The 71,575-nt window shown below is 45.6% G+C and overlaps 1 protein-coding gene across 4 annotated transcripts; it reads left to right on the top strand.

Annotated features, from left to right (window-relative positions):
* The first annotated feature begins 19,955 nt into the window (after positions 1 to 19,955).
* VEGFA (vascular endothelial growth factor A) lies at positions 19,956 to 55,916 on the top strand. 4 transcript variants are annotated; one of them, XM_063124223.1, is made up of 9 exons: positions 19,956 to 20,473; positions 20,856 to 21,023; positions 28,293 to 28,344; positions 34,893 to 35,089; positions 37,757 to 37,833; positions 38,438 to 38,470; positions 47,635 to 47,688; positions 48,856 to 48,987; positions 51,505 to 55,916. In XM_063124223.1, the coding sequence occupies exons 2-9, from the start codon at positions 20,958 to 20,960 to the stop codon at positions 51,524 to 51,526; spliced, it is 633 nt and encodes a 210-aa protein (XP_062980293.1). In that variant the 5' UTR covers positions 19,956 to 20,473; positions 20,856 to 20,957; the 3' UTR covers positions 51,527 to 55,916. The 4 variants fall into 4 exon arrangements, with proteins under 4 accessions (XP_062980293.1, XP_062980292.1, XP_062980294.1 ...); XM_063124222.1 differs by having other exon boundaries at positions 47,635 to 47,706; XM_063124224.1 differs by lacking the exon at positions 47,635 to 47,688.
* Positions 55,917 to 71,575: the final 15,659 nt, after the last annotated feature.

The following is a 71,575-nucleotide window of genomic DNA, read 5'->3' as shown; positions in this document are numbered from 1 at the left end:
AGTATTTTCTCTCTCTCTCTTACACCCCCACACATGGAATTGTCCCTAACCACAACCAATAAGTAAAAAAAAAGTCAGAAAGGGTAAAAACCTTCAGACAATTCCAGTCCTAAATAAATACAAATGATTTATTACATTTGAAATGATGGAAAATATAACTCAGATAAATGCACCCATTTAATGCATCAGATGTGAGTTCTTGCTTATAGTGGTGCTTCAAGCATTGCAGGTTGAATCACATATCATGCAAGTGGATATCTGCTTGTGCAGTGGTATTTTCTCCTCCACTACAGCCCCCTGAGTTCCCCCAAGAGCTGGTCCACAGGGTCCCCCAATTCTCAGCACATTTCATTAGGGTGTGCATGCAGGGAATCTGATTGACTGATGAACATTTATTGAATATTCAATAATAAAGGACATTATTTTCATTCATTTACTTATTAAACATTGTAGACACTGATGCCCTACTCTGACTGTGAGGGCGGGGCATTGCAGGTGAGGGGGGAAATGAGGAGACACTCCTCAAGCCGTAGCATTGGTGGGTCTTTGTGGTGACACTGGCCAGAGGAGGGGCTTGTGAGGCGATATTAGCCTTTGCGGACTTCCTCTTTGAAGTGCAGCTCCCAGCAGAGTGACTCCTTTTCAATCCTCCTGCTGGGAGGAATGGTGCTCTCTTGGAGACAGCTGTTCTTCAACCCAGCAACGGAACAGTCGGAGGGCAGCCAGAGGACCATTCCCGATGTGTCTGGATCCCTACTCAATGGCCTCCTCAATTTGGTGCTTATTGCTTGAAACATTAGGGTGTGCCTGGGCACACTCAGCACACCCCTTGAGCACACCTATTATCTGGAGTACATTTTGAGGGTGTGTGAGGGGCTTCCGGGGGAGAGGGAATTGTAGTGTTCCCCATTCCACTGACAGAAGCAGTTCCATCAGTGGAAGGCCTTAATTGGATTCTACCCTATGAATTTGCCCCATGGAGAGCACTGCCATATATGAAAGAGCATGGAAATTCATAATCGCACCTGCATCAATTCCATTGTGTGCCAGCCTTGACTGATTCCAGTTACAAAGGCTGTTTCTGGTACTCAAGGTACCAAGAAACCATCTCGTATCTATAGTCTATTCTTCGTAATACTGAAGCTTGTGAGTGAGCCTGTCCACTTTTCCCAAGAGGGAAGAGGAGCAGAGGGGCCCAAAGAAAGATCTCTGCTGCTGTTGCTATTGTTTTTATAAATGTTATTATATCTATTAAGAGATTGTATGGATGCAGCATAGTATCATTATTTTCTGTGGTGGTGGTTATGATAGGGCATGAGAGTTGTGTGTACTTAGTTATAAAAATTAAAAAGTTAATTTATAAGGAAGAAACAAGGGTTAATAATATTTTAGCTTATGGGGGAATGGCTTATACAAAGTAGTTTGGACATATATAGAGAGATCCCTTTCAATTTTAATATAATACCCTATTTCTTCGATTCTAAGACACACTTCCCCCCCATATAAACATCTCTAAAAATGGGGTGCGTCTTAGAATCGCGGGTGCATCTTAGGTTTTTTTTCCCTGTTGGTAGTACGTCTTACAATCGAAGAAATATAGTAGTAATAATAATAATATAATTTAGAGAAGGAAGAAGAGGTCCAAACTTTTATACTAGTAGAAAAGGTAAAGAATGTATTTATAATGGAATTTCAGCTATTGGAAGATAGAATTGAACAAAAAATGAGGGATAGAGATAGGAAAGTAGAAGATAAAATGTAGGCACATGGAGCCCTTTCATCTCACTCAGCTTTGGAGAGCTGGCCAAGCCCAGAAGCCAGTTGTGAAACCACATGTGTCTTGATGCAACAGGTAAAGCCAAGGAGTACCTGAGAGGTGGGGGAATTAGATTATAAAGAAAGCTCATAGCTGACTGTATATTTCTCAACCACTGGTGTAATATTTTTTTATATTTAAAGTGACTGAACGTATAAACAACAACAAAAAAGGGCTATTATTAGCACTTTCAGCTGGACTGACAAGGTGTATGCAGCCTTTTTTTCTTAATGTAGTTGCTAAATCCTTGGGACTCTAGGCACTGGATGCTGAAGTTTAGGAGCGGAGGAAGAATTGGTGGGAAGGGGGTGCTTAAAGCTTTTCCAGCCATTGCTGCTCTTATTCCCCCATTGCCTCCTAACCCTGCTTTTTGTCCCCCACTAGGGAAATTACACAGTGGGCCAGTTTCTCTCTTGCCCTCCTGTGTATTTGATGGGTGGGTTGGTTGGGGGCAGCCGCTCGGAGAAAAACTTTAAAAGCAACCTTGCCCAACCTGCCAATGTCTGGATGGTTTGGACCACAACTCCCAGCATTCCTGACTATTGGCCATGATGGCTGGGTCTGATGGGAGTTTATGTTCAAACATCTGGAGGAGAAGGCTGGTTTAGAGGAACAATGGATGGCAATGGTAGGGTTAAACACCCCTTACCAAGATTCCTTCCTTGCTTCCTAATTGACCTTTTACATTTTTTTATAATGCAGTTTGTGGTTTTAATTGTGAACCACCCAGAGAGCTTTGTTGTAAGAGTTGGTCTGTGTCATTGTTTAGGATTTATCGCACAATCCTATGTGTGTTTACTCAGAAGTAAGTCTCAATATGTTCAATTGATAACTAGGAGGGCACCAAATCGGAGAAGGCTGGTTTAGAGAAAGAATGGCTGGCAGTGATAGGGTAAACACCCCTTACTAAGATTCCTTCCTCTCTTCCTAATTGCTGCCTTCTGCTTGTTTTTATTAAAATGTACCTGCCCGGACCCTAAGGTCATCCTCAGGGGTCCTTCTCCGTGAGCCCCTACCAAAGGAAGTGAGGCAGGTGGCTACCAGGAGGAGGGCCTTCTCTGCTGTGGCACCCCGGCTGTGGAATGAGCTCCCTAAGGAGGTTCGCTTGGCACCAACATTATATGCTTTTAGATGCCAGGTGAAGATCTTTTTATTCTCCCAGCATTTTAACAATCTATAAATACATTTTAACTTGGTGTTTTAAATTTATAATTTTGCATTGCTGCTGTTTTTATCTGGTTGAGCTTTTATATTGTATTTTATATTACGGTTTTACACTGTTGTTTTATACTTTGAATGGTTTTAATTTTTGTGAACCGCCCAGAGAGCTCCGGCTATTGGGCGGTATAGAAATGTAACAAATAAATAAAATAAAATAAATAAATAAATCTTTTTAAAAAGACAGAACTTTTTTTGGGTTTTTTTTTTACACTTTTACATTTTGTAGTTTTAATTGTTGTGAACCGCCCAGAAAGTTAGTTTGTAAGAGTTGATTTGTGCCAGTGTTTAAGACTTATCACACAATCCTATGCATGTTTACTTGGAAGTAAGTCCCAATATGATCAATTGCCAATTGGGCTTTCTTCCAGGTAAGTGTGTATAGGATTGCAACCTTAGCTGCCTTCCTAAAGCCTCTGTAAATTTAATCTCAAATCCAGGCATTTTAATTAAACAATTAATTACTCAGAGGTACACACCATCCAACTAACGAATGTCATAAGGGCCACTAGCATTAGATGGAAAACTTTGAGGACCAGGCCCGCTCCCATCACTTCTCACATGGTAAGTGTATAATTCGTAGATGTGTGAGAGCAGCATAATAAAAACTCATCTTAGTCCTATGTTAAGGTGAACATCTGAAAAAGAGGGCTTCCTTAGAAAAGGGAATTTCAGCAGATGTTATTTGTATGCATGCAGCAGCTGGTTAAATTCCCTCTTCATCACAACAGTTAAAGCTGCAGGAGCCCTGCCTAGCGTGTCCAGATACAAAAGAGGGCAGAGCTGGGAAGGCCTTGTTGTCAGAGCCTGAGAAGGCCATGTCTCTTGTAGTCAGTCACCCACTTAACTAAGCATTGAGTCCAACATTTCTGCAGGTGGTGGAGATTAATTTATTTGTTACCTTTCTATACTGCCCAACAGCTGAAGCTCTACCAACGTCATAGGTGATAAAGCAGGGTAACAGTGGCAGAGAGGGGTCTTTCAAAATACCGGCTAATTAGTTGGATCAAAGCCAGCCAGAGGTCTCTCCATCCATGGGAAAGCAAGACCTTATGGTGGGGGAGGAGTTGGGAGTGACGGAACCAAGAAACAGATGTCGGGTGAGAAGGGAGGAGCAACTTCAGGACATGATGTCTTCTCAGAGGTTGGTTGCTCAAAAGAGGTCCTGTTGGGAAGATCCTCCCTGAGGGTGGGACTAGAAAAACTACTCAGGTTTCATATTGTCAGCTGGCACCAGTTTCATTGTAATTTCCTATCATAGTGTATTCATCAGAGGTAGCTTCTTGTAGTCTAATTAGTAGCATAATTGCATAATTAGTATTATACAAAGCTGACTAGAGAACTTAGCTTTGTTTTGCTGTATGAGGATTACATGTGCAACCTGAAGTGCAGCTGATCTGACTCTGGCTTGCATAATAAAAGCTATTGACTAACAGATCATCTCCATTGTGTGACTACAAAGATGACTAGAGGCTTGGCACTCAACACTAACTCTGTTTGGCTGGAGCAACTGGAGGAGGGCCTCCACAAATGACCTAAGTGTTTAGGAAAGTATATATGGGAGATGTTTCTTTAGAACAGGGGTGGGGAACTTCTGAAGGGGTCCGGAAGCCAGTGCAGCTGACAAAGCACTTGCGTGCGTCACATGATCATAATGTCCGATCCCGGTTGGTCCCAGCTTCTGATCAGCACATAAACTAGATGGAGGAAGCCAGTAATAGATGTAGCAAACTTTGTTTCATTTGCACTCTACCAAATAATGTATATGCTGAGTATCTCATTGTGTGCCAATCTCTAGACACCAAGGCAGGATCTACACTGCTACTTTAAAACTGTTTATAACAGTAGTGACAACTGTTGGGGCCCAGGACACATTGAATGTACACTTTTCAAAACGTTTTCAAAGTGTCCTATCTTGCTTGGTGTAGATCTGTTCCAACTGTAACTGACAAAACCCAGACTAGCTGATAAAGTGCCCAGCTGGAGTTGGTAAGAGGGGCTGGAGAGAAGGGTGTGTCTGATTGACCTGAAGATATGTTTTAGTTACTAGCGAGAAACCAGAAGTATGTAGTGGTTAGCCTGGACTTTGCCAGTATGTAATGAGCATAAAACATCACCACGGGAAGACCTTATGGTAGCTGAAAGCTGTTTTCTGCAGCACTGTAGTGGTATTGTTTAGTAGTTTGAGTGGTGCTTTGAAGCTTTATTTGGCCTTTTGGATGATAATGATGAACCCTTGGGAGACCACTGGCATGCAGTGCTAAGGATTTTGTGACTTGTATACTCTGCCATAGATGTTACTTTAGATGCAGTACACTTACTGGATTGTACCAGAGACCTCTTGTCTCCTTTACTTGGATGAATTTGAGTTTGTTGCAACCTGAAGATTAGGGATGCATGAGAAATTTATTTCCCCACCAGGCATGCCTGTGATGGTGGTGAGACTGAGAGAAGGGCTTCCCTTGAAGATCATAAAGCATGTGTAGGCTTGTAAGGGAGAATACAATCTTTCAGATAACCTGGACCCGAGCCGCTTCATAACCAGCACTTTGACTTGTGCCTGGAGACAAACTGGAAGCCAGTGGAACTGTTTTAACAGGGGAGTTGTGTTCTCCCTGTAACTAGCCCCGGTAATGAGCTGGATAAGGCTAATAAACTGAAGTTTAATCCAGCCAAGATGGAGATGCTGTTGGTGGTGCCCAAGGAAGAGTGTCAACCTGTTTTGGGTGGGGACACACATCTTGCGGATCAGGTTCACAATTTAGGAGGCACTATAGGATCCATTCTTAGCATTATCACCTAGCCTAATCATTAGTATCAACATCAAGGCCTCACACCGAGGCCATAGCTAGACCTAAGGTTTATCCCTGGATCGTCCAGGAGTCAAACCTGTTCATCTAGGTGACACACAGGGGATCCAGTGTTCAGGCAGGGGCGAACCCTGGATGATCCCAGGATAAACCTTAGGTCTAGCTGTGGCCTGACTCTCTCTCTTTCAGTGAAATTTCACTCTGTGGTTTTATTAAGTGAAACGAAACCATCTCATTTTAACAGAGCCGCAAGTGTGTGACCAAAATGAGGAAATTAAAACAACTGACTTTTAAGTTTGCCTTAGGCATTCTTATTACAGAATTATCTCAGAATTTGCTTGCCCACCCCTCCTCTACCCAGGGCACAGAATTTGGAAAGTTATAGCGCAATGTCTCAGACTAATTGATTCAAGCAGCAGGCGCTTTACAATGCCCTGTGATGTTGCTAGATCATTAGCAGGATACGGCAGGGATGAATAGCTAAATAGTTTGGCCAAGTGGTTGCAGGCAACAATGCAATCACAGACTTTGACGGATGCGTATTTTCTGACAGGCAGCACAAGTTTCAACCCAGAAGGGGTTATTAGAGAGAATGGCCTGGTGGTGTGCTAATTAATAAATGAACTGCGGAAGTGCAAAATAAACCTGTCAGCTGCTGCAGGATGTTAGATGTCAACCCCACAAAAGACAGACTGACCTGAAACCTGCTTTTAAACAAACAGTGGAACAAACAGGAATTTCACCCAAGAGAGGTGCTTAATCAACAAAGCCCTCTTTTAAAAGTGGTGAACATATAACAGCCCTCCCTCAAAAGCCAGCCCCAAACCATACGGCTGCATGCGCCCAAGTCTAGAAAAAAAGCCACCCTAAGAGCGGCGTGTACATATGTTAGCAGTACCCAAGGGAAAGTGCAGGTGGTAATACACAATAATTAGGATTTAGAAACTACCTCAAGAGGCAAATCAAATGAATTTGTGAGTATAAAGAATGATGAGGCTGTTCGTTAAAATGCTTCATGTTTATTAGAACCACACAACGAAGTTCTTTTAAAAAGAACAGAAACCTCTGTGTGTCTTAGCCGTTATTACTTCAGGTGGCTTTTCTCCTGGCTTGTTGGGGAAAAGCCTGTTTGTTCATCTTTTTTAAAAATAATAATCTTGGAGATACTAGCTGTTGTGCTGAGAACACAGGCACCTGCTTTAGGGGGAAAACGTGTTTTTTTTAAAAGATAAGGAACTGATTTTGAAATGGGGCTAGCTTTGCGTAATTTATTTCCTTTTGATAGAGCTTCATATGCATTTACACACATTCATTTTTTACCTTATTATAAAAAAAATGTATGAAAATACATTTTGAAATCTGTTTTTGAATATACTTTCTTACAAAATATGGATTTCTAAATGTATTTTCTTTCAAAATGTGCATTTCTAAATTTTGGCACCCCTCACCATCATCTTGCTGTGGGAGTGCTTGGACTAGGGGTGTGCTCCGCTCTGTTTTGGATCCCCAAATCCGAGGTGGAGTGGGCTGATCCGGACCTCCTAAACCCAGTTCCGGACTGGGTCGGGGGAGGTCCGGATTGACCCGAAGAGGTTCGGAACGATCCGAATCGATTCGGACAATTCCGAAGCTTCAGAGGCAGGTAAGTGGGGAAAGGGGAGAGGGGGGCTTACCTGTGTCCGCCGTTGCCATTGCCGCCGTGCTTGTGTCTGGCGGCTTCGACTGCTGCTGGATGTATAAGCCTGGAAGTAGGCCGCGGCCTACTTCCGGCCTTAGGCATCAGCGTCAGTCAAAGCTGCCGCACAGATCGCGGCAGCGATGGAGCCAGGTAAGTGGGGAAGGGGCTTACCTGGCTCTGCCGCCCACCACCGCCGCTGGCTAGCATGGGGCACACTGGGAGTTGTAGGGCTTTTTTCTGTCTAAACTAGTGTGTTCATATGAAAAGGAGGACAGGGCTCCTGTATCTTTAACAGCGGCATAGAAAAGGGAATTTCAGCAGGTGTCATTTGTATGCATGCAGCATCTGGTGAAATTCCCTCTTCATCGCAACAGTTAAACCTGCAGGGGCCCTGCCCTCTTTTGTATCTGGTCACTCTAGCTATACTAGAGCTATACTAGCCTGACCAGATATAAAAGGGGGCAGGGTGAATGGATGGGAAAAGAAGAGCCCTGGTAAAGCTATGCCCTGGTTTGAAACTAGAGCTGTCAGTTACATCCCCTCTTGCCCCATGAGCACTTTTTTACACACAGAGCTTTGTGGAAATGACTATTTGTTTTGGCCAAATCGCTCACAACACTTTGGAAGGACCCAGTTTAATGTCAGAGTGATTACGGGTCCCAAATCTGTCCTGCTCAGATTGGGATTAGGGGTTCCAGTCCAATGCATACCGCCAGTAAAGGTGGCTCTTAACCATTGCCCTACCAGCCTGATATGCTGGAGCTACACTTGAGCATCAACTGCCTCTGTCCTGTCCTAAGCAATCAGTTCCAGAAAGGAACCTTCACTGCTGAATCTTTGTTTTCATTCCTGTAGGACTTTTTTCTGTCTGAACATGCATACGATTGTGCCCTAAGGCTACAAATTAGCAATATCCTGTATTTGCATAGGTGAAGATAAAAAGCTTCATAGAGAAATAAGTTAAAGTTTAGGAAGAAGTAGTGAAAAACAAGGAGGACCAACGGTCCAGCTCCTCAGTTCATAACTCATGGGTGGAGTGAGCAAAGTCTATTTCCACAAATGCAATGAGCTTTATGTGGGGCTGCTCTAAAGGCTGCTCCAGAAGTTGGAACTAGTGCAGAATGCAGAAGCTTGGCTGTTGTCGGGAGCTGCTCCTTTTCAGCATGCAACTCCTTTGCTGAGCAAACTGCACTGGCTATTCACTGCCAGGCCAGGTTGAAGATTCTGGTACTAGTGTACAAACTCTTAAACAACTTGGGGCCAGGATACCTGAGAGAGCGTCTCCTCCCCTACCAACCTGTCCAATCATTGAGGTCACCAGAGGGCATGCTCTTGGTGGTTCCACATGGACCTTATGGTCTGACTGAAGTCCACCTGAAGAGCCTTCAATGTGGTGGCCCCCTTTCTTTGGAACTCCCTGCCCCTGGAGGTCAGGCAGGTGCCAACAGCATGTTGCTTCTGGCACCTCCTGAAAACAGCTCTATTCCAGGAAACATTCCTTAACTAACAATCACAGTTTTAATTGGCATTCTGTTTTTAAAAAGTATAATTTTAATATGGTGTTTTAATCTTTTTTTTTAAAAAAAACAACCTTTTTTTTAATGTTCACTGCTCCAGAATCTTTTTTAAACATGGAACGGTATATACATTGTGTTAAATAAATAAAATAAGCAATACTTAAACCACTTTTTAAACAGTTTTCATACCTGTTAACTGAATGATAAATCTACAAATGTAAATATGATTGAAAAGTGAAGCTGTCTGATTTTTTTTTAATAATGCACGAACAGCATAGTCACAGAACACATGTTAGACTAAAGGGCGATCTTAACGTTATCCAAAGGTCAATGTTAAGTGCAAAGAGAGACCACTGGCCAGCATAATATACATTCCAGCCTGCCTTTTGGCACTGTGCAATCTGATCTTACACGTTTCCTCCAAAGTAATGATACATAGCAAATGCAGGAATTGCTTGGTGTATTTCTACTTCTGTCACACCAGAGGGAGTGTTGGCAAAGCAGTTGAAAAAATCCATCTGCTGTAGCTAAAACCACTTGTGGAAGTTCAGCTGAAAAGATATCAGGTGAATATTTCCTTCTGCCGTGGTCCTAATACTACTAAATATATCTTTTTGTATTGCCTAATAAAGCATCTGCTCTTCTTCTTCTTCTTCTTCTTCTTCTTCTTCTTCTTCTTCTTCTTCTTCTTCTTCTTCTTCTTGACTTTTTTTTCTGAGTATGTTGGGAATCCTAATGAATCCAGTGCTTTTTCGGCTTAGGGTTTCATATGTAATCAGAGACTGATTTGTGAGTTATGAAACCACACTACCACTAAAAGGCTTAAAGTTACTCTTCTCTTTCCCTGACATCTATTCCCCAGATTAGAATATCCAAATCCAGATATACTTACATGAGATGAAATTCGAAGAAAATACAGTGTTTGTTTAATTCTCTAAAGCCTGTCATTTCTCAAATAACATTTCACCTTTGAACATTTGGTTAAGACGTCCATGAAAATGTTCCGGTTGTTCTTTGGAGCTCACTGATCAAACTGCCTTAAAATAAAACAATGCAAATGTAGCCCTTAGGATGAGTTACTAGTCCTGTATAATGTTTCAGGCTCTCCAGTGTACAAGACAGAATTATTCATATAGCTCGGAATGGTATATGTTCCTTTTGGACCTTCTCTGAGTAAGTAGTATTCTTGTAGAAAGAAACGCCTATATCTTCAATAGATGGGGCATATCATTGGACTTTAAAGGTCAAATTATACCACTTAATTTGTGTGCTAAAACTCTGATAAAAGAGTAATAAAAGCTGAAATCCTGGACACAGTTATGCTGTCCAAGTTGAACTCGTATTCACACTTGCTTTGGCATAAGCTGCACAGAACATAGTGGGGCTTATTTCCAAGGAAACATACATTGGATTGGGTTGCACATCCCATTTAACTTAATGGATCCATCCAATGTCACACAGATGGACCTCTGCTCATGCAGCAGGCCTTCCTCTCCTTCTCCTCCTTTCAGCAGAGTTGAATCCATTCCACCAGTGCTGTCCATTTCCTTGGCAGGCGGATACCATTGGATACAACCTAAAGGGAGGAAAGCACTCTATGTGCAGGATTGTAGCCTCATTCAGGACAGAGCAATGTAGGAACCTGCTTCACATCTGGTCAAACAACTGGTCCACCTAGCCCAATGTTTTCTACTGTGACTGGCAATGGTATTCTAGGGTCTTAGACAGAAAGTGGACGTCCACAGCATTTACTATCTGGTTCTTTTAACTGGAGATGCTGCAGATTAAACCAGGGGACTTCTGCGTGCAAAGTATCATTTATTTCATTTCATTTCTATGCTGGCTAATAGATGAAGCTCTCTGGGCGGTTCTTAAGAATTAAAACTATAAAATGCAGTATAAGATACATTATTTAAAAATGTAATGTATAAAACTGCTTCATAAAATAGAAGTAAAAACCAGAATAAAACCTTCCAGTGATGCAGAGATTTAAAATACAATTACAGATTTAAAATAACAGAACTAAAATACTAAAATGTCTTGGAAAATAAAAAGTTCTTCACCTGGCCCTGGAAAAAGCACAACATTGGCACCAGGTGAGCATTTTTGGAAAACTCATTCCATAACTGGGGTGCCACAGCAGAAAAAAACCTCTTCTTGGTAGCCACCCACCTTTGGTGGGGGCTTATGGAGGACCACTGAAGCTGATCTCAGGATCTGGGCAAGTACAAATGGAGGAGGTGATCTTTCAGGTAACCTGGCCCCAAGCCATTTAGGGCTTCGAATGATAATACTAGCACTTTGAATCAAGCCTGGACATGGTCTGGCAGCTAGTGCAGATGGAAAAATACTGGCATAATATGATCATGTTGGCCAGTCCCTGTTAAGATTCTCACTGCCCTATTTTGGGTCTCCTCTACGTGACCGATTTATTGCATGCTCATGACTGGCCACTCACAGAAATTTTCAGGTTCGTTACATGATGTCTACAGTGACCAGGATGTCTCCTGCGGTATTCCATGGAAATCCCGGTATGAAAAGAATCACTTTAAATGTGGTAATAACCTGGGAAAATGAGATTTTTGCCACTAGATGGAGCTGTCTCTTTAGAAGGGAAGGGAGGGAAGTATTCAATTTAAAGCACTTGGTCTACCCTCTCCTCCCATGTAATGCAGCACATAACAATCACGTCAAAGAACTAGGAGCACAAAGCCTTGGGTAAACAACACATTTTCCACTTAATGTAGAGGCACTCTTGTACAAGCTGAAGTTCCTGGACCATCTTTGAAGGCAGCTCCACATATAATGCATTGCAGTAATCCAGATGAGAGGTTATCAGTAGCTGGACTATCTCTGTCCAGATAAAGACATAGTTGTTGGTATATCAGCCTAGCTGATAAAAGATGCTCTGTGACACCGAGTTACGAACTCTGCCACAGAGCTACAGTCCTTCTTCTCAGAACTGAAATGACTAGATTGGGTTATTTTGTGGTAAGACAGTTATGCTATATCATTTTTCCTGTGTCAAACCTCTCTTCTTCTATGATGATGATTCCTAACATTTATTTAACCCTTTAATGTTTTTAGAATGCTTCCCATACATCCCCTCAGTAACCTTTACAGCAGCCTGGTGAGACAGACCAATATTATTCATTCATTGGAGTTCAGGGGGGAAGGGGGAAACTGTGAAGCAGTGACTTGTGCATGGACACCTTAGTAAATTCATGGCTAAGGTAAAATTTGAACTGGGGATTCCCTAGCCTTGTGTCTCCCACTCTGCATTTTAGTTAGATGGGTGATTTTGCCTGTCTAGCCGTGGCTTTGGTTAGGGGGAGGGAAGGAGGTTGGGGGTGGCTGGGGATACCTCATAGTCCTACATTCCCAGACGCCTCCCCTCCCTGCCCCCAGGAATGCCCCTTTCAACTCCTACAAGCTCACATTTGTGAGTGCATAACAACAGCCAGCAGGTTCTCTCTGTGCTGGCTGTGAGGGTTTGTGGGAGGGGAGTGTGGTTTCCTTGCTCCGAGCTTGGATCTCTGTCTGAGTTCAGATCCAGGAAACCAAAATATTCTATGTACCCCCAGACGCTGTCTAGGGGACTTAGAATCACTCCCTAAACTGAGAAACAATGGTGAGAGAGGGTAGAAATAATACATGCTGTACAAAAGATGGCATTATTTAATTGTTTCCTGATGCACATTGCCAACAGTAAGTTCCCTGGAAAAGCTTATAGCTGTCTCAAACATCAGAGTTTTCGTTGGAATTGGGACTAAATGAAAGAATTGGCCTTTTCATTGCTTTTGTCTGAATTCATGCAAATGCACGAACTAATTTAACTTTGACTGCTTTTCTGAGTACAGGATGTTGTGGCAAGTGTCAAAACCACCAGATCCAGATGAAATATAAAACCAGCCAAGCAAAGCCATATGGGTAATTTTAGAAGAGAAGTGGTTGTTGACTACATTGAAGCTTTACAGAGACATCACCTCTTGGTGGACAGAATACTATTTGGATAGATTATTTTCACTTTAAATTTCCCATCCGTCATCTGCAGGTCCGAACAAGGGACTATGGTGAGTTCTGTCCTCATCTGAATCCGCCTTCATGGACAATTTCATATAAGGAATTTATCTGAAAAATCTCATCCACTATTCAGCTCTTAATTTCCTCATAGACAATTTGTGGTTTAGCGAGAATTTGTTCAGTAACCTCTAGATCTAATTCTTGGCTTGTTGCATTTTGCTAATTGTGATCAGCTGCGCCCCTTCCTAGAGTTGGAAGACTTAAAGATGGTAGTGCACGCACTGGTAACTTCGAGGCTTGACTTCTGCAATAGGGCTAATGTTGTGCCTAGTCCAGAAACTTCAGCTAGTTCAAAATATGTCAGCCATGTTGGTCACTGGAGAGGTGGGTAAGAAATATATTATTATTATTATTATTATTATTATTATTATTATTATTAATAATAATAATCTCTTCTATTTTTATTCTGAGTCTCATAACAAGGGACTAGATTTTGTTTCAGTTTTATAAAAAACTGAATGCCAAGAGCCAAGTTGACCGATTTTTGAGACCCCTAGCCTTAGTCCTAGAAAATAAGTTTTGTAGCTCTAAAGAAGACATTGAAATCCTATGCATATCAACTTAGAAGTAAACCTCATTGAGTTAAATGGGGTTTACTCATTAGAACTTGTGTCAGTGTTCCTTCCATTTCCTGGATTCCCTGAACAACTCCTTAAGGATTTGCATCCTTAAGAGTTCCACCTGCCTTCTTTTTCGCTTTCCCTTTCCCTCCCTAGTAATGTGGGGGCTTAGGCTGTAGATGTGGGGTGAGTGACACTCCAGACACTTGTGGCTTTACACAACTGTTTACTAGTAAATTACTAGTAAACACAAACACAGCTAAGTTCTCACCTATCTCTATTATAAGATACAGAGATAATTTGATCACGTTTAAAAGATTGCTGTTATGACTCAAGCATCATAAGTTGCTCCAAAAATCATCAAGCCTGGTTATATCAGGCAGCACATCCATAAGCTATCAAAACAAATGCTGTATTTATTGAAAGCTAAAATTAATCCCCCCCCATCTTGAGTAATTCTAAGTGCATTTTGACAGTGACTGTTCCCCAGATGGAAGGATATTTGACAAATATTCGATATCGCCATTTGACATCCATTACTATTTGGAGTAGTGCTCAGACTTTGCATGGGACCTGACAATTAACTTTTGCCAGTATTTGTCAGCTGGCGTGCAGTGGCAGTCAATATTAGCTAGTATCTTATGTAAAAGGGTCAACATTTGACCCCGCCGCATGGCAAGCCGGAAGTGCTCAGCACCACCTTGGTGTGCATGCTTATGTGCCCATTAACAACAGAGAGCAAAGATGGTGGTGATGATGGCAGGGGCAAGGGTATTTTCGGAAGGAAAAATAAAAGTTGAGGAGGAAGGAGCATTGCCAGGAGGTAAATTGATAGGAGGGAGTTGGATGGTAGTGGCAATGGTTTGTAAGGCAGGGGTGGGTTAGGGTGACCATATGGAAAGGAGGACAGGGCTTCTGTATCTTTGACAGTTGCATAGAAAAGGGAATTTCAGCAGGTGTCATTTGTATGCATGCAGCACCTGGAGAAATTCCCTCTTCATCACAACAGTTAAAGCTGCAGGAGCCCTGCCCTCTTGAAAAGATACAAAAGAGGGCAGGGTTCCTGCAGCTTTAACTGTTGCGATGAAGAGGGAATTTCGCGAGGTGCTGCATCCATACAAATGACACCTACTGAAATACTTTTTTCTACGCAACTCTTAAAGATACAGGAGCCCTGTCCTCCTTTTCTTATGGTCACCCTACTACAGAGGCAAGGTAATAGGGTCAGACTTATGGGTCTGGGGGTTTTCTGTTGGGAGGGGGTATCCCTGAGAGGAGTAGCTTCATTTCTCTGGTTAAGACTAATTTCTCCAGTTGTTTCATTTCTTCAAGATTGAAACAGCACTTTCTGTTTTGGAGGAAGAGGGTATAACAGAGTGTGAGAGCCAGCCTGTCAAGAAAAGACTAGAGCAGAAAGAAGCAGCTTGAAGAAATCTAGGTGTGACATAGGGTAAAAGAACATGTGTTTTTGAAAATTTTCTTTTCTTTTAATGCCTTTTGTATCACTCAGCTCTATTGACTAAATACCTTTTATTGTAATTTGCTTGTTTTAATTCACTAGTAAACAGCTGTGTTAAGCCACAAGTGTCTAAAGTGCCACTCACCCTGCATCTACAGCCTAAACCCCACATTACCGGGAAGGGAAAGGTAAAAAGAAGGAAGGTGGGACTCTTAAGGATGCAGAGATGCTTAACGGTCCAGGACATGGAAGGCATCCTGACACTTCACTTGGAGGGACCCTTCTCAGTCATTGAGTGAGACAGTCAAGTGATGCAGCAGCCAGGGATCATGGGGACAGTAGAAGAAGAGGAGGCCATGGGGAATTCATGACAAAAGGAAAGAGAAGTGGACGTGAGAAGGACATGGTGAGGGCCAGGGTACATAAGGAAGGAAAAAGAGAAAAGGAGGAGGAGGCAGCATTGACAGGAGATAGGAGAGGGTGGATGATGGTTTTGGAATAACTTTCTCCAAAATCATCATGCCTGGTTATATCAGGCAGCATATCCATAAGCCATCAAAATAAAGGTTGTATTTATTGAAAGCTAAAATTATTTCTTCTTCCTCGAGTAATTCTAAGTGCATTGGATGGAAGAATATATGGCAAATATTTGACATCATCATTTGACATCCAATACTTTTTGGAGTGGTGCTCAAACTTTGCACGAGACTTATATGTGGCAATTGCCAATTGACAGTATTTGTCAGTGGCAGTAAATATTAGCTAGTATCTTATGTAAATGGGACAAAATTTGACCATGGAGCATGGGGTTTTTTGCGTGGGGGTGGGGTGGGGTGACCAGGGCAACTGCCTTGAGCAACAAATTCTAAATGCAGAAAATTATCCCCTAAAGGTGCTGCTGCTGACTGAGGCCATGTGGTGGTGATGGTGGCAACTGCATTCTGGGTCCCACTAGCCAGCAGCAGGAGCTATAGCCCCACACCCCTGTGCTGCCAGGAGAACCACGCCTAAAGTGATAGGCCTGGCCCCAGATCTGAAGGGGTTTCCGAATAAGGCATTCACCTGCCCAGTGCTCCAGAGAGCCACACAATGGGTTCTCCGGCTAAAGAGTGTCCAGAGTGCCACGCACCTGATAGCTAACTCAGAAAACTCTTTAGAGCTAGTCGTGGGGTGAGGTAGGCTCTCTGAGAAGCCCTGCCAGCTGCTTTCCTGTATCAGCAAATCGTAGTAGAAATAATTGCTCTTATAACTCAAGTATTACAAGTTGTTCCAAAATCATTGTGCCTGACAATATCAGGCAGCATATCAATAAGCCATCAAAATAAATGGCATATTTATTGAGAGCTAAAATTAATCTTCCCTTTTCCAGTTCTCCTGAGTGGTTTTCTTTCTATCTATCTTTTTTGACAGCGACTGTTCCCTGGACGGAAGAATATTTGGCAAATATTTGACATCCAGTACTTTTTGGAGTAGTGCTCAAACTTTGCATGGGACCTTGAATTAACATTTGACAGTATTTGTCAGCTGGTGTGCAGTGGCACTCAATATTAGCTAGTATCTTATGTAAAAGGGTCAACACTTGACCCCGCAGCATGGGGAGGAAGTAGTTACTGACCAGGGCCTTGGGGGGCAAATTTTGGTCACAGCAAATGATCCCTAAAGGTGGAGGTGTTGACTGAGCCCCTGTAGTGATGGTGGTGGCAGTGGCACCCTGATTCCTCCTAACCAGTAGCAGGAGCATCATCTGCACACCTCTCTGGTGCTGACAGGGCCGGGCCTGAAGCAGCTGGCCAATGCCTAGCTCTAAGCTTTCTTGGAAGCCCTACTGGCTTCTCCCATGCTATAGCAAATTTGGCAGCAGAAAAGTGGCTGACGAGGCTCTCCAGAGAACCCACTTGGCCACAGCCCAAATGCCTCAATTTGAGAGGTCTTTCATAGTGAGGCATTCTGAGTGATTGGTGCAGCACGGGCAATCTTCAAGGCCACTTCACCTGGAATGCCTCGCTAGGAAAGACTCTTCATTGTTGGTGAGTGAGGTAGTTAGCATGGTGGCCAGGGAGTGAAGAGGAGGAGGAGGAGGAGGCGGCGGAGGAGGCCAGGGGGATTTATGGGGAAGGGAAAGAGAAGTGAGGAAGAAGTGGAGATGGTGGCTGCAGCCAAGGAAGAAGACAAGAGGAGGAGGCGGCAGTATTGCTAGATGGTAGGCTGTTAGGAGGGATGTGGATGGTGATGATAGCAGCTAGGGCTGGAGAGAAGTTGAGGAGGAAGAGGAGAAGGGGCGGAGGTGGGTGGTGGCAGCTGCCAGTGAAATGGGGAAGAGAGGAAAGAAGGCAGTAAGCATGTCTGCCTGAGAGGCACCAGAAAGACTTTGAGATGGTCGTGGCCTGACCAGAGGTGCTTGCCCCACCATTGCTCTCAAGGCCAAGGAAAACATCTAAGAAAAAGTAGAAGACCCATAGGTACATGGTCATATATGATGCACTGTTATCTCTAATGGATAATGTAAGAGGCAATTTGCCACACTGTGAAGTAATCCTGTTTTTGTTGCTAGCAGCGCGCCTAGAAATAGCACAACACTGGAAAACAGGTGCTGGTTCTCGATGCAGGGGTGGTTTACCAATATCTGGAAAATTGCACTTTCAGAGAGACTAACCCACCATAGCAGAGTTCTGAGAGGGATGGCCAAACATAACCACTTCATGGAAATCTGGTTTCCCTTCCTTGCATTTATCAACAAAGGGATGGTGGCCTATAAGCCTCCAACCTCCCAAACTTCATTCTGGAGGGATCTAATTAAATGAGCGGTCCTGTAAGAACATTCTAATGTTTATAAATTTAAAATTAGAATGGGAACAGTTTCTTTTTATAATTTTATTTGGACAGTTGACTGTTATTGTATTTGCTGACTATAAGGTTGTTGTACAATAATTAAATAAAATAAAGTTTAAAAAACATATGATGGCCCTGATGTATTTAATTTGCCCTGCGTGCTTCTCAGTATACGTGCAAGCTGCTTGAAATTTCCAAGCCAGTATGTATATACATGCAGTAAAAGATATACATGTGGTGTGCATACATCTCATATGATCACAAACTTCATGCCCATACAATTCCTTTTCCTACATGCCAGTGTTTTTCTTGTAGGAATGGTGGAACTTTTAATGTGGTCAGTGAAAAGAAATCTCTAAGGGCACAATCCTATGTATATTTAGACAGAGAAAAGCCCCACAACTCCCAAAATTCCCCAACCAAACGTATTGGTAGGAGAATTGTAGGGGTTGTAGGACTCCCCCGCCCCTGCCTAAACATGCATAGGATTGCACCCGAAAATTATAAAAGGTTTGAGTAATTCCCTTCCCCACTCTCTTTTTAATGTGTTGAGAAAGGAGTTAAGTTTCCATTTCCTCAAACATCTGCACATTTCTACCACCAGGTAGTGCTATATTCACAGCTCTGCCTCTTTCATTCAATGTTCATAGCCCTAGTAGCCCTAGACTGCTTTCTAATTATATCTTCCCTAAACTCCAACAAATTGATTTTTTCTTCCAGTGGTAGCATGGACAGCAGTTTTCCCCAGGCTGAAGGTGTGAAAGGTGGAATTTAACTGTTGTGGTGGGGCGGGGCGAGGAAGATTTTGCTTCAAAAAATTGACGGAAAGAGAAAACTTCCCCAAGAAAGGCTTTGCGTTCTAAGTGGTCTTGAGGAAGCTGGAAGGGGAATCATGTGTGGGTGCGATTGGATGGGTAACAGTTGACTTATACTTACATATGTACATAGATAAATATATTTTCAGTCTGCTTTTCCTGGAAAGTAGGATGAAAGTTTTATTTTTCTATGTTCTATTCAGAATAAGGCACTCTTGGGAAGACTCACAATATTTGCATATGTGAACTCAGGGTCCTAGCAGCAGGTGGGAGGGGGGTTAGAAACACTGCCTAAATTAAGTTAAGCAAGCTAGGGTTACAGCCAGTGTTAGTCCCAGTTAGAGTAAACCCATTATAATGAACAAGACTATGTTAGAGTAACATTGGATTACAACCCCAGGTACCCTCCAAACTCACACAATCCCAGCCCATTGGTGGATAAAAATAGTAGCCTAAAACATCAGCCAACGGGCAGAGCCTACATCTATGCCTGGCCTAAATCTTTTGCAAACTTGTCTAACTTAGATCTGGAAAATGCCTGAGGCCCATAAGAAGCTGCCTCCTTAGTTCATCTTTCTCAGTACTGTCCACGAGAAAACTCTCCAGGGTTTCAGACCAGAAATCTTTCCGATCCCTGCCTGGAGTTGTCAGAAATTGAACCCGGGACCTTTGCCAAGCCGAATATGTACAGCAACTCTTTCGCAGGTAAAGAACTCAACCTCCAACCTTTCTTCCCCACACCCTTCTGCCTGTAACGACGCGAGTTTGGTAGTGTGTGTATTCAACGGCCTGGGTGATCTTAAGCATGTCGAGAACGGCAAGACCAGGTACAGCTCTGGGGGAGAATCTCCTGCGCACGCCCACGGCCGTGTATCAACATTGAGGCTTGCGTTGCATGGAACTTTCTGCCGGCTTGTGTCTTTAAGGAGAGGAAGGAAGGGAAATAAAAGACGTTTTCCTTAATTTGCTCCTGGTTTGGTTTCACTTCAGCTGAAGATTCTTTTTCTTCTTCATTAGTATTATTGTTATTATTAGAATTATCAGTGCGTGTGTGAGGAGTGGGGGGGTGCTTTCGTTTGAGGTGGCGCGTGAGGGAGGAGCTGGAAAGGGGGGGGAGCGAAGCGATTATAGGGTAGGGGGCGGGGCTAAAGCCGAGCCGGAAAAGCGTCTCTTTTTTAGCGGAGCTGGGAGAGCCATAGCTTAGAGAGCAAGCGAGCCAGCCGGAGCTTCGGACGGTGTTGCTCCTACTGCCGCCTGACATTCACCCGAGAGCCAGACGGAGACAGACAGCAGCCTCTCTCTTTCGGAAGGCAAGACAGACAACTGAAACAGGAGATCGGCACAGGGGAAAAGAAGAAGTCAGACTTCCTTTCCCCTCTCCTAGAAGATCTGCTATTCATTCTCCACTTCGCCCATTAATTAATTTATTTCTCCGCCAGCACTCATCAGCTGAGTGGTTTCCTCGCTAAGCCGTTTGGATTTTTATTTCACTTTTATTTCTGTTTATTTTAAAGGGGGAAGAACCCCCTTCCCCCCCTCTTCTTCACTCTCGAAACCATCCCGGCTGTGCGATTCAAAACCCCTCATAATCTCCTGACGGTTTAAAAATTAAAAAACGAACAAAACCAACTCTCCGACTTCAGCTTGAAAGGAGCGACTTCCAGCAGCGTCAGGATCCGGCCCTCGGGGTGAGAGAAAAGACACTGAAACTTCGGGCAAACTTTTTTCGCTTCTCTCCCCCCCCCCTTTCAGTTTTCTTTTTTTCCTCCCCCCTTCTCTTTTGGTGTGTCGGTGTGGTGCGCGCGCTCTCGCGTGTGGTGCCCTTGCCACACCGAAGGGGGGGAAAGGGAGAGCGAAATCTGTTACAATTCGGAGCCGTCTGGTGCGTCGCTGGGATTGTTCCAGAGGGGCGTCGGATCGGAACTGTGGACGCCCCCGTTGCTCTACAAGTAGAGGAGAGGAGTGTGGAGGGGGAAAGCCGCGTCTTTGGCGCCTAGGGAAGCCGGGCTTATGGACGGGTGAAACCAGAGTCTAAATTCTCCCCCCCCCTCTCTCCCCCATCAACCCCAGAGCTTTCCTTGATCGGAGCGGCCCCGGGGAGAAGGCAGAAGAAGAGGAGCAGAGAAACCGAGCGAATCCCGAGGAGCTCACTCCGACTTCGCTCCAGTAATCATGAACTTTCTCCTCACTTGTATCCATTGGGGGTTGGCGGCGCTGCTCTATCTCCACAACGCCAAGGTAAAAAGAAACAGGAAAAAAGGCCGGGGGCAGGCGGATTTGGGGCGGCGGGGAAACCTTGCCCCCGCATGGCCTGTTCCCTGCATGCTACCTTTGCATGTGCGTCGTGGGGGCGAGGTGAGCGGCGGGCCAAAATGAAGCCCACACGCGTCGGGAGCTGCTCTCCGGCGTGAGCGGAGGGACCCGCGGTGGGTGGGTGGGGTAGGCTGAGCCGCGTGGGGTTGGCTGCCCTTGGGAGGAGGGCGCGCTGCTGCCGGCATGCGGTGTCGTATGGGGCTTGCTGTGCCAACAAAAGGCGCTCTCTCGCAACGCTTCACGCCTCGACAGCGGCGCGGGCATGTCGCTTGTGCTGGCGTTCGCACCCCGCAGTCCGCGTGGGGCCTGTGACAAGGGAGGCGGAGGCGAGGAGACCCCCCTCCCCCCCGCAGCCAGCCGCGCCGAGCCCGGCCCGGCTCCTTCCTCGCACGTCCCTGGGGCCCTTCGTGGCGCGTGCTCCCCCCACCCCCTTTCTGTCTGAGGAGTTGCGAACAGGAGTTGGGACGCGGGGTTTGGAAGGGCGCCGCGCGAAGACACCGTCTCTGCGTCGTCATCGATCCCCACAGCATGTAGGCAGCTCGCTGACTTCTTGCATCAGCAGCGGCGGCGGCGGCAGCACCGCACACACGCTTCTCTCTCGCTCCCTGCCTCCTTCTCTCTCTCTCTCTCCCTCCCTCCTCCTTCGCCTGACATTGCAAAAGGGGGTGTTTTGGCCTGTTTGCTTTAGTTCTGAGGCAGGTTTACTGACCGGAGTTCAAAATTCCGGGCTTGCAAAAGCAAATAAGAGATCAAAGACCACAAAATGGATTCTGGATTTCTTCTAGCTTGATTTTGAAAAGAAATGATCCTACCGAGTTCCCATAAATACCAGGTGTTCCCTTCCCCCCTCCCCTAGCTACTCAACTCCGCCTGCCCTAGCTCTTTACTACTAACGCTTGTGTAGGTATAGTTTATTCTGGAAGTCCGGTCTAAGCCCCACAGTTCTGCCCCATACTCTTCTTCTTTTTTTTTTTAAAGGTTCAGACAAATGAGGAGCCTAGAGTTGGGTCTAAGAGTTTGGACTAAGTTGACAGTTGAGGTGGTTTGTGTTTACTGCTAGGGAACAGGTTAGTTTTCTCCTGCCCTTTGAGGAATTTTGGGGAGCTCCGGGTAGGCTTAGAATACCTCTGCAACAAGTATGAGAATTGATGCCTTATGCTAGCTTTCCCTACCCTAGTGTCCTCCAGATGTGTTGGATTACAAGTCCCCTCCCCAGCTGGCGAGGCCACATCTGGAGGGGGACCCAGGTTGGCGAAGGCTGCCCTGTGGAAACAAACCTGCTGCCTATGTTGTTTCCTTAAGCACCAAAGGAAAGGCCACATTCAGGAGCCATTTCAGATGGAGTCATGAGTCGCATGCTTTGTCACTTATCTGTTCGGCTGCTGCTATTCCTCCACTGACAGCAGCACATTGGGCTGTGCGTGATGGGAAGTGTGGCTCCTTTGGGGACGGTAGCTAGGTCAGTGCTATATCACAGTTATGCTCTTCAGTGCTGTATAGTTTAAATATTAGGTACTGCAGGCAGGGTGAAATGGGGGGTGGAAAAGCTAAATGAAGCTTGGAAGTAAATGGTTGGAGACAATTGGAGGTGAACCAGAGAGGCAGGGAAAAAGCATTTTCTTCCAAGGAGATGGTGATGGGATGCTCAGACATTAGGTCTGCATAGTCCCTTAGATAGATTGCATGGGACTTTAACAACGAGAGCATTAGGACTGCTAGCCAAAGCTTGTGCACTGGTGCTGGCTGTGGAAAACATGGTACAGAGTTGCTTCTCTGGGGGAGTGGATGTGAATGAATTCGTATTTATCGTCCCTCAGTGGTTTTGAATAAATGCACCTTCCTGTCGCTGGAGATGGGAGTTAAATCAAGGAATTGTGTACAGGTAATGCACTGTGGTGCTTTAAGTGGACCTAGAGGGGTGGTAGGCTCCTTGGGTGAAGGCAAAGATGTGATTACTAATCATGGAGGCTGTTAGCGTTCTGAAGTGAGGCTGGGACAGTGAGGAATCACGAGCTGATGACCTGGCAGGGGAAATGCATGTGTCGGTGGTTTCCTCTCGCAGGTCATACAGCCGGCTGTACCTATCTCCACTGATTAGCCACTTCTGAAAGTGCTATCCTTGAGAGTTGAACAAGTCAGGTTATGGTGGGGTTAGCTGCTTGCAACCAAACTCGTCAAGTTACAACTTTGGGCTCTTCTAAATTCCTGCTGTTCTTCCTGCCCTGTCCCAAAGACTGTTAGGTGGGGTTTTGGAGTTAGAGTGAAAGACCTTGGACAAGTCTGCCCTTCGTTTTACTCAACAGGCAGCCTACCGTTTCCTTCCCTTCCTTCCAGTATTAACGTACTGAAGAGGTTTCATGTTAAGTTAGCATTGTCCCCGGGGCTCCCTCCTGAGTATTTCCAGTGGGATCAGGCAAAGATCAAACACGGAGGGAGGAAGGGAGGGAACAAGAGCGTGTGACTAGACTGCTAATGATCTCACAGCCACTAGCCTCTTGCTTTCTATCAGGCCACACTGTGGGGACAGTGCTTACCTCCCAACTCCTTATGCTAAGTTGAGAAAACATAGTGGATCACCTTCCACCAGAGCTTTCTCAGTTGTAACTCTTGGGCTTTGGGCATGAAAACACACAGAGACACCCCTGATCCTAGCAGAAGGGTAGAGTTTGTTGTGTTTCCCAAATACATCCTTATCACTTTCTGCAAAAAAATTAGGAGTCTCTTTCTTCTCTTTCGTGCCATGTCAGAGATCCCTCTGGTTACTTGCTGGATTACTGATCTCTCTCCTTTGAATGCACAATGGGAAAATATTGGAGCAGAGCTCATTTCTGAAGCAGAAACCTCTGAGAAGACTTTTTTTTAGTGCCTGAGATGGAAGAGGGTTTTAACTCTTGTCTCGGGGGCCCTCCCAAAGTGGCTGGATTGTTTGTGCCAGTCCTAAACAGTTACAAAGCTCTTTTAATGAGGCTGCAGAGATTAGGGGGAGGGGAGAGAGAGAGAGAGAGAAAGGGTGGTTGTGAAGGAGTAGGGAGTGTGTGGAAATTATTGGATTAACCTTTTCTATTCCTTGCTTCAAACGAACTGAGCACCGTGTAGTAAAACAGGAGGTACAGTTTAATATAATTAAAGAATACATTCTCTCTCCCTCTCAGCTGCAACCTGCAGCTAAGTCAGGACCCAAAGGAAGCATTTCCCCCTACTATCCAGGTTTATTCTGTTTTTGCCTCGAGGCAGAATTTATGTCATAGGAAAACATGAAATGAGATGGAAAGATACCATACTCTAGAACCAATGAGTAAATCCCAAGCCAGCAAAGGAGATGAATTAGAAGCACTGTGACCTTCAGAAGGGCACTGGGCCTTTTTGTCCTTTGGAAAGATTGTTCTGTTGTTGTTGCTTTGTTCATCCTATGATGGAGAAAAGTCCTATGAAAAGGGGGGGAAGCATTGCTGCATTGGTTAGCTGAGGACTGTCGATAGAGCATAATTCTGCAGTGTAGGCAAGAGAGGTACCTTCATATTTCTCGTATGGACTCAAGGTGACACTGCTGTATAAATAGCTCCCACTTCCAAAGGCAAATGGCATGAGCAATACCATGAAAATACTGTACACAATGGCTAATGGAAGTATATTATTTTATGAGAAAATTGCACAGCAATCCTTTTGTTAGGAGAATACCTGGCTATAATACCTCTAATCAGCAGTTTTCAGTCTTAACGCATACTTCACACACACAAATCCCTATTTATCACCTGGAAGACTTTCTAGTAAATTTTCAGAGGGTTTTGACACTAGAGGTTTTAACAGAGCAAAATGTTATAGAACTGTAGTGTAGTTTTCTTTTGTTTTGAATATCTGAGAAAGCAATTTCAGAGGAGATTAGTAGGACTTAAAAACCTGCAAAAGTACCCGCTTGGAGGGGCATGGGGAGGGGGAAAAACTTCAGCTCAAAAGAAAAAAGCAGTTGATAGCTGAATCAAAATGACCTGAAGAGGGCTTTGGAGTATTAAAGGAGATCCAAGATTTTGCTCTTTTGCTGGGTTACCTTGTGAGCTGTTCATGTGGGACAGCTGCTTGTGATCATGTTCGCTACAGGTGTGGCATTCATTCATCATCCTTAAAGTCCCCGGACAACCTGCCACCAGATGCTTGCTCATAAAAGTCTACGTGCACTACGCGATGCTGGGGAGGTGGGTGGACACCTGCCTGACAGGGAGCTGTGGCATCTTGCCACCTTGATCGGGTGCTGCGTGTCTGAGGCTTCAGGCACAACAGCGGCTTTTTTCTCCGCATGTCTTTCGGTTGCCTTCTGGCTCTTGGCCTCGGTGGTTTTCAGAGGTCAGGTGTGGCTTCTCTGACTCCCCCGTCTTGTTTGTGTGTTGCCGTGGCCTTCATGCTAAGACAGGAAAGCTGTTCTTGGCTTTAAAAAGTAACATTGCTGCTCGTTGGCTGCCAAACCCTCTCTTCTTGTGAAGAGAGCCGGCCAGTGTGAATTTTCTCCCTGTTCAGGGCCAGGTGTCTGCTTGGTCAGACACGTGCAATCCTGCATGCGTTTAGAGCTGTGCAGATTCAGCCAATGCCAGGGGTGCTGAGCAGCCCAACAGTGCAGAATTGCAGCCCTTGCCCTCCCTTCAGCTGACCGGCTGGCTGGCTACCTGCAAAAGCTTTTGTACTCCACAGGTGGGTTCTGACGCATCACTTACAAATCAGGATAGTTGACACTTCACAGAATGGCCTGGTGGTCTTTTCTGTCCTCTCCTGCTGAAACTGGATTACTGACTTCATTCATATTCCTTGAAGATAGGAATTTGGGGTGGAAGGCGCTTGTCGGTAGCAGCATATTAGAAGTTTTTTTTTGGTGTGTTTTTGGGAAATGCAGGCCAAAGGAGAGAATAGGTGAGGCCCCAATTTTGGGCAGACCCAATTTTGCATGTGAGTTATTCTCTTCTCTTCAAGGTGAAGTTGCTAACTGCTTGCAAGGCAGTGCCCTGTTATCAGTGTTGGGGAGTGGCTGGTATGTGTTGAAAGGAGAGAAGTGGTTACCCTTGCTGTTTTGGCTAAACTCCCATTTGTACAGTTACAGAAATGAGCTAAAATTGCAACCTGCAAATTCTGTGTTGCTTTCATTTTAGGGGTAAGCAAACTAGTGTTCCCCAGGTGTTTAGGAGTACAACTCACACAATCCCTCACCATTGGTCATGCTGGCTGGGACTGATGGGAATTGTAGTCTGAAATAATTTGCCTGCCCCTAATGTAGCACTTAGACATTGTCACTGAGAAAGCTCTAGCTGGGAAACCAGAACTGTTAAAGGGGTTTAAGTATTCAAGCACTTTAGAAAGGAGTTACTTAGGAAGAATGTCATCTAAGCAGTTCCCTGATAACACGAGATATAGAACAGTTCTCGGGCAGATAAGATGTGGCAGGGGCAATCCAAGTGCTGGAGAGTTTTATTTGTGAAGGAGCGGTGGTTGAGGAAGATGACGGGAAGTGTTTGCAGTGAATTTGAGGAGGAAACCCCCTACCATTTAATGGGGAAGTGTTTGCAGTGAATTTGAGGAGATAACCCCCTACCATGTAATGGCATGTCTAATTTCAGACACACGGAGAGGAACAAAGTGAAGTTCTGTGATGATGTCAAAAGAAGAGAAGTCACACAACTTTTAAGAATAGCTAGGGATAGACACTGTATAAGGGGCTTAAAGCTCATGAAGGATAAAGTTAACAGTGGCTACTGTTCACGATAATTATATGGTACCTCCAGTATTGGATGCAGTGAGCCTGTGTACACCAGTTGGTGGGGACTCAAGTGGGAGGGTGTTGGGTCGATGCACTCATGTCCTGCTTGTGGGCTTCCCATGGGCATCTGGTTGGCCACTGTGGGAACAGAATGCTGGACTAGTGAAGCCTTGGGTCTGCTCTCGTGGTGGTGCTTATGTTCTTAAGGCTAGGGCAATTGGGGGATGTTTCTGCTTCTCATTTACCCCATTTCATGCTCTGCCCACCTGGATTTGCTTCTGTGTCACCTTCTGAAAATAGTGGGAGAAATTGGATTGCGATCCCTTTAATTGCTCACTGGCTGCCTTTGCACTCTGCTGGAGTGCTTTGGAGCAGGCATGCCCCTTTTCGAAATACCTTCTACTAACTTGCCTTGGAACAGAGACGTGTACAAATCCCGTGGCATATTTGTCATGTCAGAGCTAGAAGGTCACCAATGTTGTTTTCTCCTCTGTCACCCCCCTCCCCAGTTCACTTTGCTCTCTGTGTTTTGACCTTAATAATCTAAAATGCCTTTGAGCCGCTAGTTTCAACTCTGTTGACTATTAAAGTGACAGTGCTAATAGCTTTCTGGGAACGTCCTGAGCTCCCCCTTTCTTGCACATGTGTGCAGAGCAGACATGTGGCTGAGCTGCCTTTGCCACCTGTGAGAACATGCTCTCTTGCGTCTTCACCCCTGCACATTTCTTGCCCAGACGATGGTAGTTTTTTGAGTCCACTTTTCTTATGTGCTGAAGAGGAAAGAAGAGCTCTCTCTCTATGCCTGTTTCACTGTAGAAATCAGAGGAAGGCACTTCACAAATGCAAATACGTACATACATGGCTCTCCCACTACTGTGAGGCTGGGGAACCTCTCAACCTGCAGGCTGGATTCTGTTTCAGGGAAGCTCTCCGGGGTGGGGGGATTCCAATGGTGGGTGGGGCCAAAATCAAAGGGGGCGAGGCCATCACACCCCCCCCCCCCCACAAAACCCAGCACATTGTAGAGGAAAGCTCTTACTGTGAGTAACCGAAGGCTTAGGATATGCTATTTTCCCTTTTAAAATGTGGGGGGAGAAATGCACAAAAGCTGGAAAATCACCAAATGACTGGCGGTCGGGAGAATGTAGGTGGGGCCAGGGAAAGGGGCATGAACACATGGGCAACCCTGGAGGGCTGGATTTGCCCCCTCCCCGGCCTGAAATTCTCCATCCCACCCTACTGTTTCAATTTGGAATTTGGATATGTTACTTTATGGGCATTTTATTGACCAACGAAACAGCATATTTTTCAATCATAATGCTCCAAATGATGACACTGCCTGACTTTTTCCTCACTGTAGACTCCTGGGAAGCCACTCGGACCTCTGACTAACAGTGCTGCTTCTGGGGAAGGGGTACTGATGTTGTGCTTTGACCTGTTTTCTGTTGTCTTTGCAGTTATTGCTAGCGGCACCCTCCCCAGGGGACATGGAGCAGAGGTCGAATTATGGTAAGCTACTGGCCTTCCTTCTGTTCTCTCTATAGGTTATGGTGTGGATCCCTTGGAGGAGGTGGAAAGGTGGGTGGTGAGGTTTGGGGTGTGGATCCATTAGCTGGGGTGCTGGGGAGGACCCTCATTAATACCACCACCTTCTGGGAAGCAGATATAAGCTGTGGGGGATTTGTGGCCAATCCAGATGCTGGATTCCCAATTCCCATCAGGCCCAGACAGCATGACCAGTGGTCAGGGGTTATAGGAATTACTGTCCACCAACATCTCAAGGGGCTTCTGGTTCATTACGCATACATATTAAATGGAAACATGGGAAATAAGGTTGGAACTGCCAGATTGGCTTCAAGACATTCCAGTTCGGTTTTTCATTAAACAAAAGGTTATTTTGCTATTGAAGAGGGGCAGGGTGACATCCCAGGCATTACCAAACCCTATAGTATGTATGATAAGTGTTATTTCTCAATGTCCAGCATATTTGCATTTTCTTTTCTTTTGGGTTAATTAAAAATAAAAGCCCTTTCCATGGCAGTCCAGTGTACAACTGCTGGAGAATTTGCCATGATAATCAAAGGATGATTTGACATCTTACCACTTTTTTTAAAAATCTGTCTCTCTATCTTCTTTTTTTTTGCTGCTGGCAGACCTTTGACCCAGGTTGTTTTGCTCAGACACAAAAGCAAGGTACCTGGCTATTTGTCAATGTTTGAATCTTCCAAAGATCATGTCATTGGCAAACCCTGAATCAGGAAATAAAAGAGGGGATAATTTCCCAAGAAATTAACTTTCTGTCCACAACAGGAAGAGCTATTTCTGTCTTTGTAAAGGCTGCACTCCTATATGAGAGGAAACTCCACTGAATGTTGTGGGCCTTACTTCTGAGTAAACATTCGTAAGATGTCGGTGTGTTGGGGTAAATGCATGTAATTCAGCTGAGGCTAGCAGTTTTGTACAAGGCAGGACAAAGTGACTGATCTTAGCCAGTGCATTGCTGGATTTTGTAGTCTCAAGACTCCTGGGAATGGAAAGGCGAATGGAAGCACCTTTGTGCTCTTGATGTTGTCGTTGTTGTTGTTGACGACGACGACAGTTCTGCCATGTCAGGGCCAGTGTGTTTTGACTGTCTTCATGTAGCAGGGGAGTGTGGTTTGTATACTTTTGGTTCCTGTTTAGGGTTTTAGCAAGTGCCAGGCTCTTGGTGAGCTCAGTACTGCAAGGGATCACAGATTTCTGCTGCTGCTGCTGCAAGGAGCCTCTTTGAGTCAGGGAGAGAGAGCCAGTCACACTCCTTAAGAAAACATTATCTCTTCTGAAAATCATAACCATTTGCACGAATATACAAAATGACTGAAAAGGAGGAGAGGTGCTGGAGGCAGGAATGGTGTAGGCAAAAAGATGGAGCCAGATTAGGGTTCATCGAGTAAGGAGAGCAGAGTATTTCTTTCGATAGGTGCCTGACTGCTGAGGGAGGCTCGGACGGTGGATTGATTCAAGCTTGGGATTAGGCCTGGCAAACTTTGGACCTTTAGGCAGCACAGTCTCCACCCACACCGGAGATCTCCCAGTTACTAGTTGTCTTTGCAGTGCTCCTGCCCCTGCTCAGTTTGGGATGTCCGGGGAGTGGCACTTGCTGCTGTTCTCCATGCCGGGCAGCAGGGGGCAGCCTTTCATCTTGCCATGCTCGGTTTTTCAATTGCAACAAAGCTTTTTGGCTGGGCAAACTACAGGAGCTTTGCCAGAAGCTTACAGGAGAGCAAGTTTGTAACAATGCACCCATTTTATATTGTCGCTGGGTTCATGTTTCTGACGGGACTGTTGAATATTTGTCTTTCTGTAGATTAAGAGACACCAACTCCAAATTAAAAAAGGTTTTGCAGTGATTGGGAGGAAAATGGTTTTGATCTGGATCAAGGAGCTGGATCAGGGAATCAGAGTTCTCTTCCTGATTCTGGACCATTATTAATTGATTATGCATAACCTCTGTTTCTTAATATTCATAAAACCTGTACTGGTTTGGGGATGGAACAGTGCTTTGTCCCCCTGTGCTTTTATATGGGCCCATGCAGACACTGTCTTCAGGTAGGTTTTGATTAAGCTTATCCATTCTGGGAATAGACACCTGTATTCTCTAGCTCCAGACCATCTTACCACTCAGCTGTCATTTGACATGGTTTTGGCATACCGCCGATTGAACGTTGCCTCGGGGATCTGCTCAGGCTCCATGTGTGGAATGGGCACACCAGCTTTGCCTCCGCCATCCACGAGGGGATTACCTGTCCGAATAGATCCTCTACGTGTGAAATCCTAAATGTGTAGGCCGTAGTTGAGTGGTCAGTTCTTGGATTTGATAGGGAAGAGTGCAATTTTCAGTGGTGCGTAGGCGTGAATCGGTTGGGGCCCATCTCCACATGGGTGGCGAAGGAAGGGCCAGCTCCACCCATAGGGCCAGTGGGACCTCTGAAGTATTGGCCGAACAGGCCCAGAGAGAATCTCAGAAGGCATCCTTGCTTGCTTTGTGGGGAAAATGCTTCTAATCCAGTATGTCTATAAGGAAAACCACAGATTGGTGGCATGTCTCTTTGAACTGTGTGGCCCTCCTTGCTGAGAACAGCAGGTTCTAGCCCTGGTTCATTTTTGTGCTGCTCTACCACATAGTTGTTTGGGTTCCTTCATGCTCTGTGTCTGATATCAGTTATAGAAGATGTTGCGTACTGGGTTTGTCCAGCATTGCCGGCACAAATGCCCTCCTGATTTTGCAGGTGATCGTGCTTACATTATAACATTCGGTTTTCAAGGTTGTGAGTGGTGCAGATGCTCAAGTAGTGACCACTTCAAGCCATAGCTGGTATCTGTGATCTCTTGTGACAGCATCTTTTATTACTAAGGGTGGTCATGATTGGCATAGCGAAATATCAAGAGGTTGACTGGCAGGCAAGTGTGGAACAGTTGCTGAGTTAGATTTGGGCAGCTATGTTTAAAGCCCTGCTCATCCGCAGGTTTACTGTAGGACCATAAAAGTTACCTGCGGTGCTAATAAGGGAGCTTTAAAAAAATGTAAATGGTCATGATGCACCCTTTATAAAGCACCATCCTTGGTTTGTGAAGCTACAAATGAGAGGCTGCACAAGCACATGTGCATAAGTATTTCCACAAAGCCCCTGGGTTGTTTTTTTTTTTGGTTTTTTTTAATTGATATGTTAGAATTTAAAATCAGCATTTCCAATTTTTATTCCTTATCTGAATGTCGCTCGTTTGGGGAAATGGAGATGCCAATTTTTATGGAAGCTTCCAATGGGTTTACGTTTCTCTGTTTTGTTGTGTAGTTGTGGTTCTCTCATATGGCATTACTAGCTCTTAATGCTTATCCATTACATAGAATAATCTGAGATAAAGGAATATTTTTTTTGCTATTGGTGCAGAAATTATCTTTGTGAACATGTGCAAGCAGCGACCTCTGCAAGTGCATTGTATTCCAGGTTCAGTGCTGCTCAGATATTAAATCTATACTTCATAATTAGACAAGGAATGGGCAAAATACTTCTCGCTGGCCATGTTTACTCCCGAGGTACTTTTCTTTTGACCCACAAGTTTCTGAAACAAGAACACCTTGATCCTTTTTTCTTACCAGTTTTTATAATTTCTAAATTCTTACATCAAGATATTTGAAGACTGGTCATTCTCCCTTTCCCTCTCACCTCCCATTTGAAGGTGAATAAAAGCATTGCAAACATCGGACCAAAGACCCACATTCTGTTCCCACAGTGGCCATCCAGTTGCCTGTGGGAAGTCCACAAGCAGAGCAGGACAGGACCGCAATAGCTCCCTCCTTGCTTGTATTCCCGCGCAACTGGTATTGAGAGGTATCCTGTCTCTAATACTAGAGGTAATATAGAGTCGTCATGGCTAGTAGCCATTGATAGCAGCCTGTTAGCCATTGTGGGGGAAGTGTAAGAAGGTCATATTGGGGCATTGGCCTATTCCTTGGAATGATATGCTGGTTATAGGTTGACCTACACGTTTTGTCCTATGTGATCGAGTGCAGCCCTCCAGATAGCGGAGAAGGGTGATGGGATCAGGGGATGAATAAGTTGTCCGTATAGAGACACCTCTCCCTGCCCTGCCACTTTGGGAACTCTAGTCACCCTCTACGTCTTTCAGTTGGGAAAAAAACCCCTTGTTTTCATGCTGCAGCATGGGTGGCAAAGTTCTTGAGTTGTTGGTGCCTGTAGCTTCTTGGCACTTGAGTTCCCCCTCCCCCCCCCCCAGAAAAACACCCCGTGCACACCACAAAACACAGACGCATGTTGAACAGGATAATACTGTTTTGATCCAATTTTTTAAAACCACGCCAGGTTCCTTGCTTCCTAATGCTAGGAAAGGTGTCAGTAATCAGCAGTGTGGCGACGTGTCTGGCTGAGTGCCCACAAGTTTCCCAGGCGCTAAATTGTTTAATTCTCTGGTTTATAGATAGCTGCATTTTAAGGTTAAGGTCACCCTGAAGGGGAACAAGGAGGTGGCGGTGCAGGCCGAGCAAGAAAGGGAATGAGAGGTTGATCGCGGACTTTGGGCTGGACAGAGGGTTGGGGGTTTGATGGGGCTTCTCCTTTTCTAGTGGAGGCTTGCCAGTCTCTACACATTTTTCCTCCCTGAGCAACTGTCTCTTTAAATAGGCACATAGGTTGTGCAGCCCATAGAAAGCCCTAGCAGAGGCTCCTCCTCCATTGTACCTGTTGCCAGCAGCACTGTGGCACCGTTGGCTCCGCATGACCAAGAATTAACTCTCCACAATTAATCAAGAGCCCCAAGAGTGCAAAGCCCTGCAGCTTCTGCACATTCTCTCTCTCTCTCTCTCTCCCCCCCCCCCACCTGCCCCACCTCTGCCCTGGTGCTTCAGCGAAGCAACCTTTATGCCGGTTTGTCACAGGTTCAGGACTCTTCAGAAATGCTTACTGGTTTCTGTTTTTCCATGATGCAAGCAGTTTGTGCTCGTTATCGCCCTGGGTTATCAACCCAGCTACTACAGGTCTGTGCATATGGCACAGGCATATGATCCAAAGCTCAGGTCAGATGCTGCCCACCTGCCATGTCTGTTGGTGAGCTGAGCACTGTAAGCAGCTGCCTTGTACAACAGCGGTGGCATTCTGGAGAAACGAGCTGGGCCCCGTGTTTTGGTGGGGTGTGTATTTGGAAGAGTCCCGTGCTTTCTGTGTTGACATGGAGCTGCCCCTTTCCACGTTGTCTTCTCCAGTTCCTCTGTCCATTGCTATGATCCTTTGACACAACACTGGGAAATCTTGGTGTGGAAATGGGTTCAGGCTGCAGAATTTATGATTTACTCCCCTGCCATATATGGCATGAAAAACTAGAGCTGAAATAGATGCGCTCCGCTTCCTCACCCTCTTTCTCCAGTTAGGTGTTTATGGCCCTCTTGGTAGCTTGGGCGCTATTTGAATACGATTTAGCAGCCTTGCCCAGCCTGGAGCCCTCCAGGTGTTTTGGACTTCAACACCCATCGTCCCCAGCCAGCATGGCCACTGGTCCGGAATACTGGGAGTTGTAGTCCAAAATATTTGAAGGGATCCACATTGGGCAAGGCTGTAACATCATTTTGTGCCTGGATCCCAGATCTTCTAGCTGTAATATATATATATATATATATATATATATATATATATATAAAAAAAACGCTGAACATAAAAATAACCAATGGTGATGTACGATGTTAAAATGAGTGAACCAGTACGTTCTAAGCAGGCCCCAAAAATGCGAAAGTGGGGAGGGGAGGAGTTGCAGTGCTAAAAGTATTGTTCTTGGTTGGCCATAAAATGAACCTCTGGGCCTTCTAGCTGGGGTACACAACTATGGGGAGCTCAGGGGTCACTTCCTTTTGATCCCCAACTTGTTTTCCCCTCAACCCCCTTCGCCTGCAAACCCCCCCTGCCCCGCCCCGGACTGGCATGCCACTGAACTTGGCAGTGGCAGCAAAAAATCAGTAACTTCTTCCCAAATTCCATTACCAAGGGGTAAAAAGGACCAGTGTAGTGTGTTTTCGAGCAAATGGTGTTCGTCTTTACCCTTCTGTATTTTGCTACGAATTTTGGTGGCGTAGCTTTAACTCCAGTGAAAAGCTTCTCTAACCAGATCGGCCCCAGTGCTCTGTGACTTCTGCTCTGATTTCTGGGTCTTGCGATTCACTTTAGTTTCTATCTTGCAAATGCATTCCGAGCCTAGCTGGTCAAAACCTGTGAGTGATTCAGCTGTATCTTGCTTCTCCACCCCCCACCCCACCCCGTACTCTTGGGCTTTAAGTGCATTTGAACTGGACTAATGTGTTTATTGATGGCATGTTTGAGTGAGCCCAGAAGATAATGCGGAGGTATCCAGGTAGAAAGAGCACCGAGTGCAGAGTCATTAGTCCACATGCCGACAGCCTTGGCTCTCCACTCCTTGAAACATCTTAAGAATGAGTCTGTCAGACTTTAGGAAGCCAAATGCAGAAGTCATTCATGTCTCTCTTTTTCCTCTCCCCCTCCCGCCTTGTTATGTAGCGATGTCGTTTATGGAGGTCTACGCTCGCAGTATCTGCAGGCCGATTGAGACCATGGTGGACATTTTCCAGGAATACCCAGATGAGGTGGAATATATCTTCAAGCCATCCTGTGTGCTCCTGAAGAGATGTGCAGGGTGCTGTAATGACGAGTCGTTGGAGTGCACGGCCACAGCAGTGAATAATGTCACCATGGAGGTGAGGCGATGGTCAAACAATAGAGGGAATTGGGGCTGGGGGAAGAGGCGAGAGGCCCCTGCTTCGTGGCTGGGTCTTGTTTCTTTCCTTTGAAACATCCCGCAGGGCTGGGTGGTGGTTTACCTTACTCGGGACATGGCCAACTTGTCCTTTTGCGCCCCTCCCAACCCCCTCCACTACCACTGCTGCCCTCTACCTTTGGGCAGAGGGCAGAGTGATTCTCTTGCTTTGCTTTGGGCCAGGCCCAGTGCCATTCTCCGAGCCATTTGACTTGGTCGGCAGTCCTAGGAATCTAGGAAGCTACTTTCTACTGAGGAAGATGCCTTCTACTGGCCATGGGTCCATCAAGCTCTCTGACTGGCAGCAGCTCTTCAGGGTTCCCAGGGATTGAACCTGCAACCTTCAGCAGGCAAAGTGTGGGCTCTGCTGCCAGGCAGTGGCCCTTCCCTGTTGAAGTCCTCAGCTGTCCCTGGGAGCCCCTCCTGTCAGAAAAGAACACATTGCCCTATTGGTCATGTCATCACAGGGGTCTCTTGCATCCTGAAGGGAAGGGCACCTAGCAGCTAGGTGAGAAGCAGTGCTTTGTGCATTGCTTTTAGATCGGGTGGCCCTATTCTCCAGAGTTTAGGGAAGCAGCTAGCTGCAGGTGAAGGGCTGCTCCTCATTCAGCTGCTTGGCAGCCCTGCCAGGTTGTCCCTGAACCTGGATCAGACCAACCAGCTGCCCACAGGAAACCTGCAAGGAGGACATGAATGCAACAGCATCCTCCTGCCCCTGTTCCCCAGCAACTGGTGTGCATAGGCAGACTGCTTCTCATTCTGGAGGTAACATATAGCCAGAAGGACTCATAGCCCTGGACTTTGAGCAGCTTGTTTGTAGAGAATCCATCCCCTGAGCTGAAGAAGTTGGGTATCCCTGCTCTAACTTACTGTACGATGATGTACACTGCCCCTTTCCCAGAAGGATTTAATGTGCTTTCTAAGGAGAATCGCTTGTCTTAAGTGAACCTGGTAGTTGCAAGCTAACTTGCTGTGTTTATAGAGGTATCTTTGATCTCTAGTGGCCTCTTGAGCGGGCACGGATCCGAAGGCCTCGCCTGCATACTGGCTCTACTTTAATTTCTGTTTTGGCTTCTGTACGTTACAACCCAAGCTTCCAGGTCAGCGGCCTGTGGTGTGCAAAAGGCAACCTCTCTGTGAACTGACTGCCTCAAGAGCTGGCCAAGTCAGGGTTCACTGGCCAAGCCAGAGTTTTGACTGGTTAGTTGCAGCGGCACTGCAGGGGTCGGAAGAGCTGTGGCGCCGTTATGAGTCCGAGACCTTCCTTTCCTTTTTAGTTTGAGTGTAGTCATCCTGAAAAGGAAAGTGTAGTGAAGGCCAAGCGCACTGTGAGGATGTACACTCTGCACAAGCAAATATGCCTCCGCTGGCCCCGTGTCCTGTCACATCCTCTCCCCCGCGTATGGAATAACACTGCTGAGGCCCCGTCCTCGGTCATCACTTGCAGATGTTGCCTCGCCATTCTAGATCCGGCCTGTTGAAACAGTGTAAATACTGGGGTGGGTTTTGTGGTGCTGACCCGAGACCACAAGTGGCTACGTTGATTCCAAGGAAACCAGATCTGCGAATGACCCTGGTGAAGCTTGGAGTTGTCTGCAAAGCTAGTTCTCATTTCAACAGCGCCATCTTTGTGTGGCGTTTCCCAGAGTAGAGGAATGGGCCTTTGAGTGGAAGGGTGGATAATCTAAAGTTGCTGTCCGCCAGGCACGCAACACCAATGAACTGGCGCTTGAAGCAGTTTAGGGTTGTTGCCTTAATATGTCTAGAGTGGCACAACTATTAGCAGATGCGCAACATGTGCATGGTTTGTACTTGCATGGCCTTTAAAATGCACACACCACTCTTTGCTGGTATTGCTACATATGTACGCACGTATCCCCCCTTCCAGACACACTAGCAATCTGCTCTTCGAGTCCCACTGTGTTATGTGCCATGTGGGGACACGGTTACTGCCACAGATCCATGGTGGAGTCTATATCGGCCTTGCTTACATTCCATCTCCTCATGTTGGCATCTGTTTTCGAGAATCCAAGCACCACCGTGCCTCCAAAAAGGTCCTCTCCCACCTGAGAAGAAACAAAACATCCCTCCTGTGGGCAAGGTGGTGGCTTGGTAGCTAAAATCCAACCAAATATCATTTGGGGAGGAGAAGGGTAAGAAATCTATAAACTTTTAAACAATTGAATTATAAATGTGATGCTTTTTTTTTTTTAAAGGGTTTGTTATGCTGGCCATCTGGAACAAGAATTGCTCAGTTTTGCATTTCCTTGCTGCATTAAAGGACAATCCTCAATAAGTCTACTCAGAAATAAATCCCCTTGAGTTCAGTGGGGTTTACTCTTGCGCCAGTAGTATAGGATTGCAGTGTAAGGGTGCAATTCAATGCGTTTTTAGACAGAATAAAGCATGGCTGGGAGTTGTAGGACTTTTTCCTGTCTAAACATGCATAGGATTGCACATTAAGTAGCCAAACCGCACCCTATAATTTTGTTCTTATTTGCATTTTACCATTGTGCTGCTTGTTTGTTTATTTATTTATTTATTTATTTATCACCCTGTTCCTCATTTTCTCCTTCTCTCCCTCTGCCCCCCCCTTCTTTCGTTTTAGATTATGAGAGTTAGACCGTTTCAGGGCCAGCACATAAGCCAGATGAGCTTCCAACAGCACAGTAGTTGTGAATGCAGGTGAGGACGGGGAGCCTTCTTGGTTGCGTTTGGAGCAGAATGGACTAAGTTATAACTGTTCTGATGGGCGTGTAACATTGCAAATAAAACTCTACTAGCTTTTGTGTGTATGTGTGTGTGTGTGTTGATGAGTGCAGGTTTGACCAAAGGCGAGTATTTTATTAGGGGCACGATGTCCTTAATAGATGGCTCTAGGATGTTTATCAGCTGTTGAGTATATTCGTTGGGTGGTGCAGAGTGAGAATCCAAAAGATGCAATAGTTGATTGAGAAGCATCTTACGAGTGGCCAGAAAGACAGGTGTCCTCAAATTTCCATTTTTTTTAATTACTCTTTTGCACTGGGCTGTCATAACATATGCCAGCCTTCCCCGCCCCCCAACCTGGTGCTTGCCATGGTTTGTACTGTAACTCCCATCAGCCCCAGTCAGCATGGCCCATGGTGAGGAATTATGAAAGTGGTGGTCCTGAAAGTGGTGGAGCCTGTAGGTTGAGGAAGGCTGATGATCAAGAGAGTTGGGTTTAGACTGTGAAAGGGTAGAAGTGATGTCTTTATGTTTATTGTTGGGTCTCTGCTGATATTGCTCCTCTATTCTTTCCTTATAGACCAAAGAAAGACATCAAAAATAGACAAGAAAAGTAAGTGGCCTGGATCATGTTTCTTCCCCCTTTGGTGTTGGCAATTCCCCTGTCTTCTCTGATGATTGGAAACAGGAATGGTCCTCTGAAGGGCTGCATCTTGAATCCATTCCTTGTGGACTGGCAGATACACATACCCACATAGCTTTGATTGCTGTTGATTCTTTTCTGCCTGAGGGCATCTTGAAATTGCTGACTTATAGAAATGAGTAAAAAACAGCTAAGAAGGAACAAGATGCCTTTGCTCTCCCTTTGGGAATGGATTCTAGGTGAATGCTCCTTTCCGTCACTGTGAGCCCTAGAAATCATTGCCTTTTTCTTTCTCTCTCTTGCTGCTTGGGTGAACATTTGCTGACGTATTCACAGCAGCTTGCATAGATTCCTAACATCAAGGCTGTGCATGTGAGCTTTGCTGCCTCTCTCAGAGCAGGGGAGTTCAGCCATCCATAGGGAAAAGCCCCATCCAGGGACAGGCAGTGTCCCTATATGTGGAAAAGCTTGGCATGATGATCACGAAGGGTGGAAGCGAGTCAGGTTAAGCTTCTTGACTAGCAGTTGCCAACATGTTTTTGACTGCAACTCCTGCTGGCAGGGGCTAATGGGAGATGTAGTCCAAGGCACCTGGAGGACCCGAGGTTGGGGAAGGCTCTCCCTGAAGGGTGGCCTCATGGGGCTGAAGATATGATGTGCAACAGAAATCTGCTTTCATCTTGGGTTGACTAAAGTAGTGTTGCTGAACTATAGAATTATTTTCTACCAGACAGTACCGCACATGGGCAAATTTAATGTTTTTTCCACTCCCGGCTTAAAAATAAGCATTCTATACATACTCCCACCCACCTGCAATGTGAGGGCATGAGTAGGAAAAAATACAGTCTTGGATTGGTAAGGAAGCTAGGTAGAAAAAAGAGGGAGAGAGAGAGAATGATATGTAATAGCCTGCTCTGTTACTATTCCTTTGTTTGTTTGTTTATTTATTTATTCATTTATTTAATTTCTATACCGCCCAAATAGCTGAAGCTCTCTGGTTGGTTCTCAAAAATTAGAATCATAAGGTACAGCCTTCTTCCTGGAATTCACTTTGCGGAGCCACCGTGGGGATAGCCCAGAGACAGCTTGGCTTCTTCTCTCTAGACTATGTGGAGAGACTTTACTGTTCACCTGGGTGGCAAAATGGCTTAAAGTTGCCCGAGTGTTGCTGTGGCCCAGTGCACTCTGGCACTGAGGGGATGCAGCCAAAGCCCCCAACCCTTTTATTGTAGCTTTTCACTCCCCGCCTTCGCCTGAGCTTCGGGTGGCTTTGCCTTTGCTTTTCAATTCTCCCATCACATGGGGTTCTCAGTTTTGTGTTATGCTGAAATTCCTCTTGTGCTTGATGCCTTTTGGGATGGGGGCTGCCTCTGGATGAGTGTGTGTCTTTGATGGAAGTCCAACTTTGTGGAAAGCTTTCCAAAAGTAAATACCGTTTCCTCTGCCCTGCTTGTAGCTCTGGCTGTATTCTTGGGAGGCTTACAGTTAGGAAGGAGAGAGAAACAAGTGCCAACCAGCAGGCTTGAACAAAGCCCAGGAAGCATCCTGTCAGTTTCCCTCAGGGCCCACCTCCTGTATTACAGCTTCTTCATCCCATCCAATTGCTTCTGGGAGGGAAGAAGGCCGTACTGAGTGAGATTATGGAACCCTCTTCCAGTGCTTTGTCACTAGAGCGTGCTTCCCTGAGCTTTGCCTTCTTTCTGTGGACATTTCTCCTTGGTCTGCAGCTGGCTTGGGCTGCAGGTTTGCCTGGACCTCCACATGGCTATGGGGGTGGGGTTTGGAGTGGAGCATTCTTGCCTGCTGATGTTCCAAAGTGACATATGTGGTAGAGCACATGTTTTGCCTGCAGAAGGTCCCAAGTTCAATCCTGGGCAAGTTCTGGTAGGGCTGGGAAGGAGTCTTGCGTGAAACCCTAGGGCACGGGTAGGGCACCTATGGCCCTCCAGATGTGGTTGGACAGCCACTCCCATCTCGAGGGCCACAATTTGCCCTCTCCTGACCTAGAGAGCTGCTGCCAGTCAGTGACCCCCTTTGTACAACACAACAAGCCATGGCGGTCATTTTTCTGCTACGGCTTGTGGTGCCATGCGGACCCAGCAAGATGGCTTAGCATGGGGTGTTAACCACGAACAAGCCACACCGAGAACCCATGGCTTGTTGTTGGGTTGTTGATGGTGGCTTGTTTAAGCCATGGGCTGTCATGTGTAGACCTGGGACTGTGGTTTGTTCAGGGGGTGTCGCAAAAGGCTACAGAGTTGCCTGCCAAGAGCGGTGGAAACCCCAAGCGCCCCTTTTCCCACCACATGATCTTGCTGGTTGAAGTCTGCCTGGCAACAGCTGCGACAGCGTTCGCTCGTCCCTCCTTGTTTGCTTCTCCCTCCTCCCTCCTGCAGTTTAGCGCTTCCTGTGAAAGTGGTGCGTTATGGCCTGCACACTGCTTTTTTCCTTTTTGGTTAACTTAGTTTCTGTTATCTGCACTGAGTGACCTTGAGAAAGGTGGCTAGGCTTCCAAGTTTAGTTGTGTCTGCATTCCAAACTGCCCCTAAACAACCCCAAATGTGGCACTCCTCTGCTTTTAAAGGATGCTTTAAGGATAGAAACCCCTTGGGACGAAGACAGTTCTACCCTTAAAGGCTGCCTAAATGTGTAGTAGCGGAATTGGAATCATACCAAAACTCACATCCCTTTCCCAACGTCCCATCTTTGAGAACAGGCCTTAACCTGCTATTCCTCCTTAGTAAACAGAACAATGTTAGTAATCTAAGGCTGACCCCAAGGTCTTCCTCCTTCTCTGGGTGGGGGAACCGGTGGGATGAGAGCCGCCTCCGTAGTAGTCCACATGGTAGCCACGTAACATACAGCTACTTCATCTGGCATGGGCCAGCCATGACTTAGAAAGCTCCATGCTCACCAGAGTCCCGAATGGAGGTGGACTACTTGGCCTCCTTCTTCTCACCTGCTGCTCAGTCCTCCTCTCAAGCATTATAAGTGTCTTGGGTGATGGTGACACTTTCTTGGGCACAGGCTACTAAAGAACACCAAAGCCAAAGATGGCACACTGGGTTCTGGACAAATGCTGAACTAGGCATATTCACTGACCTCTGGTTCAGTCTAGAGGCTGAGGAGACCTTACAGAGTAGCAGAGATGACATATTCCTCTGGTTTTCTGAAAAGATTCTGCAGTGCAGATTCTCACATACCACTGTGCAGTGTTGAGCCATTTTGTGACAAGCTGGTGACTACCTTGCTGGACAGGAGGGATGTGACATCTGATTAAACCACTAGTAATGGAATTCCATTGCCACCCTTTTGCCCATGATTCCTCCTCTCCTACTCCTGTACCGTCAAGGAAACTATCCAGAATGGAGAGAGGGTGACTTGTGGTTGGACCACTGTGTGTCATGGCTGCCAATTGCAAATACACCGAAACAGCATTACGTCGTGTCATACCAGCTACAGTCTCACGGCCTCGTGATGCTGCAACCCCCAAAGTGATTCAAATGGAGCCAGTTTGCCCTCCCTCTGCTGGGATAGTCGGTTCTTGGCCTCAGACAGCAGTAGATCCCATTGCCTCATCTGGGAGCTCATCACCGTTACCTTGCAAGCTACTTGTTCTTTTTCGGGGACCAGGAATCCCAACTTCCTCCTCCAGTACTAGCTTCCTCCCAGGTTGACAGGATGTGGAGGCTGCCATTTGGGAAGTAGTCTGGAGCATTTCTCCAAGGGAAATGCACCCTGAACCTGCTCTGGATGTTGGCACCAGCATTCTCCTGTGGGTACTGACGCACCAACTTTCAGAGGAAGAGATGGAGCAGTTCTCGCGCCACGCAATAGCACATCTTGACAAGATTGTCATGCGCTTTTTCATCTGTATGGGTGCCCTTTCAAACAAGCTCACTCTGGAAAGTACAATTCTGCTGGAGTTGGCCGAAGGGTGTGTGTGTGGGGAGTGGGCAGCAATGACAAAACACCACCGGCTCAGGGCTTGGTTCGATTGTTTGCTGAACAGAGTGCTCCCACATTTACTGGCTTCCTCCGAAGGTGGGAGAGGAGGAGATAGCGGAATACAAAGCTGCGCCTGTTGAAGAGCAGTAGCAACTACCAGCAGAGGAGCAGAGAAATGCTCCAAGGGAGGGGGCAGAAGGAAATGTGCCACTGACAAATGTGCAGAGAACAGCATGGTTAAGGAATCAAAGGAAAACCGGTTGTGTGGAGCTCACTAGGGACTTGGTCCACGCTACAGAAGTATCTCCAGAACATATACACATATATGTGAACTTTTCAAGGAACCTGATGCCCAGGAGCATAGCTGGAGAACGAACGAGTGTCTCATGTCTGTGTGGGTGACATACCACATAGTTCAGAGCATCCACAGTTCGGGAGAGTCCGTGTGAACGCCTCGGATCAGGGCCATGGTGGAACATAAGGCAGACGGCTATTCTGCATAAGTGAGCAACAGCCTTGCAAGCAGCCATCCCAGGGCAGCAAGCTCTCTACCCACTTCCCATGCCTACCCCTATGGGCCCCCCATAGCAGTTCCTGTGTCCTCCTGCGCGGCCTCCTTTTCAACCGTAGGGTCAGCCTCCTTTTGAGCAGCCTGCTCAGGCACCCCTAGCACAGCTACAACTCCGAGGAGGCCCTCGTCCTCATTATGTGCTGCTTCAGCCTGTGATTCCTGGGGTGCACGTCGCACTTCCTGTAGTGGGGCCGTCGCAGGCCTGTGATTCCTGGTACCAGACTCTGGAAGGCAGTGCCAGCATAGAGGAGATTTATCCGTGTGCCAATGAGAGGTTTAGGTTGTCCCATCGGCAGCTGGACAAGTACAGATGGAAGAAGACGTTGGTCCAGAGGCTTGTGTCGGCTCCGAATAATCTTCCATCCCCTAAAAGCACATTTTGTAGGCTTCAAGTCTCTTGCTTACCTTTCTCCTGCCCTCCGTCCAATAAGTACTTACCAACAAGCATGAAGGACAGTTCTAGCCAGTGCTATGCCACAGTGCTGTGGGTGTAGCATCACTGGGTGAGGAGAACGGGAAGGGAGAAATGCTCGTAGGACAGGAAGGGTCACCTCTCTAGATAGGGAAGTCTGCTGTCTGTGGCGGAAAGGTGCAGATGCCCTTTAGACATAGTGGCTAACTTTCTCATCTCTTCCTGTTTCTCTCCCCACCCCCAGACTTGGCATCCACCCTCCCTAGGTGATTCTTCTAGAGCTGGTGTGCTCTACTTTGCAGATACCTTTTATCACAATGAACATAGAGCTTGGGGGCTGCAACAAGATTTGCTTGCTGTGGCACGTAGCGTACTCAGACTAGAGAGCGTGGTCTTCAGGCCCTGCCAGCGCAGGCTCTAATCCTAGTAACCATGTTTATGGCTCTTAATGCAATGGGTCATAGGGGCTGAGTAGGCAGAGTAAACAGATCAGTTCTCTTGCCTCCTGTCCCTGCTTCTTTCCCTCTGCTGGCCATGGCTTGCTCCTCCTCCATCCCAAGCTGGTTGAACAACTCACCTGTCACTCCTGTTCAGTTGCTTCCTTTGCCCACCCTGTCTCCTTCTGTAACCCAAGCTTCCACTGTCCATAGCTGGCCACCACTCTCTCCTTTTCTATCCCATGCTACAACTTCGCCAGCCCTGCCTGACTCATGCCTGTGACGGTAACTCATGTCTCAAAATTCAAATGCTAAGAAGCAGGGATGGCCGCTGAAGCGGCAGTTGTGGCTGCCATGCACACAGTTCTGCGGTGCCTCATGCCGGATGGTGTTGAGCAGGAGGAGGTGATTCTCCAGCGGCTCACGTACCATGCAGTCGCTGTGCAAGCCTTGCAGTAACAGCTCCACACAACTGGAGCATCAGAGGGCCAGTAAGGCATTTTAGAAGAGATCAGCTTCATGTCCACATGTGAACTCCAAATCAGATGCGCCAGAGAGTGTCTGCCATGGAGGAAATGGCATGCGTGGCCATAGCAACTGTGGTTGTGGCTGAACACCTGACCGTGGACTTGTGGTTGATGCACTGGTGGACCCTGCCATGGACCGCGTGTGGGCATTGATGCTCAAGGTAGACGATTGGGATGATTTGCTGTTCCACTGAAGTATCTCGATATCACAAGCAGTGTTTGACACCATAACTGAAGAAATCGGCCCTCTGATTCAGAGACAAAGTGCAGCAACGCGTCAGTCTCTTCCAGTCGGAAAATGCCTAGCACTGACACGGTATAAGCTGGCATTCAACCTGGGCTCCCTCCCGCTCAGTGCCGCCTTCGGAGTTGGGAAATCCACGGCCTGTGATACTTTCAGAGAAACTGCACGAGTCCTGAACAAGCTAAATCTTGCTGAATGTAATCAAAGTGGGAAATGAGAGGAAAAAAATAACATTCAAGGCTTCCATGACCCTGGGTTTCCTCATGCTTGTCCCATATAAGAATTTTGACTTTGTTAGGGAAAGGTCCAGAGTACTTCCAACATCAAAGGCATGGATATGTACACTGGTGTTTCTGGAAGAAGCCATGACACAGCTTTCCTCTGAAATTCACCAATGGCAGATAAGCTAGCATGTTCTTCACCATGTTATGGTGAATGGGGTCCCAGTGTGGCCTCTCATCCTGGATAATCACGCTTTCATGCTTCAACTGTGGCTCATGGCACTAGACCATGCTCTGAGGATGCGTCCTCCATGAGAAACATCAGCTACTACCACATCAGGGCTACCAGTGGAGAGAGTGTTTGGGTGACTAAAGGCAAAGCGGTGCTCTGCACACTTCTGGATGCTAACGAGGACCTATTAGCGGATGTTATCACCTGTGAATCTAGGGGAGATGTGCTCCTGCAGGAGAACTCCCAGTTGCTCCCAGCGAAGAGAATTATGCCATTGTCCCCATCAACAGCAGTCCGCACCCTCTGAATCCCAGTCGGAAAATAGCATCACATCATGAAACATGAGCAATAAGTGCAGCTATAGTTGACTACACCTGGAACCATTATCCACCTGTTCATGGCTAAGTCTAGCAGGTTAATGTGCCAACAGGCACCCGGGACTGTTATCCAAAGCACATAGCCAGTACACTCCCAGCGGGCCCTCATGGAGGGTTTGGCAGCCCTGCTTTCACAGCCCCACACTAAATCAAACGCTTGCATGCCTCCTGTATAACTCTTTCTTGTATGACCTGAGAAATCAATTAGTAAAATGTGCATTGCAATTCCGTGTCAGGCATGTTCCTTGTTCTTTGCGGGGCAGTGGGGATGCTGGGGATGTGAGCAACTGTCTTCGAGTGTCCCATAGAGAGAAGGGAGTGGCCCAGGCAGGAGGCAGGCAGCAGTGGAGAAAGGAGTGTGGGTGCTGCCAAGATGCAGAAGTGTGCGCAGGAAGAAGGAGCTTGCCCAGCAGGTGCTGCACATGCGATTCAGGCCCATGCCACAGTCCAGCACTGAACCAAGACCGATGGGTGTGTGCAGGAGTGGTGGGGCAGGTGTAGAGCAATTCCACTACTAAGGAAAGGGGGAAACGATTCAGCCTGGGAGGGGGGATTTACTGCTAGCAAAAAGCTTCCAAGGGGAAGTGATTGGCCTAGCTGGGGTAGGGGAGCGGACAGCAGTGGAGGCAGGAGCACCTGAAGAAAGGGGGAGAAGTGTGCAGGGGTAGGCGGGGAGGAAGCTATTTTACTGCTAAGAAAAGGCATCAAGGGGAAACCGATTGACTGGGGCAGGCAGTGGGGAAGGGTTTCATCGACATGGGAGCATTCCAAGAGTAGCCAAAGATAAGACATGTGCAGAACACAGAGCGGACCAATGGCGAAGAGACTGCAGTTGCCTGCCATTAAGTGCCACAAAGGCTCCAGAGGTACATGCTGGATGTGGTTGGGAGGGCACAGGAAAACAACTCACCCATAAATCACCAAATGCTCGATAGTCTGGTGGCTGTGTCGTGGCTTAGATATGGCTTAAACAACCCGCCGCGGCTTATTCTTACTATGGGTTGTTGTGCTGTGCAAACAGGCCTACGGGGTAGACCAGCCTTCCCCCAATCTAGTGTTCCTCCAATGGCCATGGGATCATGGGAGTTGCCATCTCCTAACACACCTGGAGCGGCACCAGTTTGAGGAAGTCTGATGGAGGCAGCACTGAGCCAAATGGATCAATGGCCTGAGCTTGCTGACATCTTAATTTTTAGTTGAAAGATGGAAAAATGCGTCCATGTCTTTGCATTCTCTCATCTTTGTAATGGGGAGGTGGCACCAATTTCTCTGGCAAAGGAAGAGACTGTGTCATCTCCCAAGAGGTGATAACTAGGTGAAGCTGCCTTGCCTCTATCTCCTCATGCAGAAATGTAATTCTTCACAGGTCTCTGTTGCCAGCAGGGGCTTGAGAGGCAAGAGAGATCTAGCAGATGGTTTTATTTGGGTCAGGAAGCCTCTTCCGGCATTGTTGTTCAACTGAGCTTGGCTGTTGTGTTCTCAATGGTTTGTGAGAAGCACCTGAAGCGGTGGAGCAATATGTAGGGTTCGGGCAGGCTGTAATAGTCCAGTCTTCAGGGTGAAGCCTAAGAGGCTGAGGTGAGAGTTAGCAGCAGTCTGTCCTCTCTGCCAGAGAGTGTAGATCCATTTCCCCTTCCACTTGCTGCCAGAGCAGTGCTCCAGGCACCCCAGTGGGATCCTTAGAGGCGGCTTTCCGCATGTCGAGATAAGCCAGAGGCGCAGGGCCAGGCACACACACGGTTGCTCAAGGGCAATGGCTGCCTGCCTCTCTTCCCAATTTTTGGTGGATGACATCTAGGCCTTTTGCCAGCAAGTGGCCTAGACTGAGCAGGCCGATGAAACTCCCATCTCTTGAGAAAGTGGCAAGGTGGTATGGTGAGACACATCTGGCTCCAAGTGGAAGAGAAGTTGTACTGCCATGTTTGTGCTTCTGCTTCTGGGCCAGGAGATTGTGCAAGCTGTGTGCGAAGGCCTGTGTGTGAGGAATAGCGACAAATGCCTCGGACCCCCCCCCCCAAAACCTTCATCCTTTACCAGCTCCCCTTCTCCCCAGGGCAGACAGCAGCTCCTTCTCCCTGCCCCTTTCTCTTTTCTCCACTTTTCCTTTCTCCCCTTCTCCTTTTCTCTCTTTCTTTCTGCTTTTTTTTTTTTTGTTTTTCTTCCAGAAAATCAAAGCGAGGAAAGGGGAAGGGTCAAAAGAGAAAGCGCAAGAGAGGCCGGTATAAACTCCGAAACTTGTACGTTTGCATCATGTGCTTGTAGACTCTGCCCTTTCCCCGTTTTCCTCCCATCACTCCTCAGATCAAAATACTTGCTTGCAATACACCTAATTCCAAACAAATCAATGACCAGTGTCCACCCACTTCTCCCCGCCCCCCCCGGCCCAAATCACTCATTTGTGTCACTGGTGGCGGTGTAGCTTTGGCGCATCAGGATCAGGGCTCCTTTTCCTTGCTTGTGATGATTCTCTCTCTTCTGAAGGCACCACCACAACCACAACATGAAGGGACAGGCAGGCTTATTTGTTCCGCTGTTGCTGCACCCTGCAATGCCCTTGTGTGATTCCTTCCCACCTCCTCTCTTCCCTTAATTTCCCCTCAGCTTTCATTTCATGCCTGTCAGTATTTTAGGAGGCTTGCGATGAGGCCTTGGTGCTTGCCACTCATGCATGTTTATGTCTGTTTGCGCGTGGCGGGGAAGTCATGGTAGCACTAACCAGAGAGGAACTAGAGGACTTGGGGAATGTGAAGAGCGCTCTCTTTCGCTTTCTCTCTCTGCTGGATTTTGTTGGCTTTCCCTTTCTCTGCCTCTCCCAATTTAATCCACCAAATTCTGCATTGCCAGTAATCTCTCGAGTGGCAGGGCTGGAGCAGAAGGGAGATTTGAAGAGCTGCTGTTTAATCCCTAAGGGAAAAAAACGAAACCCATAGAACTTAGTCCTGAGTAGGGGCAGCCGGATCCTGGAGCTCACCTCCTCTCCCTTTTGGTACAGCTGTCACCCCCAGGAGTTTCTCTGTAGGAAGAGATGCCACTGTGGAAATTTACATTTTATGCTACTGGCTTGGAGGATCCTCTGTTTAATCCAGTGAGGATCTTGCAACTTTTACCTTGGCAAATTGGACTAATGCAGGATTTGTGGATTTTGCAGTGGCAGAGAGCCCATTTCTGTCTCTTTTAAAGCTCTTGCAAGTAAGTGTCGGAACGCCTTTGGGGGAATGTCCACACCCCAGCATTGCTCTGAATGATGGGTAGTGCTGGGTGTGTGCGGGGTGGGGGCAGGGCAGGGTGGGGGCAGGGGTTGCTTCAATGTTCAGGGTGTTGCATGTGTACATTTCTTCCCGCTAAAGCGCTGTAGCTTAGACCTCTTTCCTTTTGCCTTTTTGCAGTCACTGTGAACCTTGCTCAGAAAGGAGAAAGCACTTGTTTGTACAAGATCCCCAGACCTGTAAATGTTCCTGCAAATTCACAGACTCACGTTGCAAGTCGAGGCAGCTTGAGTTAAACGAGCGCACTTGCAGGTTTGTGTCCTGAAAGATGAAAAAGCAAATACCCACATGTGTGCAACATACACACACACACGCACGCATGCACACTCACTCTGAGAGAGAGCAAGAGAGAGGAAGTTTGTTTCTTGCTGGCTTCTAGCGCCAATGTTCAATGTTCTCTCCTTTCTTCTGCTTGACAAGGGCTGGGACCTGTCTAAGGTTTCCTGTCGAAAGCAATGAGCTTCCTGTGTTCTGGTAGGGCTGGACTGGAATGATTGCAGATAAAGTGCTGTTAACCTAGAATGTACCCCTTGAAGAACAAGGCAGCTCACTCCCTGCTGCTAGGAACCAGAGAGACAGGCTCAAGGCCTTATATGCTAGTGTATATTTAACCCAGTAAACTGCTTAAGGATGTGACATGTCCTTCTTGTCCAATATACGGAGAGCCTGTCCTCCGCTTTGGGTTTCCAAGATGCATGGGAAATCCCAAGTGTCCTAAACTCTCAAGTCGTGAAAAATCTATACTGGCTTTTAGTGGTTTGAGTCCACCTAGGACTGAGCCATAAGATCCAGGCATGCATACTCTCCTGCTCTCTCTCTTTATTTTACCATAAAATATGTGTGTCTAGGAAGACTGTGTGACCAGCCCTTTTCTCCTTCCCTCTATGTTGTATGAGTGTCATTGGAAGAGCAAAGTGTATAGATAAATATTTGGGCTGGGCTAGGCTACAGGTGGCCCAAATGGGCAAAACCTATGTTAGAAGCCAACGGAATGTCTCCGATCTATACCAGCTCAAAATCTGGCTGTGCACATGTGGGGCATCATCAGCTCTGGATCTGCCATGGCCACAAAAGCCAGCCTACCATCAAAGGTTCCAGAATTTGCTGCCACAGAGGGTGCACTATATACAGAGGGTGCACCTGACCCTTTTTTCCTTTTTCTTTCTTTTTTTGCTCCCCAGTAAGTGTGCAGGGCCCTAATCCAGACTGGGACCACAGCGCGTGCCTAGAGGATGATTAAACCTTCCCCCAGCTGCTTGTTTTCTGGAATTCCTGCCCCCCTTTTTTTAGAAACCATGTGTGAGGAGGCAGGCAGGCAAATTTGGAAAAGAAGTGGCTGCAGGGGGAAGGTTTAAACCTCCCCTCCCCTCATGAAGTGGTCTTGATCTGGATTACTTATGAGCAAAAAGAAAAAAAGGAGAGAGGGGGGGATCTACACTACTGCTTTTAAAGCGCTTTAAAGCACTTTGAAAACGTTTTGAAACCTGTATATGCAGTGTGTCCTGGGCCCCAACAGTTGTCAAACTTGTTATAAAGCGCTTTAAAGCAGTAGTGTAGATCCCCCCAGGGTCAACTGTGTGCTAGAAGCCCAGTGTTTATGTCTCTGAAGAGGCCGTACCTGGTAGCTAAGACTAGGGCAGAAGTCCACTCAGTAGTGCATGTGGCTCTACAGCCTCCCAGTGCAATGGAGGAGTGTGTACTCACATATACTTAGTGTGATGGTGTAGGGCTTCTTTCTTCGTCTGATATCAGTGCCCAGCAAGCTCAGTTCTCCGTGGAAGAGCATGGAATCCTTCTCTGTATGCAGAGGAATCTTGTGAGGGGTTGTAACCCGAGTGTGGGATGCCTGGTGCTTCAGGAAAAAGAGAGCCAGCTCTTCTTGAGTTACAATTCACCCTGCAGAAGTAGCCCCCCAGAGAGAAACCAGACATCTCCCTGCCCTTGACCTTTATAGTTCTCTCTCAAACGATCCAAAGAGCCGCTTGAGATTGTCCCTTGCCCAAAGTGTGAGGCCTCTCCCGAGCAAGGAAGGGGAAAAAATACCTGGAGTGGAGGGATAGTTTGCCCCATTCAGATTTCTCCCCTCTGCAGGATGAGTGCTAATATCCTAGGTCTCTTTGAGTCAGTGCATTGGGGAGCAGGAGGGCAGGTTGGTCTCATCGGGGCTGGTGACTTCGTAGCCATTTCAGTTCAGATTAACTGTCTGCCTGTCACCTCTGGGGACTGATAAAATCTGGACCATAAAAGGGCAGAGGGCGTTTTTCTTCTTTCTCCTGTTTCTGCCACAGACTGTTGCTGCTGCGTTCAGACACTAACCTCTGGCTCTTTGGCAAACAGTGGAACGAGACAATCTATTTTGTTTTCTTTGCCTGCATGTGACTCTCACGGCTTTGTTTGGCTGCACCTCCTCAAAGGCAAAATGGGAAAAGAAGGCTAGATTGGAAATGGAATGGGTTGTTTTCTGGATTTGTGTCAGGTTTGTGTATGCATGAGCAGAGATGTGCAAGGATAGGAAAAAGCTGTGTGAGTTTTCTATTTTTCCTAATATTTGGGCGGGGAGGAGAAATAAAGGAAGACATAGTGGTTTCCCTTTTCTCCTTAAGGCTCGATCACCCCTTTCACCCAGTTTGTTCAGATTCTGTGGAACATCAGTTTGTTTCTGTAGTCGTCCCCTTGCTGCTCCCTGCCTTCTTCGCATCAGAGAATCCTACACCTCATTTCCTTCTGAAAAACATAACCTCTCCCCCCCTTTTCCCCTCTCTTTAACAGATGCGACAAACCGAGACGGTGAGCAGCAGAGAAGAAAGAGGGTGGGGGAACAGCCTTGGTTCTGGAGCTTGAAATCTCGCCTGGTCAAAATAAAAACACTAATCCAAATGAACACTAAAATGAAGGATCAGTAGAGCACAGCACTTTTTGAGTACGGACGATGGACTCCGGAAGGAACATTCCCCGAGGACCCGCACAGGATTCACCTTTTTTGGTTTTGAACTGGTTTTATGGAGAGACTTTCCTTCTCATGCTGCTAAATGATAAAGAGCCAGGGAGACTGGAGTGGTATATGTTTTGGGACTCCCATTTCACCTGAATAATTATATATATAATATATATGTATGTATGTGTGTATATATAGATATACATATATTATATATATATATATATACTGAGTTTTAAAAACGTTGCTAACATTATTGGTGTCTTCACTGGATATACTCAACTGCTGTGGACACAAGTGGGCTACTTGGGGCAAAAGAAATAAACTACGGCTGGACTTCAGTCAAAGTGTTTGGTGTAATCTTCATACTCCCGCTGGCTCTCTAAAGCATGCTGGCTACCCGACTTCAATGCCCACCCTCCAGTCTTGCATGGAGAGACACTGGTACCAGAGAGGAGGAGGCAGCAGGGGATTCCAAAGATGGCACCTTGGAATACTATGGGTCAAGAAGTCAAGGAAATTAATCTAAATGTTTGGACTGAAGATTCCTCCCATTGGCTCTCTGCCCTGTCCTGGCTCATGGCCTGCCTCTCTTGCTTGGGATGTTGGTGAACGGTTTTGTATTGACCACTGCAGGAACATTGCCATGGATCTACTTTCTGGCCCCAACTGTGGGAAGTGGCTGACGTGAGGACTGGTCACCTTGAGGTGGCATCACTGGAATCTGCAATCTTCCACCCCCTGTTGGCTACTTAAATAAAGGATATATGGTCAGTGGTGCCCGGAAGTGAGAATGGGGACCGGTGCCTAGCCAGGCAGTTGAACAGCACGGTCTGCCATCATTATGCGCAGAGCTGCCACTGAAGATGCTTATGGAACATCTCTGGAAAGGGATATTAATCTAAAGTATATATGTACAATAGCTGGGATGTGTGAATGAATGTCTGTGTTTGGGGTGTGTACACACACAACTAAAGAGCTGTTTTTCTGCCTGATCAATTCAAACTTAGAAACATTTGGGGGCCTTCTGGTCAGCATCTGATGAGAGCTTACTTCTAGTGTTGTGAATTCATTAATATTCTCTATTGTAACATGAATGTGTCAAGTTCTCATGTGTGCCATGCTGGAGTTATGATATGGCTTTGTGTTTCTATCAACTCTTCCACCACTGTTGCCTATCTAACCCCATATGCTACCTTTACCAGAAGAAGCGTTGAGTTGCAACAGAAGGTTATTGAACAAAGGCGCTAACCTTATTCACACATTACTTGCGTGAACAGGGTAAGCAGGACAAAAGGTGCAACCATGGGGGTCACATGCCCCCCACTGTCTTTGGCATGACTTTTGAAGCGGAGAGCCTCATGTACTTGCAGAGGCTCCCTGCGTGGTTCAGAACACCCCAACCATGAGGTGGTTCCTCACTTCAGGACTTATGCCAAAGGCAGTGATGGCAGAGCTGGGGGTGGCTTGACTTTGCAGCTGTATCTGGATATGTTTCACCATGTTTGACCCTCTGCACATGAGCAGGTTGAGAATAGAGCTCCTGTGAAGCACAGGTTTGTGAAAGAGAGGCCAACGTTGCATTTCCCCTTCCAACTTTAGAGAATGCAGAGTGAGTTTATTTGCTTGAAATAAACGCTAATCTGGACAAGGTCTGTGCTTTGGGGGTATCCATAAAAGATACCTAATGCTCCTCCCAATCCCCTCCCCAACTTTGAGCATTTTCCATCTGCGAAATGTAGGCCTTAGGTCACCTTTCCCCAACCTGGTGCCTTCAAGCTGTGTTGAATTGCAGCCTCCATTATTTCCATGGCTAGGGATGATGGGAGTTGTCATTCTACATATCTGGAGGGCACCAGGTTGCAGAAGGCTTGGTCAGGTTTACCCGTTGCTTTGTTGAAGGCTCAGTGATGTGATGTTCTGAGAACACTTGTCTGAACTGGCTAGATGTCAATGCAACCTTAACATGACTAACTACATTGATCTTGACTGAACTGCTTTTGTGCCACAAGGTTGTCTGTGCATGTGCAGAGATGGACTAAGATTGCTAGCCCCCCCCCCCCCCCAAGCGGCTAGTATTTTAGGTCTTTACAGTATTGCCCAACTCCCTTTAGAATAAACGTCCAGTTTGAGTACTAAACTGAATTAAAGGGGTGGGTTGTTTGGATGTGTTTTTGAAGCTAGGCCCAGTCTACAGCTACTATAAAACTGCAAGACCAATGCTTTAAATGCATTGTCTGCTATCTTGACCACACACAGAGATTTTACATAATTGACCCTAATCAAACCTGAGTGTGTGTGTGTGTGTGTGTGTGTGTGTGTGTGTGAGAGAGAGAGAGAGAGAGTGTCAGTCCTTGGGACAGCAGCAAAACCTTGGCAAGCACACCATGTTTCACCCTTGGGATGGAGACTGCCTTACGATATGGGAGTTTGGGCTAGCCACCATGATATGCACAGATTTAGGTTAATGGATACCTAAATCCTCTTGTATCAGACGATAAAGCTCAGTGCCTTGCAATGTAAAACCCTTGAAATGTCAAAGCATCCTCAACCACTAGGTGTTTCGTAAATATCCAGCTCTGGGAAGGAGCTGACAGGGTAGAAGTTTAAAGGCAACAATGTACTTTAAATGCCTGAAGCTTCTTGACTTCCCCAGATGGCCTTGTCTTGCTTTACTGGCAAATGTGTGGTGATGATGGGGCCAAACGAATGGTTTGGCAAGTGCAACATTACAAACCGTGGCTACAGTCGGTTGGTAACTTTTTCTGCACTTCTAAGGGAAATGTGATGCTTCTTGGACCTTGGATTGGTCCTGCAGGGGCTGCACTGTCCTTTGACCCCTGTGAATTGTACCCAGCATCTGTACCATTGCCGCAATGTCTGCTGGTTGTTAAGTAGGTAACAAGTGGTGCGGATGTTTTAAAATTAGGAGTGGCATTGTTTTCCTATGTGGCTTGTGTACAGTATGCTGGCATTAGTGTGTTAAGTGCGCACACCCATGTGCTGCGGCCTGGTTGATCAAAAGAGTCGGTGAGCTCAGCTTTTAAAATGCCTGTGGCTTTTTTGTGCGTATATGGTGAGGGGGCAAACTAAATCCCATGTAACAGGATTGGGGGATGACTTGGGTTCTGCCCTCCCCACTGACACACCCACTCTCCCAAAGAGATACAGCACTGTCAAAACTGACCACGCTGGCCATCTGGTTGGCATTGCGAGCCCATTTCTGAATCCATTGCTGGGGAATTGTGGATGTAGCCTTCAGAGGCGGATGCAGAGATTTAGAACCTTGTGCACAATTTCCCTTTTCTATTTCATGGAAGCTTGCTTCCAGTTGCCTTCACTGGAGTGGGGAGTATGCCTTGTTCTCAGCTTCAGACATTTCTTTTTTAAAATCAAGTTCTACTTGGTCTGTGAATGCTGCCAAATGCCTGTCTGTTTACAGACAAGCAACCCCCCCCCCCAAACCCGGGCCCCAAATCAGGTTTTTAACCACTATGGAATCCCCTTCCAGCCAATAGCAAATGTGGTATGCATTCTGTGTGTGAGAGTATGTGTGTGTGTGTGTGTGTGTACGTACACGTGCGTGTGCACACACGCGCATAACTGAAATGTATATATTCAAACTGTGCGAGGTGACAAACATTGTTCTATATACTTGTTTAATATCCCTTTTTCAAATTAGAAATTAAAAATAATTTAAACTAGGTATTTTTCAGTATTCTTTGTTAATATTTAATTTTACTATTTATAAGGTGTACCTCTTGTTTTGTACTGTTATGTATAAATTTTTAACTCTTCTGTTCCATCCAATCTCTCCCCAATTGTTGGCAGAGTCAGTAGCATGATCATTTATTTAATTAATATCTCTAATACCTACCCCTACACATTCCTTTTGAGGTAACGGTTATACATCTACATATTATATATATATTTGGTTATATGTGTGTATGTGTATATATATATATATATATATATATGTTTATGTATATGTGTAATTTGGATTAAATAGACACTACGATTTTTATATATGTAAACTTCCTCTGCGCCCCAGAAATATAGAAAATTTTACTATTTTATTTATTGGTGCTACTGTTTTATCTGTAATGTGGCAGGAAAGAATTCACTGGCCACGCCGGCTAATCTCAAGATTCCATATGAAATATTTATTTTTAGATAAAAATAACAAATATATCTTTAAAAAAACCACCATCTATGGCTTTTTTTGTAATAAAGAATTTAATTCTCACATTGTTTCCTTCGTTTTTTCCCTCCCCTTCCTTCTGCATCTTTTTTTTTTCCTGTTTGGTGTTTGAACTAGTTTTGCTGATTGTCTCTGACGAAACAAAGCATTTACAAAGCATCAGGATGAATTAGGGAAAGGAGTAATGTCTAGATGCAACACTTGGGCCATGCCAGTACAGTGTATACATTGTCAAACAAATATTCAGATGTTAAGTAGGAAATCAACACCTAGGGTGTGATCCTATGTATATTTAGACAGAAAAAAATCCTACAATGCCTGGCATTCCCTAGCCATTGAATTCAGTGGGGCTTACTTGTGGGTCAGTATTTACTGGATTACAGCCTAAAGACGCAATCCTATGCATGTTTAGAAGAAATGGCCCTACAACTCTCAGCGTACCCCACCCCAACCAACATGATTAGCTGGGAAATGCTGGGAATTGTAGGACTGTTTTCTGTCAAAACACACATAGGATTGCACCTGTACACACTTACTTGGGAGTAAGACACATTGAGCTCAATAGAGCTTCTCAGTAGGGATGGACAAATCTCTCAATTTTAGTTTCTCATTTCGCACATCTTAAGTTTGTGGAAAATGCGATTTCCACATCAGTTTGCAACTTCATCCCCCCCAAAAAACATGAAAATGTGTATGCATTTTTGTGTGTAAGTTGGGGAAGACTCCACTAAGTTTTCCTTAATTGGGTGACAGAAGCCGTCTTCAGAGGTTTTCCTGTCATGTGTTAAAGCTATATGTGAAGGGTGCTCCAGCCCTGCCCATAATACCCCTGTTGCACTGGCTCTAACACATGGGTGTCATCTGTGTTTCCATGTGATTTGGAAAACCAACTGTGCAGCATTTCTAATCATTTGGAGCAAATGTGGGGAACCTGTGGCCCTCCAGATGTTCTTGGACTACAGCTCCCATCATTCCTGCCCATTGGCCAATGCTGCTTGGAGCTGAAATCTAGCAACATCTGGAGATCCAGAGGTTCTAAGTGTATTTGGCTAAATGTGCAGAATCTCCCTTGAGACCTTCTGCTTCAATGCTTGAAAGATGGAGCATTCATACATGGTTTGAACTTGTCAAGGGAAACTTCTGAAGGTGGCTCTGGTCTTTAGCAAAACCTAAATTTTGCATTCAGCATGTATGGTGCGGATTGACAGAAGGCAGTATGCAATGCAATACTACTGCTAGCTCAAGTGACTTCTAGCGCAACACCAATTGCTTCTGCTGCTGCTATGAGTTCCCCCAGAAAAGCTCTTGCACCAGCAAATATGCTTGGTGTTGCACTAGAGGTTGTTTATGTTGGCGCGACTTAGCTTGTGTCGCTTCAGAATACTATACAGTACATGCAAGCTTAAAAACTTTTCAAGTTCATGTTGCTCTAAAATACCTTTTGATTATTTGCAGAATTCGAAATATTTTTCCAGTCAAAAATGGGAGTGAAGGAAGAGGTGAGGGCTGATAGGACTTTGTGTTGGAAAATGATATGAGGTTATAACAGAGTTAGGGTTACCCATGCAGAAGCTCTGCCCTTTAATACTGGAAATGTTTTAAAAAGATGCTGCTTCCAAAAAGGCTAGAAATGTGGTTTTTAATTTTAAAATGTTGTGATGTGAAAGGGCAGTCAAAGAGGGAGCAGTCTTCTTATCTAGTGAGCGAGAACTACAAACTGAAGAAAAACAGGGCCAGAATTCCAACATAATTCCCACCATGGCTCTTAGCAGACATCCAGATCTTCTTATTTGCCTCAAGCAGTTCAGTTCCAAAAGCAAAGTGTCCCATGCTGAAGGCTCTCATTAATTCATGGACCTCTGACAAATGCATGGACCTGGCATTTTCATAACATACCTGATTACTAGGGGTGTGCACGGACCCCCCATTCCGCTTCACTTTAAGATCCGCCATTTTCGGATCGGCCCGCTCCGCCCCGCCCCCACTCTGCCTGTGCCCACTCCGCTCCGCTCCGCTCGGAGCTCTGGATCCGGATCGGAGCTCCGGTCCCCCCCCATAGGGGGGGTTACCGGGCCCTGCCGCCATCGCCGCCCATACGGTGACAGCGGCAGAGCCCGGTAAGGAGGAGGGGGGCCTTACCTGCCTCCGTCCGCGGCCCGTCGCCGTCTTCAATTGAGCCCGTGGTTCCACCAGGAAGTCTGGGCCGCAAGTGCGGCCCAGACTTCCTGCTGGAACCACGGGCTCAATTTGAGATGCTGACGGACCGCGGACGGAGGCAGGTAAGGGAGAGGAGGGCGGGGGGGGGGGTTACCGGGCCCTGCCGCCATCGCCGCCCATGTGGCGACGGCGGCAGAGCCCGGTAAGGGACCAAGGGGGAGAGGGGCCTTACCTGCCTCCGTCCGCGGTCCGTCAGCGTCTTCAATTGAGCCCGTGGTTCCAGCAGGAAGTCTGGGCCGCAAGTGCGGCCCAGACTTCCTGCTGGAACCACGGGCTCAATTGGAGACGCTGACGGACCGCGGACGGAGGCAGGTAAGGGAGAGGAGGGCGGGGGGCGTTACCGGGCAGTGCTGCCGTCGCTGCATGGGCGACAGCGACAGCGGCAGGGCCCGGTAAACCCCACTTACCTTTCCGGCGGAGCTCCGGATTGAGGCGAAGGATCCGCCTTCACCTCGATCCTCTTCGCCACGTTCCGCCGGCCCCCCAATCCTCTTCGCCTCCGCTTTAAGGGCAGGCGAAGCCCCCCGCTCTGCTACTGCTTCTCCGGTCCGATTAGAAGCGGAGCACATCCCTACTGATTACCTGTACCAGGACTGGGCAATGTGCGGCCCTCTAGATGTTGTTGGACTTCTCAACAATTAATAAGTATGCACAAGATTGCAAGCTAACGTTTCAATCCTATATGGACATTTACTTCAGAGTAAGCTCCCCTCTGAACTCGAAAGGATCTACTTCTGAGCAGACAGATAAACTTGTAAACTTGAGTTCTTCTACTCAATGCCATGCAGTCTGGGCCCCATGAGCCTCAAACCCCCCACCCCCAACACCCAAAGCATGCTCACTAGAAAAAGCTTTCATCTTTCTGACAGTTTCAAGGCAAACTGATTTATTGTGCACTTTTACTGAACATATATTTAGTAATACTGCCTGCTAGACCAAGAACTTTCTGTTAATTTATTACATAACATTGCACAACTTGCATTGCAACACTAGTAAAATGCAAACCACAAGGCAACTGTTGGATATAACTTTCACTAATATATACAAAAAAACACAGTCCTTGCAATTACTGGTCAACCTGGGACAATTACAGACATTACTTTTAAATTGATGTTTAGTAGCTATGTCATTCCCCCCCCCCCCCAATTTTTACTCTTGAATAGGTGCAAGGACCTAATTTGGATTGGGACCCTTGCATGGTGTGTGTGTGTGGGGGGGCAGGATAGGCAGGTGTTTAAGATCTTGATCAGTTCCCCTCAACCTACTCTAGAGTAAAAATGAACAAAAGATGTAGCTCCTAGGCATAGATTTAAAGTAATATCCATTTTGGTCAAAATACACCCTAATGAAATTACAGCCTCTAGATGTGAAGCACATTTGTTATTGAGCAAGCCTTACTGAATGCATTAGGACTTGAAGAATTGCATGGAACAAATAACATGGAAAACATCCTTACAGTATCCTCAAGGGGTACAAACAACCCAGCCAAAGTTAGAACTTTTTGCAGTGTGATCCCCTGATACCATTTAATCAAAAGCAAGTCCCACTGAACTCAATGGGGCTTAGTCCCCAAAAATGTGCTGGGGATTGCAGCCTTACATATTAATGCGAGCAAGAGACTGAATTAAGCACATACTTGTTTCTCTCCTACTGAAATCAATGTGACAAACTACTTAGCTTTGGCTAAGTGGTGTCCATCAACTATAATTGCAGAGCAACAGTTGATGGGCACTATTTAGCCAAAGCTAAGTAGTTCCTTTTGATTAAATTTGCGCAGGATCACGCTGCAAAAAGTTCTAAGCTTTGGATTAATTGTTTGTTGGCCGAATTATAAAGATGGGAAAGTCCAAGACAGGTAAGACATGTGTATGTATGTATGTATGTATGTATGTGTATGTATCCTTTCCTACCTTAGGCTTACCCACCTTTGCAATTCTATACAATGTAAGACCAAGCTGCATGCTCTTGAATCATAGACTTACAGAGTTGCATGGGATCTTGTAGGCCATCTAGTCCAATCACCTGTTTGCTGCAGGAACTCCACAGCTCTCCAAAAGTTGACTGTTGAGGCTTCTGGCAAGAGAGAGCTCAGCCCTGCCCCAGGTAATTGGGTCCATTGATGCTTTCACCATCCTCTCTTATGATCAGGCCTACTATATCATTCCTCTTTCTCTTCTTCCCTTGAATATACCTGAAAAAGTCATAGAATCATAGAATAGCAGAGTTGGAAGGGGCCTACAAGGCCATCGAGCCCAACCCCCTGCTCAATGCAGGAATCCACCCTAAAGCATCCCAGACAGATGGTTGTCCAGCTGCCTCTTGAAGGCCTCTAGTGTGGGAGAGGCCACAACCTCACCAGGTAACTGACTCCATTGTCGTACTGCTCTAACAGTCAGGAAGTTTTTCCTGATGTCCAGCTGGAATCTGGCTTCCTTTAACTTGAGCCCATTATTCCATGTCCTGCACTCTGGGAAGATCGAGAAGAGATCCTGGCCCTCCTCTGTGTGACAACCTTTTAAGTATTTGAAGAGTGCTATCATGTCTCCCCTCAATCTTCTCTTCTCCAGGCTAAACATGCCCAGTTCTTTCACTCTCTCTTCATAGGGCTTTGTTTCCAGACCCCTGATCATCCTGATGTCTTTATCTTTTTGTTGCTCCTAGCATCCTTTTTGTTGCTCCTAGCAGCTCTTGACAGCCCTGATGACCTGTTCTTCCTTATGTTTCATAGACATGTCCTTTTAAATTTTTATCTTGTCGCTAAGCTGTTTGTTGGAATTGTTTATGTTTACACCTTTAGTAACCCCATTCATCAAGAACTCCCCCCACCATCTCCCTGTTAGCATATCTAGCCATGGAATCCTACCTCGTATTTCTCTGAGCTTATTAAAATCAACCTTCCTAAACTCCATGGTATATGTTTGACTTCATTCACCTTTATATATAATTCAACATACCATAAACATAACATCATGTAATATAATATGTTCCTTAAACAAAAAAACCCTAAGGTTTACAAAACGTTAAGGCTCTACAGTTTTCAACCAAGCACCAAAACGTAGGGAAATTGGGAACTAAGGCTCACAAGCCTTAAGGCCACATCCTCCCTAAGGAGGCAGCAAGTGCAAGTAAAATTCTCATTCTCCCAAAGCAGATAAACCATGAGGACAGGATAGAGGATAGGATATGCAGAGGTGACTGTGGGATTGTGGAAAACTTTCACTTTCTCCCACATTCCAGTTTTTTTTTTTTTTTTAAAAAACCACCTTTTTAAAAAGCTCTCCTTCCTTCCTTCCAGCTTTCCCTCTCACCTTCCCATTTATGAAGAAATTTGCAAAATTTTAAAATTCTAATAATACATTTTTAAAAACAAAAAACTGAACCAAATGAAATTTGCACTAGCCAAATTCAATACGTACAGATATTCAATAGCATGAACAGGAAGGCTACATTGTACCTGCCTGCCAAGTAGCTGATAAAGATTAGGAGCCTGACAGAAAAAAGAGGTGGCAACCCAAATTCAGCACCACAAGCATAGCTGGTGGGTGTCAACTCAATAGCATCGCACCCTAAATGAAATCCTTCCCCACTCCTGTCTGAGAGTGGATCTTACCCTGTGGTAGCAGCTTAAATAACAATTATGGGAGGCTATTCCATCCAGCCTTACTGTTCTGGTTCTTAGAACCGGTTTACACATCGCAGATGTCACATGGAAACTACTTCAAATTAACTATATGGATGTTTTGGACTTAAATTCCCATCAGTTTCAGACAGTATGGACAATGGTCAGGAATGCTGGGATTTATTTATTTATTTTTAATCACAAGCTTGTGCAGAAACAGGATGGAACAAATTTGATCTAAAAAATAACACTCTCAGCAAGATTGAGATTCACAGATCTGTCTATCCCTACACATAACCAATTCTCACATTTGCATTCAATGGACAGAAATATTCAATCAGATGTAGTATAAACTGCCTTAATTTGATCCATGATAGCTACTTCCAAAGAAGTTTTTTTAAAAAAAGATTTCTTTCGCAGTGAGTTGTTTGTTGGGATGACCTGACATGCTGCACTACTCCAACAGTGGTGCTCAACCCTGCTTTAGCCCAACTTCCAGACTGAGACTATGTGTAGGATTGTTTTGCAAGAGTAGTTCTGTGATGGACCACATCAGTCAAAACACTGAATTTTGCCCAGAAGGTTATAGGCCATGGGGAGGACAGCTGGTGCCAGACAGATGTTTTGAACTGCAATTCCCATCTATTCCCAGCTAGCAAGGCCATTTGTCAGGGCGTAATGAAAGTTGAAGTCCAAATCACTTTGCCTACCAATGCTTTAGGTGATGGATGCAGATGCTGGCATAAGATTGCAGTATATTCGGTGATGTGTTCTTATGGCCTTATGTTCCCACCCTCATTAGGAGATGGTCTAGTGTGTCATTCAGTCAAAACTTCATTGGCGGAAAGCAAGTAACATACACACAATTAACCAAAGAAGCAATGTAACCAAGGAAGACCAAAATCCAGGTGAGGTTCAGCACAACAGTCCAAAATATGTAATATAAATTAAGACTATAAATAAAAAACCTTAGTAGCGTTCTTAAGAAGATATTTCTGCACCAAGTGATTACCTTAGAAGCAACTGATTTAACATACTTATCTCTAATTCTCTCAGCTGCTACTGCAAACAATGTTGTCTTATAAGTAGCAGATTTATCAGCATCAGGCAACAAATAAATAAACCTATTAAGATCTATCATCTCAGGGAAATGAGTCCCATAAGAAATCTTTCTCTAGGATTTTTATATATTGGGCAAGACAAAATATTCTATACAACATCTTCTACTGTTGATTTGATTTGCAGAGACATCAGCATATCTACCATTAAAATATGCCAATGGCATTATTTGGGAACACAATTTAAAGTGCAATCCTACACACGTCTACTTAGAAGTAAGCCTTATTGCGTTCAATAAGACCTACTCTCAGGAAAGCAGGTATAGGGTTGCAGCCTTCATTTGTAAAGGAGAAAAGGTAAGTTCCACAACAACAATTGTACTTTCCAGTTTCTTCTAACAGATACTTCTTTGGGGCTTTTTGGAATATAAACTAATAAGTAAGTGTGGCTCTATACATCCTAGCAGCGATGGAGAGAAACTTCCGTTTCAGCCCATAACATTTATTTATTTATTGCATTTCTATACGCCCAATAGCCGAAGCTCTCTGGGCGGTTAACATGGCAGATTGTCCTAAAAGAGATTTGAGAAACAAATACTGCATTACTTCTAGGATATATAGAGCACAATCCTATGCGACTATCTACTCTGAAATATTATTGAATTCAGTTGAACTCCCAAGGTATTGAATTGCTGTGTTAGATCTCGGTGTGTCCCTTGCAGGCTGCAGCCTTTGAACATCCTATGAGCAATAGAGAATAGCCTTCACTGTCAAGCAGCAACATGAAGCTTGTATGTAAGGAAAGACACCCAAAGTACTACCACTCTAGAGCTGCAATCCTATACATACTTACTTGAGGGTGAGCAGACATGCATTGGAGCACACTGTAAGAAGATGAAAATTGGAACTACACATGGTATAAATAAATTTGTTCCATGTTATTTTGCAAAGTGTTCCCTGAAAGGAATCTCCCCTCTTTGAGTAAAAGATACAACTTGGCAGTTACTCAACTGCACAGTAAAGGGACACACCAGGCATTGCGGTGTGAGAATGAAGTATGTTAGTTTTGTTGCTGCTTCCTCTGAAGCAAGGGAGGAAAACCATCTGTGTCGAAAGTTCAAGTCTAAGGTTGGAACGGAACCTCACTTCCAGAAAGGGAGGTTTACGTTGCCGGTTCTGGTGTTACTAAAACAAACTGTATTGTACATCCAAGAATTCCGCCGCCCCCCAGACCTGGCAAGTGTGCATTGCTTCCAGAAATGATGACTAAGAGATGCTCTCACAATCCCAACCAGCTCTGACCACACTCAAAACCCAAAAGGAAATACTACTGGGTGCTTGAAGCAGTTCCTCCTTTTTACCATAAATTCTTGCCCCCATGTATGAGGTATATATTTTTTGAATGCCAAGAGAGGGGGAGAGCAATTTGGATTAAGGTAAAGTGCATGTGGAAACAAAGCTATAACTATAGGGTGGGGACTGACCTCAGGGTCCTTACTGGCATTGTCAGCTTTTATCTTTAAACATAAAAATGTAAATCCCTCATCTTTTCGTTAGGGAGATAACAGAAAAATATGTATGCAAGCATTCAAGCCAGTTGCTCAGTAAGAAGTAAACTTGCTTCAGGCTTGCAGGATTCTTAGTAAGTGCAAAGTTACTTTGATGATTGAAAAGCACTTGGCACTTACATTACATTTTAATCTCTACCTATAATTTTTTATTTATTTATTTATTTATTTATTACATTTTTATACCGCCCAATAGCCGAAGCTCTCTGGGCGGTTCACAAAAATTAAAACCACAAAAAACACCCAACAGGTTAAAAACACAATTACGAAATACAGTATAAAAAGCGCAACCAGAATAAAACCACACAGCAAAGTTGATTATAAGATTAAAATACAGAGTTAAAACAGTAAAATTTAAATTTAAGTTAAAATTAAGTGTTAAAATACTGAGTGAATAAAAAGGTCTTCAGCTGGCGACGAAAGCAGTACACTGTAGGCGCCAGGCGGACCTCTCTGGGGACCTCGTTCCACAACCGGGGTGCCACAGTGGAGAAAGCTCTCCTCCTAGTAGCCACCTGCCTCACTTCCTTTGGCAGGGGCTCACGGAGAAGGGCCCCTGTAGATGATCTTAAGGTCCGGGTAGGTACATATGGGAGGAGGCGTTCCTTCAGATAACCTGGCCCCAAACTGTTTAGGGCTTTAAATGTCAATACCAGCACTTTGAATCGGGCCCGGACCGGCAGCCAATGAAGCTGGAAAAGGACTGGCGTAATGTGATCTCGCCAGCTAGTCCCTGTTAGTAAACGGGCTGCCCTGTTTTGTACCAGCTGAAGCTTCCGGACCGTTTTCAAAGGCAGCCCCACGTATAACGCATTGCAGTAATCCAAGCGAGAGGTTATCAGAGTATGGATAACTGTAGCTAGGCTATCTCTGTCCAGATAAGGGCGTAGTTGGTATATCAACCTAAGCTGATAAAAGGTGCTCTTTGCCACTGAGTTCACCTGTGCCTCAAGTGACAGTTCTGGATCCAAGAGCACCCCCAAACTACGGGCCCGATCCTTTAGGGAGAGTGCAACCCCGTCCAGGACAGGGCAAACATCACCTCGCTGGACAGATGAACCACCCGCTAACAGTACCTCCGTCTTGTCTGGATTGAGTCTCAGTTTGTTAGCCCTCATCCAGTCCATTACCGTGCTCAGGCACGGTAAGTATGTGTGTGTCACATATGTCCTGAAATGTTTACCCATTTCCACATATAGTACTGCCTTAACGCTGTTCACCCAGACAGGTCTTCATGTACATGGATCAGAAAACATCTAAAAACATGAATTTTGGGGTTTTAAGTATTTTTTAAAGAATTTAATAAAAAACCCAGGTTTATGCCTATAATTCCCAGCATGCCCTGGGCGGAACTCCCAGCATGCCTTGGGTGGGAGGCCAGTGTTACTGGCCTTTGGTGCCCATTGTGATTCCTATGCTCAGTCTCAAGCAGTCAACCCAATTTCACATAAAAGGAAACAACCCACATAACGGGTTGTAGCCATTTGCAGTGCCTCATCCCACTTGTCATGTGTGCTTTTAAAATCATAACTAGATACAACAGTATGTCTTTGAGAGGCCAAACTCTGGACATGCTCAAAGGCACCCTGTCCAGATATTGGTTTTCTCAGAAAATAAATGGGCACCTGAGGGCTGCCAAAGGCATGCTGGGAGGTGTTGTACTGGCATCACTATCTCTCAGTCCTAACTTGGCCCCCACTAACTGTCTTTCCCCAACTGCCACTAACTCCGCTCACCATTCCGTTCTAGCCTTAACTGTCAGTCATTCCTCCATTCACTCTTCTGTTTTAATAGCCTAAGGTGGGAGGGCTCCCTAAGGAGGTTCACCTGGCACCTACACTATATTCTTTTAGATGCCAGGTGAAGACCTTTTTATTCTCTCAGTATTTTAACAGTCTATAAATTAATTTTAACTTTGCTGTTTTAACTTTGTATTTTAAATTTGTATTTCTGCACTGCTGCTGGTTTTATCCTGGTTGTGCTTTTATATTGTATTTTTATCATGTTTTATACTTTGAATGGTTTTAATTTTTGTGAACCGCCCAGTGAGCTTCGGCTATTGAGCGGTATAGAAATGCAATAAATAAATAAATAAATAAATAATAGGAACTCTGTCGAATATGTGCTCCTGAGCAGAGATATATTTGTATTAAACGCACACACACACACTTGGCGGTAAAACACGCCAATACCCATCCAAAATGTGTGGCAATGGCGACAGGTCCACTCCTGCACTCCTCCAATACCCATGCCCCTCACAGCTGATTGGCTGTTCACTGAGCCTGGAACTCGCAGCAAACAGCAACGACCTCGTGAAGGGGGGAACACCGCAAATGTTCTTTGTAATGGAAGTGAGGGAGCCAGAACCCACCCACCCACGACAAAAGCAGTCAGGGCTATTCCGGGAAAACAGAGAGGTGGAGCTGAGATCACAGTGGGAGCAGATAAACATCATGTGCCCCATTAGTGATGACTGTGATACAATCCTGCAATAAATGGCTGGTGTAGACTCCCCCTCTGCTCACTGACAGCTAGCCCTGGTCAGCAGCTGCACTTCTTGGAGGACTACTCTGGCAATGGAGTTGGGGCAGAGGGCAGTGGCTGCAACCCCACAATTGCTGCATGGGAGGGCTATGAGGAGGGGAGACAGCTGAAAAACGAAGGGGAGACAGAAGGGATTTGTGGGAAAGGGAGAGGGAGAGAGAAAGTGAGGGAGAAAGGTTGCTTTTAATGTCCAATAGCCCTGCCTAATTCATACAATTTAATTGGGGGTCCAGACAACAGTGTCGTCCATTTGTCTTCCTCCCATGAAGGAATGTGGCCCTCCTACCTCTTCATCCGTCTTCTCTCTCTCTCTATTTTTTAACTGCACAACAGTTAAAAAGATAGAATAGCTGCACAATGCCTTCTGACTGTTAGCACTAGGACCCCTCCATTTAGAAGTGCACGCACACACACACACACACACACACACACACACACACACACACACAGAGTGTTGGGAAGCTCCAGCCCTGCCTACTTTTAGTTCTGGCCACCTCACCCACTTCTGGTTCTAGCTCCACCCACATACTGGCAGGCACCCACAGAAGATTTCCCATGAGGGAAAGTGGGCCTTGGGCAAAAAGAAAAAGATTTCTAACTTTGCTCTAGGTGGCCTATTCAGCGAATATTATTATGGACACCCTTTGTGTACCTCTGAGGAGACAGAACTCTCCAGTTTCTGATCCTATCTTGGGAAATGGAGCATTTCTACTGTGCAAGCTTTATACCCAATAGAGAGAAGGAAAACCACAATCATATTTAAATCCCTGTCATGAGTGGCTATAAGGTCCCATAGATTGCTACTGTGAGAGCCTCTATTTGCTCGGTAGCCTCTCTTAGAATAAATGGACAGCTGGAGCTCTTTCGTGCATATGGAGTAAATAAAATGACCAATCTCCCGGCTTTACACTTTGCTCCAAAACGCCAAGGCCTCACTCCTTCTGAGAGCTGAACAAAGAGAGAGAGAGAGAGAGAGCTGACTCCATAACAACAAAGATCTCAGACCTTGGCATGTAATATCCATTACCTCCGAGCCACTGACTGTTGCTGAGCAATAAACACCTCTCACGCTATTAATAAAACGCTATCTGTCAGCCTTGGTATTTATAATATTAGGACACACTGCCCTAGTGCGCAGAGCGAAGGCTAAATTCAGATGCAAGTTTGGAAGCTGGTGTAACATACACCTTGCTCTAGTGCTCCCTCTGTGCATACGCAATCATGTGATTGTCTCCCTTTGCTATAAATATAGTGTACACATGAGATCAGCCTTTCTCAACCTGGTGCCCTCCAGGTATTTTGGACTACAATTCCCTTGGCCATGCTGGCTGGGAATTATGGGAGTTGCAGTCCAACAGATCTGAAGGGCATCCAGTTAGGGAAAGCTGCATTACAGCTTATTGCCTACAATTTGTTCCCTCCCTGCAATTACTTCTGTTATGCTTGGATACTCTGAGGGTCTCCCCTAGGCAGAGAAAACTCGCCTCCTAGCACCTTTTGCCATGTTCGGGCACACACACTTACACTTGTGGGCTCTCCCACACGAGAGGCCTTCAAGAGTCCACTGGACAGCCATCTGTCAGGGATGCTTTAAGGTGGATTCCTGCATTGAGCAGGGGGTTGGACTCGATGGCCTTATGGGTCCATTCCAACTCTACTATTCTATGTTTCTATGATCCACCCAGCCTATCAGAGGGATGCTGTTCAATGCCACTGACTAGCATGAGTCAGCAGAAACATTTTCGCATCTCCTCAATACTTTCTGTTCCTGGTTCAAGGAAGATTTTACTGAATGTCTTAAGTTGTGACTTCTCACACATGGCCACTTTTTGAAAAGTGACATAACACCATCCTCTTATGCATATTTACATGAAGAAATACCTCCACAGTTAGTAGTATTGGTAATAGACACATTATTATTATTATTATTATTATTATTATTATTATTATTATTATTATTATTATTATTAGTATCCCGCCTTTTGCCCAATGCTGGGCCTCAAGGCAGCCTTACAAAGTTTAAAATATACATGGGGGGGGAGGGAAACAAAACCATAAACAATTAAAAAATACACAACAAAATTATAAAACATTAACATAGATGGAGGGCTGGATTATTCTCCAAAGGCCTGCTTGAACAAAAAAGTTTTAGCCTGCTTCCGAAAGCCCATCAAGGAGGGAGCCAGCCTAGATCAGTTCCTTTGTTTGTTTGTTTTTGGATTTTTTAAAAATTCCTCTTAAGCCATTGTCCGCCATTGCAAAAGTCCACCTGTTTACATCTGTGGAGGATCGTTTTCCTTTACTTTGATAACGGGCAGCTGTGCATTTCCAGTTCGTAATATAGGGATATGAGGACCCAGCAATTTAACCGGTATATGCTTGATTATGTATATAACTCGTCTTTGTTATCATTTGTATATCTGAATCAATGTAAGATGAAATGTGTTCCTTTGTTTAACTGCTGGGAGCTTCTTCTGTAGTAGCAAAAGAATAAAGAAAAAAGAAAATAAAAGAATAGGACAGTCCTCTGGCAGCCTTTCAAATAGAGGACAGACCTCTGGCAGCCCATGAAAGAGGACTGTCCTCTTTAATGATTGTAACTGACTCCTCCATTAGTCATGCATCCTACACAAAGAAGACCTCTGGGAGTGGCATCCTCATCTGCCAGCACCTGAGACATGGTTCTTTATCTATAATAGGGTTAGGATACTCCCCATTTGAAACCAAAACCAAAAACTGAACATCTTCCAAGAACTTTATGAAGGTATTGCCTGCCCATGAGAGCTAAATTTCATAGGCAGCACCAGCACCTTATGAGGGTTCCCGATCTCATAGAGGATCTTTTGCAGACCTTCCTTCTAAATGCACGTCTTTAGAAGAGCCTGCATGACCAAGAAGGTTGTGGGGCAGGACTTGCATGTACAGAGGTTTAGCCTTCATGTGTGCAGGTTAGGGTGACAGTATGGAAAGGAGGACAGGGCTCCTGTATCTTTAACAGTTGTATTGAAAAGGGAATTTCTGCAGGTGTCATTTGTATATATGGAGAAACTGGTGAAATTTCCTCTTCATCACAACAGTTAAAGCTGCAGGTGCCCAATGCCCTCTTTTAAATCTGGTCACTCTAGTATAGCTGCTGCAGTTTTAACTGTTGTGATAAAGAGGGAATTTCACTAGGTTCTCCATATATACAAATGACACCTGCTGTTAAAGATGAAGGAGCCCTGTCCTCCTTTTCATATGGTCACCCTAGTGCAGGTGAATGCCTGCATAGGGCTCAGATTTGTCTTGTATTTGAAATATCCTATTATTATTATTATTATTATTATTATTATTATTATTATTATTATTATTATTATTATTTATATAGCACCATCAATGCACATGGTGCTGTACAGAGTAAAACACTTGCAGATTGTTGTCTTTGCATAGGGTCACTCAGGTGCTAATGCAATCCTTTAATTATAGAAGGGATTAGTCCTTTGGGCTGCACATGCCCAGTGAGGTTCTTCTGTTTAGAGGGCATCTGATTGTCTCCTTCACCTCACAGTTGTTGCTATAGAGATCAGGCCTAGCTGGGAAGGTTAGGCCTAGTTGGGACAAATTTTCTTATGTGAACCGCCCAGGGAGCTTCAGCTATGGGGTGGTATACAAATGCAATAAATAAATAAATAAATAAATAAATAAATAAATAAATAGACATTTAATTCCTGAACAGTTCAGTTTGGAGGTTTCTGTTTTTCCTCTCACATCTAACTTTTCTTTGTGCCACTGCTTTGAGGAACAGGAGAGAATAGTTTTCTCTGGTTTCCAAGAGGAATATGTGGACCAAAAGTTTTTCTGGAAATAACTTCAGCGAACATATCTTGCTGCTGATATTGCCTAATTGTTTATTTTGTTATTTTCATGGTGTCATTCCCATTGTGTACTCTTTCCATTATTGGACCCTCTATCAAACTGTTATGTTTATGGATAATATAAAAATATTCATTTGTCCTTGTGTTGGCTTCTATATTAATCCTTCTAATTTGATTCGTGAGGAAAGTAAGAGAAGATCATATTAACACAAAATCATAGTTTGTTCTCCTGGCAAGTGTGAACTATAGTTTGGCTATTCAGACAAACTAGCAAACTGTTTCACAACTTAATCAGAACCAGAAGTTGAGAATCATGGCACAAAAGGAGAAGAGGAAATCTATGAGTCCAAGATCCTTGGAGCTTGTTCTCACAAAGCCAATCCATGATTTGACACAAGGGACTCCATTAAAACAGTGTTTTATCGCACTCTAATCATGCCTGTTTTGCTGTTTTGCAGCGCAGTACTCACATGATGTCGTGCCTGTCCTGCAGTCACTCCGCCTATTTCCCTCCATTTTTCATGTTTTCCTAGAGCAGGGAAAGTCCAGTTTACTTCCTCCACGTGGGATTAAAGCACTCTTCTGCCCTCGTGTATTGCTGTTCTCGTGTCATGTCCTTTGTTGGGGCATGTGCTTTGAAGGGAAGTCTTGCTGATGAAAGAGGAGGGCAGTGCGGTTCTCCTTCTCCAGCATACCGGTTTGTGCTGAGTTGGTTGAACAGATGTTCACTGCTCCAACCCTACTGTCATTCCCTACAGAAACAGCACCCAGCTGGTGAAACATTGTAAAACTAGACAATAGAGGTGTGCAGAGCAGGTCTTCTCTGCCACGAAATTACAGTCAA

Source organism: Elgaria multicarinata, chromosome 4, assembly GCF_023053635.1.
Source record: "Elgaria multicarinata webbii isolate HBS135686 ecotype San Diego chromosome 4, rElgMul1.1.pri, whole genome shotgun sequence".
In the NCBI taxonomy this organism is placed as follows: domain Eukaryota; kingdom Metazoa; phylum Chordata; class Lepidosauria; order Squamata; family Anguidae; genus Elgaria; species Elgaria multicarinata.
This window is presented reverse-complemented; position numbering and strand designations above follow the sequence as displayed.

Bases quoted from the DNA above. Each gene is read 5' to 3' on its own strand.
- VEGFA (XM_063124222.1), top strand. From the start codon at position 20,958: ATGAACTTTCTCCTCACTTGTATCCATTGGGGGTTGGCGGCGCTGCTC. The intron at 21,024-28,292 runs GTAAAAAGAAAC...TTGTCTTTGCAG, and splicing joins TCTATCTCCACAACGCCAAG to TTATTGCTAGCGGCACCCTC. The intron at 48,988-51,504 runs GTTTGTGTCCTG...TCTCTTTAACAG, and splicing joins TTAAACGAGCGCACTTGCAG to ATGCGACAAACCGAGACGGT.